This window comes from Tinamus guttatus, unplaced genomic scaffold, assembly GCF_059628265.1.
Source record: "Tinamus guttatus ecotype Peru unplaced genomic scaffold, ASM5962826v1 Tinamus_guttatus_pri_ptg000291l, whole genome shotgun sequence".
Lineage (NCBI taxonomy): Eukaryota > Metazoa > Chordata > Aves > Tinamiformes > Tinamidae > Tinamus > Tinamus guttatus.
Genome location: NW_028288825.1, coordinates 1,322,541 through 1,380,646, shown reverse-complemented (window position 1 = coordinate 1,380,646; position 58,106 = coordinate 1,322,541). Strand labels below are relative to the sequence as shown.

Genomic DNA, 58,106 nt, shown 5'->3' with positions numbered 1-58,106 from the left:
GGGAGAGCTTTCCTTGGCGCGGCTTCCCCGTCCTCCACGGACAGGGCAGGAAGGCCCTGGGCCTTCCCTGTGCTTGGGGGACAAGGCTGCTTGGCCATGGGGGCAAGGGAGGCCCGCGCGGCCCCTCACGCCGCAGGCGCGACGAGGCCGCGCGACCTCCCCTCAGCGCGAGCCGCCATTTCGGGGCGGCAGAGCCGGCCTGGGGCGCGGGGCTGGGGGGGCAAAGGGAGGAGAAAGCCCCTCTACCCACCCGCCCACCTCGCTCCACCCGCAGGCGACCGCCCGAGAACCAGAAAACTCTCCGCGGGGAGGTGGGACGTGGCCGCGCCCCTCCGCGGCGGGCGACCAATAGGAGCGAGGCTTTGGCTGCGGGGGCGGGGCCCGGCGGGGCCTGGCCCCGCCCCCGCGGCTCTTCCCCCGCTGCGTGCCGCGCGCGGGCGGACTCCGGCGCGCGCTGCCGAGGCCGGGCATGGTGCTGGTCGCGTCGCCGCCCGCACGCCGACATGTCGCTGCCCAGAGGTACCGGGAGCGCCGCGGGGCCGGGGCGGGGGGACGGCGGGCGGGAGGGCTGCGACCTGCGTTGGGGACGGGAGTGGGAGGGGGGGCTCGTCCCGGGACATCGCCTGGTGCAGCCCAAGGCATCGCCCGGTGCATCCTGAAGGATTTGCCGTGCACGTCCAAGGGCATCGCCCGGTGCATCCCAAGGCACCTCCGGGTGCATCCCACTGCATCCCACTGCCTGGCACAGCGGAAGGTGTTGCCCAGGACATCCCAAGGCATTGCCGGATGTATCCCGAGCTGTTACAGCCCAGCGCGTTGCAAGGAATCACTGGGCACATCTGAAGGTCTCACCTGGGATATCCAAAGGAGTTTCCTGGCACATCCGAAGGCACCCCCAGGAGCACCCAAAGGCATCGCCTGGATCGTCCCAAGGCATCGCCCAACACAGGTGCATCTGGGTGCATCGGATGGCGGCACCTGGTGCTCCGAAAGCATCGCCCTGGCCACATCCAAAGGCATCGCCTGGCACATCCTAAGTGTCCTTGGGCACATCCAAAGCATCACCTGACGGCAGGAGCGCAGGGTCCGTGCCCCCATAGGGATGGGGAAGCCAGGACCTTCCTGGCCGGGGCTGGCACCGGGCAAGGGCACCCAGGCCAAATGTTGGACCTCAGGTTTGTTTGGGGCTGGCGACAACGGGCTCAGCCCTCGCAGAGTGTCGCCTGTGCGTGATGCAAGTTTTTAGGTGTTGGCTGGATGGTCCTTGCGTTATTATTGGCTTAATTAAGACCTAATGGAATAATTAAGTCTTATGTAAACTGAGAAGATAGGATGCTAGATATACAATTGTTGCCCAATCTCTCTTGTATAAATTTCCTGTTATCTGCGCCTTTGGTGTCCCGCCAGCACAGCCCTGATAGGCAGCGCCGTTCTGTTAGGTGAAATCAAGAATATCTCCCAAGCTTTCTCCTTTGTAATTAATTTGTTTATGTGGGAAGAAGAGCACGGGAAGCTTGGAGATCGCCATCCCTGTCCTTGCTCATTCAGAATCGCCTGCATCTACCCGACCATGCGTGTGAGGTTCACTGGTTTCCCCAGATTTTGCTGTGTCTTTGCATGTGCTTAAAAGTCCGTGTGTGATTTTTGCAGGATTTGGGCTGAACTAATCTTAAGTTGCTCGTAGGCAGCGTATCCTGATGGCTGGCAGGAGCAATTTGGCTGCCTGGTTGCTGCTAAATTGATGCCAGAGTAGATAAATGAGTGATTTCACCAGATGGAGCAATTGGGCAGCCTGTTTTTCTGTCTGCTGAAGCCTCTTGGCAACTGCAGAAGGCTCAGGAGCAGACACTGCTTCCCAACCTACGGAGCCTGAACTGCAGCACGAGGGCCAGGCCGCTGGCTGGGCAGCCCTACGGCAGGGCAGGAATGGCGAGGGATGCTCCCCGCTTCTTCCAAAGCATCCATTTTAATTGCAACCTGCTGCCCGATGGCAGCGCGGGGTGGTCGTGCAATTCTTGCAGCTGGGATGCATGTGTTTTTTAGAGGAAAACACGTGCAAACGGCACAGTTTGGCCCCCAACCTGCTGGAAGGGAAGGGGCTGGACGTGTTGCTGGAAGCGCCCCGCGGCGCGTGCCAACCCCGGGCACACGCGCGTGTCAGAGAGTTTCCCCTTGCGGCTGGCAAACGTGAGCGTGTGTCACGGGCGTTATTTATAGAGCAGCACCGTGATTCAGGTGGCCTGGTCACTGTCCTCAGGTATCGGCCCGGGGTGACTCCGTGCACCCAACGGGGGAGTTTTGAGGGAGACGGGGAAAATTGCCACGCTGATGCCTTTGAGCTGGAGGCAGCTGGTTGCATGAGCAGCGCGAGCGGCGACGGGGCAGAGCAGGGCAGAAAAGCGTGCAAGGGGCGATTGCTGCTTCTCTTTTATCACTGGAATAAAATCCCTTTTTTTTTTTCCTTGTTCTGGAGTGATACACAGGAAACTCAAAGTCAGGAGCCATGTGAGCAGATGAACACACCTTGGCGTGACTTTTTTTTTTCTTTCTTTAAATGATCCGTGTCTTAAACGGAGGGAATGTGGACCTGCGTTTCCTGTTTGCTGGGTATGTAGGCTCTGAATCAGCAGCGATTTGTAATTGTGCTGAGCGGGGCTGCTGACTCACGGGTAGGAGCACGTGCCCAGACGGCTCCCCGCGCGGGAAGGCTTCAAAAAAGGGTCTGTGGGAACCCAGTGCAAGGCCAGAAACTGCCTGGACTGCAGGGATGCAGCACTGGGATGAATCCACAACACGGGCGACGCGTCTGCCTTTTCTCAGCCCCTCCTCTGGTTCTCTTGGTGCGTCTGCAATGTCCTCACGATGGACCTGGGTTTTGCTTGTGCCTTGGAAATGCAAGTTGCTTGCAGAGGGGGTTACTGCTCGTTGGGTTGGTGCCTGTGAATGCTCTTAGGTCCGGAGTGCTGCTTCCACCTGCACCAAGTCCGTCACGTTAACCGCATGGCTGTTGAGTCATCCTGGGCCTCCTTGGGCACGGCCTGTGTTTAGGCTGGCTCTGCTTGGGGAAATCCAGTGGGTTTGGGCTTTCATTTCCTGGTTGCTTCCCCTTGTCAGGCTGCAAACGGTCAGGATAGCAGATGGAGCCCGCCGGGGTGTTGCTCTCAGCTGGGCTGCTTCGGTGGTAGATGCACAAACACTCGGCCGCTGTCGTTTCGGCTTAGTCACGGGATCGCCGTCCGCCTCTGGAGTTTTTGAGGATGCGTGTCCCTGTAGCCGTGACACGTGGGAATGGAATGGTGCTGGGCGAGGGAGCTTCTCCTCGGCTCCCAACTAAACATAGCTTTTCAGATAAACACCTTGCGTGGCTTATGTGAAGCTTAGGAGGGATTTCAGCTTAATTCCTCTCCCCATTGCCCATATCTGGTTGATCCAAATTATCTGGTGGGATCAAGATGTGTGTGAAAGCATCCCTTGCTATTTCGGGGTAATCTTGCTGTGTCAGGGCTAATGTTTACTAAAATACGCAAAATCTCTAGCTTGTCTCAAGTCAGCGAAACCTGCCTGAGTGGTATTTATCAAATTGCTGATGTTGAGGGAAGGAGTCACCCCAATGTCCTGGGAACTGCGTGTGTGTCTTTTCTCTAGAGCTTTATAAGGGTCACAGTCGCCGGCAGCAAATCTCAACACGTGGTCCTGGATGTGCTTTTTCCAACACTGCACCAGGAGGTCGCTTGAGGAAGCAGCTCTGGAGCTGCAGGGTTGCAGGCAGGGAGGATGCGGCGATGAGATCCGGAGGGAAAGGACCTGCTTGTCCTCCCCTGGGCTCACCTGGCACCAAAGCTGAGGTAGCTCCAAAGCAATTTGAGCTGTTGAGCAATTCTCCTCCAGGAAGACGCAAGTAGCTTTTGAGGTGCCTGGATGTGACCCACTGCACTTCACAACCACGTGTCTTTACTTCCCTTTTTGGGTAGCAACAGGTCAGTGTTTCCTGATGCAGGGCTCCAGCGTGAGGATTTGCAATTGGGCTGTGGGTGAGGGTGCTTGGAGAGATGTTACGCTGTTGGGAAAAGGGAGCAGCATCCAGCTGAAGCCAGGCTGCATTTCCCGAAGGCATCTCCTTTAACTCCAAGACTTGGCAAAAATCAATGAAATCCGTGCAAGAACTCAGGAATGAGCTTGTTCTGATAAGCTGTCTGTTATAGGCAGGTAAATAAGCAGTGTGCATGAGTCTGTGCTGCAGAGAGGATTTTTTTTGGTGACACGTGGGAATTCCTGATCTTTTTGCAGCCTGGGAGATGCCCCATCTCCCCACGGCTCCTTTTCCCCATGTGGGGAGGAGGAACCCCCGTTGTGTGGGTCCACAATGAAACCTAGGAGATCACCTCCAAACCAAGCTATCCCGTGCTCTAAGCCTTAACTTCATTATGTCAGGAAAATTGCTGATTAGTGGGTTTTTTTTTCGATTAAAAACATAATACAAGTGGAAGGGGAAGCAGGATGAGACAAAATTTACCAGAAATTATTATTTGTAGAGCATCCACCCTTCCTCCCCCCAAAACCAGAAAAAAAATCTAGCTTTGGAAAGGAAGAAGCCTCCAGGGTGCTGGATATAAGTAATTTCCCATCAGTGCAGCTAACCTTCGCTGTGGTTTGGCACTGGGATCGGCACGATTGCTCCTATCGGAGGGGGTGACCGGGGTAGGTGCTCCCGCTTCTGGCAGCGTTTGGACCCTCTCCTCCCCAGCAGCTGCCGGCCGAGCGCTGAAGTGACTCTTGGTGCAGGGTGTTTCCAGCCTGCTAATGCTCTCTTACGTCTTTCCTAGCCAATTTCAATTTTTTGGCATCTTTAGGAGACTTAAAAGCAGCTTTTAATTACTGTTTTCCATCGCTCCAAAGGTCACTGAGATCCTCACTGCGGAGCCAGCAGCACCGTTAATATTTCAGGGCTTGGCTTAAGCAGAGGAGGGTGAATTTAACACTGGTGGCTACAGGGGGGAATACGCAGGGATCCCTAAAGGACTGAGCTCTGAACGGTTTCCAATAAAGCGTGCGCAGAAATCTGCGGCGAGGGTGGCATTGTGCAGGTGTTTCTTCAGAAGTGCCAAGAGACTAAGGGGTAAAATACCCCGTGTGATTCAGTTTGGGTTAGCATGTACGACCTGAGCTTCTCTTGGATCCGGCTGTGCTGCTTTTCTTCTTCAGAGCCCCTTGCAGCAAGCGTGGCACATTTAGGGGAAAGTCACGTAGGAAATTTAGGGAAATGGAGCAGGCTGGTGTAAACACTCTCCTTCCAAGGTAGTCATGGGCTCAGCACCCTGCCAGCTTTGCTGGCTGTTGTGACACTCCGGCGCTGTTTCCTGCTAAGGCTGTGGGCGGATGTTCGCTCCGAAAGCGGTTTGTGACCCGCGAGGCCGGATCTGGAAGCAGGGAGCCTGCTCTGGCTGGAAAGCCGGGGCGCGGAACGTGTCCTGGGCGTCCCGTGGGGCCTCCTCGTGGCCGGGGTTTTGAGCCCGTAGCTGGTGCAACTCGGATCATGAGCACAGTGACACACGGAGCAGAGAGGGATCCGAAGGGAATGCGCCTGTCTGCGAGGCCTGGCAGGTGCCAGTCGTGTGTCTGATGGTTTATAACCACGCAGGGCTGGTGACACGGATGGGACGGAGGGGTTGGAGAGAGGACGGGAGTCCCTTTTGGTGGACCACGTGCTCTGCCCTGGCTGTTAACACATGAGAGTATCCTGGATTGCTGGAAGGGGTTTGCTGTACATCCCAAAGCAGCCGCAGGAGAGAGCAGGAGCTTCCCTGCAGGAGAGAGCGGGAGCTTCTCCTCCATGCTCCATCCATGTGGTGGAAGGAGTTCCTGCTCCAGGGCGGAGAGCTTGCTCTGCTGGGTGTCGGAGTGGGAAAGCTCGGGAAAGGCTCGTTCTGCCTGGAAGGGGACCACAAAGGAGCAGGGCAGGAAGCCGGCGGGATCATGAGGACAGTCTCCGAGTCGGTCCCTAACGTGTGGCCCATGGTCACGTGCGGCTGCAAAGGGACGTGATGCCTGGGAGATGCGAGGGGCTCCCTGCAGGTCATTGCTAACAATGACACAGCTTTTTTTTTTCTTTCCTTTTTTTTTAATAAGAGCCAGATGTGCTCGTCATTGAGGCTTTTAAGAAAGCCACACTGCATACTTAAACATCCCCTGCCGCTGTGGATCTCTTGGTTTCTCTCCTGAAATGCTGCCAAGTTGCATCTCAGCCAAAGATGAAGTGATCCTGTGCTGATGTGTTGCGTTAGCTGCTCTTTGCTACCTCCCAAGTGCCTTTAAAAGGTGCTTGGGGGCGAGGTGGGGGGCCTAGTCCCATGTACTTGCTCTGCATCTGCTTGTAAAACCCCGTGTTTGCATCCAGAAGGTGCCTGCTGTTATCCCAAGGAATTCTTTGGGCTTGCAAACGTGCATGTGTTGAATGCAGCTGCATGCTCAGCTGGCTCTCTAGGTTTCCCTGCTCTCCTTGCAACTAAAATCATCCCTCTCTTTCCGCCCTGTTCCTGTCGAGGGGCTCCCCGCACATTGGCGCTGCTTCCCCTCAACTCCCTGCCCCGTTGGCGAGAGCTCGTGGGCATATGGACCAAGAAAAGTGGTGGTACTGGGCTTGCAGCTTGGCGTGCTGGGCTTGCAGCATCGTTTGCCATGAGCATCGGTGGCCGCTGGAGACCATCCAGAGCTGGGCAAAGCCAGGATTGCCTTTGAGCTGGCCGTGCCTCCGCTTGGCCACCTTCCCGTCTCGCTTGCCCAAGAAGAAGCTGTTGATGAGACCCGTGCGGTCTGATTAAGGTGCCTGGATGACCCGAGGAAAGCGGTGGCCGGAGGAGGACAGATCCCGGAGGTGCTCCGTGCCTCCGGCACGTGCCCCACGTTGCTGCGTTGCCCTTCGTTTGGGATCCGCAAAGAATTTCTTGTTCGGTAACTGCGGATTTCCCCGCGGGGTTTTACAGCTCGGCAAGGGAAACCGTGCGTAACAGTCGCGTGGCCGGGAGCCAGCACGTGTTTCCCTTTATCTCTAGCAGGTTTGACGTTTTCCGCGTCCCCTTCCATGTCACTTGCCGCCTTGCAAAATGCTGCTTTGCCCCGAAATGCTGCCCGCAGCCATGTTTTTCTCAGGCAAAAGGGATTTCTGTGTGTTCGCTTGTTTTATGTAGAAGAAAACGATTCTTGGAAGGGCTGAGCGTGCCCCACGGAAGCTGCAGGCTGTGACTCAGCGCCCTTCGCCCAGCCCGCGAGTCCTTGACCGAGGCTGCGCGCTGGGCGCGCTGGGGCTCGTCCCTGCAAACGGCTTTTTTCCTAGGGCAGAACGACAGCTCTGTAGGCAGCGTTTCATAGGAAAAGCCCTCAACGGCTTAATTCCACTGAACTCCGGAAAAATTGCACCACAGGGAAAATAGGTGGATTTGAGAGACGTGGGTGAGGAGTGCAACAGGAAAAAAAGAAGTTAAAAACCACCAGAATGGAACATGCAGAGCAGTGCGGTCCCTTCCTGCTTTACAGGCAGCAGCGGTGCTGCCACGTGGGAACGGCGCTGCCGACTCCTCACTTTCCTTTTGGGCTGCCCCGTCGCGAGCTGCCCCGGGGGGAATTTGGTGCTCAGATTGGCTGCAAAAAGGTGTTTTCCCACTGCAGAGAAATCACAGTTTTGGCCACGAGCTGCCGTTGGGATTGGTGGGATGGGGCCATGGAAAGGTGTTGCTGCGTGGGAGGATTGCCGCGGGGTTCGGCATGCTGCTGGTCCAGCTGTTGTTTGAGATGCTTTTAAGCTTCATGGCAGGAAATTTGGAGGAATAAAGACAAAATGTTTGCAGGTACCTCCTGCAAAGCATGAAGCACGTGCTGTTTCTATATATTATTTTAACTTGCTGCCAGCAGGAGCTGGTCCCGTGCACCAGCTGGATGCGGTTTTCAGGATGTGGGACCTAGGGCTGTCTTTTGGGATAGAGCTGGAGGAGCAGAGCAAGGATGTGCTTGTTCCTGCTGGGAACTGTCCATGCAGACTTGTCTCCGCATGGACAAGGTTTCCAAGGGCCAAGGTCTCGCCTTGCTGCATCAACCCTTTCCCTTGGCTCCTGCCGCACGTAGGTCGCGTGGGCCAAACCGGTCGCCTCTCCTGACGCAGAAGCCTTGGCTGCTGGTGGTTTGGGCTGATGCTTTTTGGCCGAGCACTGAGGTTTTTGTGTGGCAAGAGGCTTTACGCCGAGATAAGGATGACCCTGAGGGGAATTGGACGCTGTCCCTACTCAAGTCTGCTCTCATCCCAATCCAGCCGGCGTTTTTCCTTGGGCCGCTCAAAGCCCAGCGAGGCCTCCTGGCCCCCCCATGGCCTCACGATGGATGGGATGGATTTGGGGGCTTATCCTGTCTTTCTTGGCACTGTACCCACTGCCCGCGATTGCTTTTCCACCCCAAGGAGCCCTTTTTTTTGCCTGCAGTTTCTTGGGAAGTGATAGGGAAAGTAGTGACGGACTGAGAGAGGACAGGAAGAACAAGCAGTGTCGGAGAGGCAGCAAAGTGCAAAAGGACTCGCGTGGGAGCAGCGAGATCCTCTCAGCTCTGCATTAGAGAGCTGCAGAGCAGTGCTCGCCTGCACCAAGTTGACAGCGAAAAGAAATAACTCCAGGTCTTCCCCACTCCTCCTCCCCAGCACTGTGGTGCTAGGTTGCTGCTGGATATTGGAGGGTTTGCTCCAAAAATGTGCAGCCACCGCTGCAGGCTCCGCTCTCCCCAGGTCCCTCTCTCCTGACACGCTGCTTAGGTACCCTTGGCATGGAGGTAATCGGAGGAACTAGATCACAGATGAGCTTGTTGGGTGGGTTGAGCATAAAAATGCTCGTGGCTTCGGGCAGGTGAGGGCAGAATCGGGTGCTGAACAACAAGTGGGATTTTCTGCCGCGCGGGCCGCGCTGCCGCTCTGCCCCTGCCGAGCGGCGCGGCACGACGGACAGACCTGTTCTGACTCACGGATGCCGAGCTGAGTTTGCAACACCTGCAGTTAGGTAACACCTCAAACGTGTGAGCTGGGCACGCTCGGCCTGGAGTCCCCGAGGAGCGATAAACACCAGGCGGGAGGCTGCCAAATTCGCAATCCCGGAGGGTAACATCACTTGGAGCGGCGTGAGCAGCTGCTTGCCGTGTTCACCCGGTGCAAACGCGGTTCTCAAGAATGTCCCTTCCTGACCCTCCAGCCCAGGAGACACCTGGGTTGGTCTTTTGTTCCTGCTGTGCCCGCAGGCTGGCGCTTGCAAAGCATCGAGGGCTCCCTTATTTTCCACTCTATTCTCTTTGCAAAGCAGGTGCCTGCTCCGGTTTGCGTCGTTTGCAGAGATGAAATCACTCTTTCCCTGCCGAAAATAAATGGCAGGGAGGATGGCAGAAGGCTAATGAAGAAGGAGGCATTCTGAAGTATTGCACTGGAAGCGGAGACTGGCAGTGCTTGGCTTTTTTTTTCCCCACAAATTTACCGAGTTCTGGGAGCAGCTGGAAGTATTTGCAATTGCAGCATTTTGGAAAGAAAAAAGCAAGGCTTTTGGCTATGCTTTGGCATCAAGTTGCATTGGACAATTAAAAAGTCAGATGACTCTTCTCCCTTCCCAGAAAAAAAAGAAATGGAAAGCGTTCCTTCTCTGTCCAGCTGACCCGATCTGAAATGGCCTTGAGTTTCTTCTCTCGTCCACAAACCGTCGTCTGCCAAATGATCAACCCCAAATTGTCTTTTTCTTGGCTTTGCCTCTAGACTGGGAACTCAAAGGGAAAAGCATTGCCCCAGCGAGGGTGCTGGGGGTGGAATTGGATGCAGATGACAGCGGTTCTGCTTCTTTTCCATCCTTTTCTTCTGTAACCAGCTCTTTGCCTTTCTCCACGCACCGTCCCCTTGCTTTTTCCTAGAGATCCAGACGCTTGGGCTGGGGTTGCTTCCAGACCGTCGTCTCCTGGCCGCCCGCCAGTGTCTGCAGGGGAGCGACGCGGCCCGCACGGGTCCCGCGGGATGGATCGGCCCCGCGAGCGCCTTGTGGGCTGCTCTCCCTGGATGGACCCGGGATGGGCTCGGCGGCTCCGGACGAGGCCTCTTGGAGGGTGCTGGAGCACTTGGGTTCCCTTAGGGAAAACCCTGTTTGAGGGAGGGATGCAGAGGCAGCAGGTCCCTGCATAGGCTCACCCTGGATTACGTTGCCGTGCTGCTCCAAAGAGGTGGCAGTAGCCGCTGTAACCGTGGTCTCCTTGGAAGAGGGTTTTGCACAGGCCGTTGCGAGGTTGCACCGTTCTCATTGCACAGGCAGCACGTCACAAAATAGCCAAATGCAAACACCGTCTGGCCAGAGCTTTTAAGTTTCCTAAATGCAGTCCGGTCTGTGCCCCGCGGGGGTTTTTAGAGGGCAGCCTGTCTGCGATCGTGCGTCTTTGTAACCAGAACAGCGAGCCGCAGCCCGAAAGCAAAGTGCCAAAGCAAACATTTCTGCAGCCCTCCGGGTTGTGCAGGTAACCTAGAAATACCCGTGGGATGTAGCTGGGTGGCGAGGACCGCACTGTGTTATCCGACAGTGCGCTGAGCCCCGGTGCAGCCGCTGAGCCTGAGGCTTGCAGCCCCCCTTGATGCTTCTCCATATTGGAAATTCCCACCATTTCCCTCAGTCTCCAGGTCGCTTTCCCACCCGGCCCTGGGCAGGGTGGGCACTGCCAGAACGTTCCTGGCTCCGCTTGAAGCGGAGCAGAGGAGCTCTTGCCCGATTGATGATTAATCATCTCCAAACTCCGTCCCGCAGGAATGGAAAGACAACCCTGTTCCCTTTCCGCCTGGATTCAGTTCAAAGGCTTCGCTTAAAAATAGAGCTGCCTGTGTGTTTCCAGGCTGCCGCGGGGCCGGAGCCGGCCGTGGGTCTCCGGGGCGCCGTGTCGCCCGGGGCTTTGCGGAGAGCGGGATGGTCCGTGTTGATCCTTGGGCACTGGAAAGTGTCACCCTCCGCGGAGCAGTTTGCACAGTCCATTTTAGCTCTCGCTCCTGGAGACTTTGATGTGCCCAAATGTCATGTGGGGAGAAGAAGCCCCTCTTGGGCCGGTTCTGCTTTGCGCCAAAACCCAGCGGGGCCGACGCAAAGGGAACGGTGCTTCCCAGCGCGTCGCCAGCACATGGGACCGCTGGCCTGGGGATTTGGTGCTCAGGAGCAGCAATGATTTTTGGGTGGTTTGCAGGAATCTATTACGTGTTTTATGTCTGAGCTGGGGAATTGATAAATTTGGAGAGGACTGCGGCGCTGGAGCCGGGTGCCGGCACAGCCTGTGCTAGCAGCTCCCATGTTAGCATCCTTTATGTGCTGGTGGTCTGTGCTTGAAACTATACCCTGGGAGTGGAAATCCTCCTGAGAAAATATCCTCTGCAGCCCTCCCGGGCCTTAGGTAAACACTATTTAAAGTTAGAGGCTCTCGTTATGTTGGCATGTGCGTTTACCTTGACCTCTGCCCTTTCCGCCTGCATACGCGTATGGCCTGGCACCGCCGGAGGCTTCGGGAATATGTCAGGAGCAAGCTGGGAGCACGTTTGCAGCTATTAGTTGAAGGTACAGAACTTGCTGCAGCCTCTCCAGGCTGGCAGGGAATCGGAAACAAAACTGCAGCCTGTCAAAGCCAAGCCTGGCTTTGACCAGCAGCGTCGGCGCTGGCTCCTCCTGGACTGCTTTTGAGGTAGAGGGGGAGAGCAAACATGGTTTAGCTCAGCTTTCCTTGCATACTGGCAGAGAAATGAAATATTTTGCTCTGTGTCTTCATCTCTCATGCTATTTGCTTGCCGAATCCATGCAGCAATTTATATTTTGCCACCTGAGACGCTGTGTCTCGGTTGTCACCCAGGAATAGCTGCTAAGTGCTGTCCCGCTATTGTAATGGAACAATATTTCTGCTATTTGTTGTGGTAATAGTTGTTAGTGACAAAGCAATTTGCATGTCACCTGCAGCACCAAGAAATATGACCTCTTTCTTCCCGTCACTCCCTTGGTGACCAAACAACGATCGGGATCTTCCATCTCTTTCTCCGGCGAGCGCCGTGCGCTGCAGCCTCACCCGAGTGATCCGTGCTCCCCTCCTGTCTCTCCACTCTGCAAAGTCTGCAATGGCTGGTATTGCATTGCATCGTATGCATTGCACTGCATGCATTGCATACATTGCACTGCATGTGTTGCATCACATGCATTACATTGTGCTGCATGCATTGCATTGTGCTGCATGCATTGCATTGCATGCATTGCATTGTATGGATTGCATTGCATACATTGCATTGCATGCATTGCATTGCATACATTGCATTGCCACCCCTCAGCAGCATGTGGCCGATTTTGGCCCCGTGAGCGCGTCCACATGGCTGCTTCGCCCAGTTCTTCCAGCACAAACATCTTTTCCTGCAGGGCATTGGGGAGGAGGGAGTGGGACGATGCTGGGGGAGACAGGAGCGGGCTGCACCTCTGGAGCCACAAGCTGGAATTGAATGATTTTAATTTGTCCCAAGAAAACACATCCCCCCGGATGCCTTTTAGAAACCCGGTGCTTCAATGGCTCCCTGCGCTGGCTCCCCCCCAGTTTCCTGTTTACGTCATTGCTATTTCACTGCTGCAGTTTTTACAACTGTTGAGCTTTCAAGTGTAATCTGAGCTGAGACCGGCAGCTGCCCATGAACCTCCCGCGTCTCCCCCTGCTCCTCTCCACTGCGCTCGCGAATCCGAGGGGTCCGGCTCCGTGCACAGAGCTGCGGGCGGCCCCGCGAGCGCCTCGGACCATGACTTCTCGCCTGAAATAAGCCGTGGGATTCGCAGGAAGCTCCTCCGCGGCTGCATTCTGCAGACTTGCTTCTGCTCCCTCCTCCTGCCTCCCTTGGCGGCGAGCCGTGCCGTTTCTGTTCTTCATTTCTGGGAAGCCATGGACAAGAAGCAAGGTATATGTTGCAATTTGCAAAACACGTGGCGGGGGCGAGTGAATGGCTGGTTCTGATGCTAAAAGGGACCGTGTTTCTTTGTCGGATCGATGCATGCCGTTTTCATGCTCTTTTCTGGTAGGCTTGCTTGGAAAGGGGGATCTGTGTTTGCAGCCAGGCATCTATTTTTAAAGTTCTGGAGACTTGCATATTTTGTGCGTTGCTGAAAACCAGGCATCTTAATTGTAGAAGCCTCTCATAGCTAAAGGAAAATATTTTAAGGGTGAAGTTAGCTCGTGCCTCCGCTTTTGTCTGCATTCCTCGTTTGCAAGGTTTTGCAGGAGCTGTTGCGTGGTTTCTCTCTGCAAAAAAGCCTGTTGCGTTGGAAATGCAAGTGCTTGCCGTGGACTTGGCAGTCAGGAGCTCTGATTCAGCAGAGCTGACAGGTTGTTTTCAGCTCACTCTGCTGCAGGCAACTGACTGCAAGGGTTTTTTTTTCTGAAGCACCTTTTCTTCCTCTGAGTTCACTCTTTTGAAGAAGTTGCAAGCCTGGATTATTCACAAGAGCCCTGCTCTGTAAGGGAAGCTCAATGGGCTGATGAGTGACGGCTTTGGGCAGGTTGAGAGCCTTTTTTCCACTTGCATGGGTAGTATTTTCCACTCTGAATGGTGGAAATACTGTGGCATGTCGGCAAGGAGCTGACTCTCATGACCAAAGCAACCAAAATCACCTCCTTGCTTCGCTGTACTCTGCCTCTATCAGAAAAGGCAAAGTTTGATTTTTATAGCCCTTAAGCCTCAATATGGACCCTCATTGCTGTTTTTATTTTTTTTTTCTTGGAATGCTTTTCTGTTTTAGCTCTTCCTTTGCAGCAGAGATGGGAAACACTGGATTCCTGGTATCCTCTGCCCCATCTGTGGCATTTGACTCTCCTTAGGTGGAGGAGAAGGTGGGAGGCATCTGAAACGCTTTCCCAAGCACTAACTGGGCTCTCCAGCTCTGGAAGCAGCCTGCCACCAAGAGCTGATTTATCCTGTGGCCGTCACCAGGACTTCACCTGGGGCTGGCACTGAGGAGGCAGCAGAGAGGTTTAATTTCAAAGGTCGGCTCAGGCAAATAGTTTTATTTACAGTTCTGTAGATTGTCCTGTCGTTCCTCTCCGCCCACGCCGGCAGAGAGGAACGATAAACCTCCCGGGGAGAGGCGCAGCAGAACGGGATTTGGGCAAAGACGCCATGTTCGACGTGGAATTAAGCAGTTCCAGGAAGTGTAAGCGCTTGCTCCTAGCTGGTGAAGGCTACAGCACGAGAGAAAAATTAACTGCTAAGGGTGGTTTTTTTTCTATAGGAGGAAATGGTTCCTTTCTTAGCATAAAGGATGCAGCTACGTGCCTGTAGCATCACGTGGGTAAAACGCCCGTGCTGAGGACCTCGGTCCCCTTATTTTCCCTGCGCTGGTGCACGGTGGCCTGTGCTCCCGGCTGGCACTGCCAGCCTGGTGGCCAGCACATTTGCATGGCTCCTTCCAGGGTGCCAGCACCAGCAAAGCTCAACCATCGACCGGAAAAGCGTTTGGGTTTCAGACCTCGCTGCCAGCTGCCTCTGTGGCTCCGGGCGTGCTGGGACGTGTCCCACATCCCCCCGTTTGGTTACTTTTGCCATGCGCGAAGGGGATCTGTAGATGCCACCAAGCAGCGGGTTTGGAAGCACCCGCTCTGTTCTAGCTGTCACCTCTCTTGCAGGCGCCTGGGAGAGTCCCCAGGTTTTTCAGGTGACATAAACCATTCTTCTAGCAGCTCTGAGCATCCCGACCTTAGGGGGATCCCAGCTACGTGCGAGAGACGATAACGGGGCTTCACAGGTGATAAGGGACCAACAAGAGCCACCTTTGGGGCTAGAAATGACTGCTGCGCCAGGGACTGCCGGGGATGGAATTGCAAGATCTTCTCCTTTTTATCCCACTGCCTTTTTACTTTCCCGTCTTTTTTTTTTTTAAAAAAAAAAAACTCCTCCCTTCATCTTCCATCGCCCAGGGCCTTTGCTGGGAGGCTGCAGAGGCTGCCTCAGCGCACGCTAATCTCGCGGGGCCGAAGTCTGGCCCCGCGCAGCCGGCTCTTGCGCTCGCAAGATAACGCGCAGCGGTGCCGGGGAGCCTTGCAGCGGGGGCGATAACTGGGCTGGGCAGCAGCAAGGGAAGCCGCGCTGTGCCCCGAGCTCGTGCCATGGATATTCCCGCCCGGAGCGGGCCGCAGGGAGTGTGCGGAGCTTTGGGGCAGGACCGCTGGTCTCCTTTTTTCCGGGTTGTGTTGGAGAGGAAGTGGCGCCCGCCTGCTCCACCTCCGCCTCTCTGGCTGCAAGCAGCCGCCAAGGGCTGCAGTTGCTTCCTGAGAGCTTGGGAGTGTGGCAGGAAATTCGGGTCGGCCAAGCAGGATGCTGGAAACCTCGCGGAGCTGTGGCCATGGCAAGTTTGGGAAGAGCAAGGAGATTTCCTGCTTTTCCCATGGGGGCAGCATCCTTGGCAGGGAGAAACGTGTGATTTGCTCTTCTGCAAGCACGGGATGAGCTGGGTTTTCCATAAGCACGAGTGGTCCAGCTGGAGCCGTGGAGCGGAGGGCAGAGCAGTTCTGGTTTTGCTGGTTTTATCAGGGCTTTTCCAGATGGGAGCCAGGAAATGTGTGATGGAGGTGGCATAGGGTGGAACGGGGATGGCCGCTGACCTCAGCGCGGTAGCACGGGGTGGACGGCAGTGATTTGGGCGATGGGGAGCTGGCTGATGGCACGGGGCCTTTGCTGGGGTGCTGTGTAAACGCACTGGGGCCGAGCTGGGGGAATAGTTCTGGTTTTTAGAGGATCGCTGCTGCACGGAGGAGCAAAACAGCTCGTCTGCGCGGCGCAAGCGCTTTGTAGCTGGGAATGTCCCTGTCCCCGCCGACCAGCGCTTGCAAATCCAAGCGTGGATGGAGCTCCCGCAGCTCCGGCGGCTCGGGATGAGGAAGGGCCGCGGTGGCAATGCCAGATCGAGGGCTGTGCAGACCCCGCTGGCGCCGCGTGAGTCAGCGCTCCGGGCACACAGGGCGCTTTGTGCTCCCTGCTCCGGGTTACTATGGCAATGGGGGAGAGGGAGAGCAAACATTAAGCAAAATACCAGCTGGATAAGGGGGCGTTTCGGGGCCTCACGGAAAGCCCTGGCTCGCGGCCACGTGTCCGGGAGCAGCCTCGCTCCGCGGGGCGGGAGATGCGGGCGGATGAGCCTCCCGGATCCGCTGGCCCCCGTGGCGCCCGGATGGAGGAACCTGAGGAGGAAGCAGCCGCTTGGCCTCCCTGCGAGCCGAGGGCCGGGGGCGTTCTGCAAATCCTGCCCGGCCCACACGGGAGCCCCGGCTCGTCCGCACGGGCCGCGGCCCGCGCTCGGCATCCGCGCGGAGGCGGAGGGCGCTCGCTGTGCCCGGACGCGTGTCCGTGCAGGCTGGCGTTGGGCTCGGGGGTCGTTTGGCCGGGCAGTGCGCCAGGGGGGCTCCAAGCAAAACTGCCAGTCGCATCTTGGAGCAGGTCGCAGGGGAGGGATGCTTGGAAAAAGCTCCCCTTGGCTAAACCGCTCGTGTGCAGCGACGGCAGCGTGTGCTCGAGCGCCAGGACTTGAGGACCCCGTGTTGCTGGCCCTGTGGCAGGTCGTCCACATCCAGCAGAGAGTGCAGGGATGCTGGGAGGGAAGGGCCCTCCTGCTGCATGATGCAGCCTTCATTCGGCCCCGGTGTGTGTTTGCTCCTGGAGTTGCTCGAGCAGGTAAAAGTCTGGGGCTATTTAGAGCTCCCTCTGCTCGGCTCTGGATAAGGGATTGGGAGGGGAAATGCTGCTGGCTCGTGAGCTGGAAACCACGGCTGCCGCGACATGGTCCGGTCCCTGGAGACCTTTTCCTGCCAACTCCAACTCTTGGTTGAGTTTGGAGCAGAGCAGCTCGCTAGGTGAGAGTCACTGGGTGCGTGGCCAAGACACAGAGAGGCCTCCAGAGAAACAGGACAGTGCCCGAGTTGGGATGAGAGCCCCGTCCTGTGCTTCAGGGCTTCTAATCAGGGCTTAGTACAGTCAGCAGCGTGTCCCAACGCGAGGAGTGAGGCCCTCGAGCCACAGCTGGGCATTCCCTGGAGCAGAGGCCTGTTGGGAATTGCGGTGCGGCGGTAGATCCCTCTGCTCGGGGAGGCCTTGCCGGTGCCACACGACTTCTCCGAGGGGCTGCACCTCCCGTCCTGCCCACTGAGAACCAGCTGCTTCCTCTCTCCCTCCCTTTCCCAGCCATGCTCAGAGCGCTGGACTTTGTCCACGTGGGTGTCCCCAGGAGCCAGGCAGGTAGGAGCCATTCCTTATTCACTGGGAGCCTGTCCAAGGCCGTGCGGAGCCGGGAACTCCCCAGCTCCCAGCCACACGCTTGGAGCTCACCTTGCAGCTCTTGCTTCTAATGCATCTTCCAGGTCCAGGTGGTCTGAAGCACGTTTAGCTGCAAACCACAGCTGCCCCTTGTCCCTGCTGGGAGGGCTCAGGGTAGCAAGGCGGGATTTTGGCAGCTCATCTCCTTGCAGCCTCCATCCAGAGCTCCTGTTGGGGAAGATCACATGCAGTTAAGCTGGATCGCTCCCAATTCCCTCCTAGCAGAAAATACAAAACCCACAGGAAGCTCGAGGACCTTGGCTAGAGTATGATCATGGTTTCAGTAGCTGTCCCAGAGCAAGCTTTGAGGGCCACCACCGGAGTGCGGCTGCTCGTGACAGCCACATTCCCTCAAGAACAACCGGCCTCGTGGATCCCGGTGCGGATGTGCACTAGGACCTCCTTGCTGCAATGTCCTCAACCCCACAGGGTGCAAAGAGCCCCAGGGCTCCCATGGTCCTGCTGCACGTCAGGTCGGATGAGCTCTGTGTGACAGGGTGGCCTGGCCCTCCCTGACGGCGCCCGAGCATGCACGGGGTGCCAGGAACCGCGGGATTGTTATTGCATTGGAAAATGTGCCATCTCTTCCCAAGAAGGCCTGGATGGAAGCCTGGATCTCATGGGGAAAGGAGTGGTTGAGGAAAGTGGAGTGTTTTTGGGAGCCCCGTGTATCGCTAATGGCGTGGGGGGGACCTCCTGTGGTTGGACAAACTGGGATGGACAGTGTCTCCTGGGGCCTTGCTCCTTCCAAGCCCTGGCGTTTTCTCCCCACAGAAATGTGCAACCAGAATTGTTTTTCTTGGATTGTATGTGGGACTGTAAGGGATCTGATTTGTACCCAGCTTGTCTGGAGCAGGAAAGCTAACCCAGTGTCTCTCTTCTGTCTCTTTCAGATTCCAAGGGATCCTTGGAGCCTCACAAACCAGGTTAGTGCCCCGCAGAAATGGCGATTTTAACCCGTCTCCTAAATATCAGCAATTAAAAATCAAAATTAGGAGAGACTTGTAATGGCCACAGGGAAAAAAGGAGCACTACTGGGATGGCTGAGGAGTATTGCAAGGCAGAGCTTGGCTAAGAGACTCGGAAAATGGTCCCCATCGATGCACTTTTGGTCATTTCTGAGGGCAAGAGATCGACAGGGATGTTGAGACCCACTTGTGCTTCTGGCTGTTGCCTCTAAAATTGGGCAATAGGTGTGAGCATGGTGGCTTTGTCACGTAGCCTTGATGTGGCTGTGCAATGCAAGAGGTTCGGGCCCTAGCTTAGTGCTAGGCCTGTGCCACAAGGTATTTTTTTACTGGATCCAAACTCATTTGAGCTCTGGAGGCTCCAGGACTCTCTTCGGTTCCTGCATATCCGTAGATGAGGCAAAAGGACAGGGTCATTGATATGGGAGGAGGGAGTCTGTAGAAGAGCAGTTGGATTGAGTTTGGGTGGATCTAGGCCTGGCTAGCTGGTAGCTGTGGGTGAGAGAATGCTTGAAGGAAGAAAGAAAATGTGTGTAGCTCACACGTGCATCTTCTGTTCTAGCAAAGAGCAAGAAGAAACGGGAACTGAGGATACCATGTTTCACCATTAAGCAGCCTGTTGCCAACACAACGTAAGTGTCTCCACTGCTTGAAACCAACTGTGGTTCTCCAGAGCATCTGGATTCAGAGTGGGCTGATGGGGAAAAAGGGGAAAGGCCCTTGTAGATTTGACAAAGTCAACATAGTTAGGGTGTGCTCAAGTTACGGCTTGTGTGTGATGACAAGGAATTGCACACACTTGCACACCTGCTTGCACGCATGTACCCAGGGAACGCCTCTCTGGGAGGCAGCTCTTTGCCTAAAATAGCTGAGGGGCAAAGACCTTGCTGGGAGATTTTCTTCTGTCCTGCTTCTGCAGCTCTGCTGATGCCAAAGGACAAAGGCTTGGTGAACTGGGACAGAAGAGGTGAATGTTTTTAGTGCAGGGGAAGAGAAGAGGTGATGTCAGCTGCATTGAGGCAGGTGTAGGATGAGGAGGGTTGGCAAGAGGTCCTCTATGGCATGTCACCCTCCCTGTGACCTGTGCATCACTCACAGCTTCCTGCCTTGTTGCAAGGACAACACAGAGCAGCTCGAGGTGCTCTGCCACATACTGCTTGTTGCCAGGGGCCAGTGCCCAGCTGTATCTCAGGGCATTGGAATTTGTCTGCCCTGTTTGTTTCATGCACTGGATGCTTGTTGTGCTGTGGAGGAGAATCAAGTTTAGCAGCACTCGGTTTGACAAAAAGCAGACAATTCAAATTCCTCCTCCATGTGATCTTCCAAAACACCTTGGGTTTGCCCCACTGCTGAGCCTTGTTTGCTCCAGAAACCTTCTCCACAGACCATCCTTGTTTCAGGAGAGCAGTAAAAACCTCAAAGGGGATCATCGCTATCTAAAAACACAGACAGGACAGATCCCCCGGGGGGGAACACTCCCCCATTAGGACTATCCAATATAGCCTGCGTTCTCCAAGCTCTGCATGCAGCAGCCACCTCCTTCCCCCTGGGGCAGCATCTCTCTCTCTGCTGCTATCACTGTTTGAATTTCCCCGAAGAAAGGGTCACACCTGAGTTTGCTGGGCGCTTGCATGCCCAGAGCACCGCTGAGAAGGTTCATGCCAGGTATCCACAATTTCTTTTCTCTGAACTTCCCAAGATGTAATGCAAATATTTGCACAGTGCAAGGCTTTCACTGTGAGACTGAATACTTCCTTAAAGCTGGAGATTGCCTTTTTGCTCTAATGGGAATTAGAAGGACTGACAAATTGGGCAATTCCCACTCCTTCAAGGTTGCAGGAAATGGGCAGAGCAAAGAAGCAAGGCACAAGAGATAAAAAAGCTAATGCCAGCTGTAGAAGTACCATGCCACAAGTAATGTAAAGTGGCCACCAATGAGGAAAAAGCCATAGAGGAAGACTTTCACCTGCGTGGTGTCGCATGGAGTGTGACATTGTAAAATGCTGGGCTCTCTGCCTGCCAAGCTGTCTACCACAGGCCTTCAAGTGTACACAAATGACTCACGCTGGAGGAATTACCTGTTGTTCTCTGGGTGTGTGTTCCAAGCTACGTGGCTGTCCTGTTACAACACCTGCCTGTCAAAACACGACAGCCGAGCTGCTCTGCTGCAGAAACATCTCATTTGATCAGTCCCAGTCCCTTGGGCTCCTGAAAACAGATGGTTTCTTAGTCTGTTGATTTGATCCCTGCCTGATCTAACTGACTCTTTTGGGGTCCTGCTGGTTGCGTTCAACAAATGCTTTGTGGGTGTGGACTGAGGTTTTACTTGCACAATTAAAGTATTTGTGAGTGTTGGAGGGGGCTGATTTGAACACATAATGACAAGGCACCGTGGAAAGCACTGGCTAAAAGCGCTCGAAGGAACGTGAAAACCTAGTTTTAGCTAAGAAGGTCAACACGGCTGTTGTTCTGCTGACTCTTTCTCTTTTCTTGCAGACCCCCAAGGAATTTGGACTCCAGAACATTCATTACCATTGGAGATAAAGTACGTGCAGCAGGGTTTTTTGTTTTTTTTTTTTTTTGCTTGCCTTCAGTCTTGCTTGCCCCTTTTATGGCGAGTTTCATGGGTGATACTGTCATGTCTCCTTGTAAAATCAGATGTTGATATTTCAATGCACATTTGAACAACCATGAGAAGGACTGTGCCATCCTTGTGCATCTCAGGGAAGGGCCTTTGAAGGCATGAGATGTCCCTCAGCAAGACCTTCTCCCTGTTGAACACTGGGCCTCTGCTCTAATGTTTAGAGCAGCGACTACTTGGGACAGATCCTGAAGGGCAGAGCTAAGCTGGCTGGGTGGAAGCAATTTGTAAATTGGTTCCTGAGTTTTGGGTGAAGTGGAAAATCCTATGACCGCTTCTGCCCGGGGGATTATCCTGTTCCTTTTGTCATGAAGGTGGAAATTCCCTGCAAGGGAGTCCTTGGCTCCCAATGTCTGCCCCACAGTAGGGCCCACGTTGCCAGAAGATGTGGTGGAGGTAGCGGCAGAGGGACCAGGTTTGCATTGCCTCGTTCTGCCAACGAGTTGTTGGTAGCCCCAAGGTCCAATTGGTCTGTGGTGTGCTCAGAGCACTGTCAGGCCTGACCACAGTACTGGGGGGATGTATTTCATCTATACCTCCTTATATCAGATGCATATATCCTTATATAAGATGCACAGGCTGTCCAGGGAGACCTTGGGTCTCCTGAGCTGCTGCTGCCTGTGCTTCCTGGCAGTGGGGATTGCAGGTGAGGTGCAGGCTTTGGTGTCTGGGATGGGGGCCCAGATGAGCACGTAGGACTGCAGAGCACCCCAGCTGCAAGAGGCGTTCGTGCAGGCACCCCAGTGCTCACTAGCTGCTCTCTCCTGGCTGCAGGCAGTGAGCAATGCTGTCCATAGTGAGTGATCACAAAGCTGCCTGCACAGCCCTGCCCGCAGCCTGGCTTGGAATGGAAAGATCCAGTCCATCCTCACTAAATCAGCGTGACCTCGCTGTGCTCCCCGGCCACCGCAAACAAAATCCCTGTTGTCCTACTGACCTCCGGGACTGTTTTACTGCCGGTGTCCAAAGAGAAGCAGGGCAAAAAGTTGCTTTCTGGCTCTCCTAAGCTATTCCTACTGACCTGATGAAAAATACTGCTAGAAATAGCCACCTCCTCTCTTTTGTTTCATTCTCTTGTTACGGGCTCTCCTGGGGCTGCAGAAGGCTGATTGCAAGTGAGCTAAAAATACTGTCCTGTACATTGGATCAGCCAATCTCTATCTCTAGCCGCTTACTTTGCAGGGTGGGCAGGTGCTCAGCTGATGGGCCCTAGTTCTGGAGCAAGATTTTTGGGCCAGGGGAGATAGGAGGGAAGGAAGAGGAGGAGAGGAAGCTTTGGCCAGGCCCGGAAAGCAATCCCACTGCCGGTGTTTGGTGCCGGGGGTATTAATAACTCGGGCAGAGCTGCTCTGCAGCAGCCTGGACAGCAGCGTGTGCCAAAGGAGAGTGCTGGAGCTTGGGGGAAGCTTGTCGTCCTCGCTGCCTTTGCTGCAGTGTGTTTATCCGAGTGTTTCCCCTGCCAGAGTTGCCCACCATTAAGACACAAGATGCGACTGAGCCTTTACTGCTGCTCAGTCGTGATATGTTGATATCAAGGAAAGTGTCTGCCTGGGAACATCCCTTCTCTGATAAAGACCAGCTGGGCTCTGCCTGTTCTGGGGGTTAGCGGAGCTGCCTGATCCAGGTGTTTGGAGCAACACGGTGTGGGATGGAGGAAGAGGGCTTGGGCATAGGCTGGCTTTAGGCCATGGGGCTGGATGATGATCTTGGGTCCCTGAAGTCCTTGCAAGAGCTGTCCTGCATTTCCGTTATCAGCTTGGCCACCCCAGGGCCATGAGGTGAGCGATGCTGGGATGGGACAGTGCCGGTCATGTCGGCGCGTGGCCTCTGTTGCTGGGCAGGGTTCCTGCAGTGTGCTGGGAACTGCCAGCTTCTGGGGAAGCCTTAGGGTAAATTCCAGGAAAAAAAAAAAGAAAACACAATAACCTGGAACAATTGCAGAACATGTGTCCTGAGAAGCACCACCAGATCCTTCCCGGAGGCCCCTGCGGGAGCCGCAAGCCTGTGCTGCACTGGCTGCCCGGGCCAGCGTGCTGCAGGGCTGCGTGTCCCCCTTAGCCCCGCTCTGCTCCTTACGGGATCCAGCATCCTGCCCGGAAAGCGGCTGGCACCTCCCCGCGCGGGGCAGCGCATATCTCAGCGCTGAGCTCAAGCACAGACCTCTCCTGATCCCGGCCTCGGCCGCCCGCCAGCCACATCTGCTTTGAATAAATGGAGCTGGGACTGGCTGGAACGTCCGGCGGAGCGGTTCCCTCCCGGCCCCGGCGCGTCCCCGTGCCCGGCGCGCAGGGGGGACGCTGGCCGGCAGCCACATCGCCCCGCTCGGCTTCTCCGCCGCCTCCGCTCGGCTCTGGGCGTATCTCGGAGGCGGCGTTTCCGATGCTTTGCAACCCGGGATTTTCCCACCCTTGCTGCCGTGCTGGCTACTGGGTCAGTTTGGCATCCTGGTGTTATTTTTGTTCCCTGAGACCAGAGGAAAAGCAGAGAGGCTGGATAAAGTCCTGCCTGGCTGAAAGAAGGCCTGTAGCTTATTAAGAGCAATGAAGGCAGAGTCCAAAAATAGCCCATGTCTCACGCAGGCAGCTTGTCCCTGCCCAGCAGAGCAGACGATTAGAGGCTAACGTGTGTTTAGGGAAACTTGTTGGGTTGCACAGAAACTTGCTCCCTGCTGCAGGGGTTTGTCTGAGCACAGGTTTTTTTTTTTTTTTCTGCTTGAAATGAGCCTTATATAATTGCATTTGCCTTAGCTCCTTCCTCATTGCTAGCTCATGTTTTACCCTCCTGGCTGACGGTGGGAGAAAGTGTCGAAGCAGGCAGGAATCGTTTGAGCTCCCTGATATTGCACAGCAATGTGTTGCTGTGTGCACCCTGCCATCTAAGAGAGGTTTTGCATAAGTGGAGATGTTATTAGGCACCTGGGTGTTATTTGTGACCATGACCATGATCATGCAGGGCTCACAAGAGGAGGGCAAGGGAACACAGCTGGACGCAGGGATTAGGAATGGGAAGCGGCAGAGGTTTTTCATAGTTACCTGTGTTGGCAGTGGAGCTGATAAAATCCTGCAGGTTGTTTCAGCAACTGCAGAAATACCCTCGTGTCAGTAATGCCAACCAGGGGAAGAGGCACCAAACTTTGGTGCCCTTTCCAGGGGCAGTGTGCCCTGGTGTAAAGGATAAAACTCCTGATCTCAGGCTGCAGAGGGGGAATTGAATGAGCCTGCATGAGTAGAGCAAGAGGATTCAGGCTCTGATTCAGCAGATACAGAACAACAAAAAGATACATCCATCTCCTCTCTAAGTGTGATGCTTCCCCTGCGTATAAGAGCTGCTGGGGTGCGAGGTGCTCGTATTGGGCCTCTGTTGATGCCTTTGGTGGTGAGCAGGCGCCTCTCTGGTTTTTGTCTCCCTCCAGAACTTCGAGGTGGAGGCTGATGACCTGGTGACTATTTCGGAGCTGGGCCGCGGGGCCTACGGCGTGGTGGAGAAGGTCCGGCATGCCCAGAGCGGCACCATCATGGCCGTGAAGGTGAGGAGCAGGGCAGGGAATGGGCTCAGGCGGCTCCAGGGGGGCTCGGCTGGACTCTGCTGGTCACAGCGGAATGGGGACATGGATCTGAAGGAGTCTTGGCAGCCTCCAATGTCCCTGTGCAGCCTCACGCTGCCGCGCGGGTGCGAGCAGCCCCGGCGCTGGTGTCGGCTGGGCCCTGCAGCTCTCCTTAAGCAGGCGCTGAAATCCAGGCTCCGTGCCCGTGCCTGGTTAGTTGGGATGTGAGAGTGCCCCTTGAGGCTGCTGGATGGATCCCCTGTCTGTGGAGGGGTTTGCCAAGGTTTTTGTAATTCCTTAGGGTCCCATTGGAAAGAGGAGATCTGGGCATCTTCTCAGAGGGCCACTGTCAGCAAAATCAGCGCAAATGCTTGTCCTGGGCTCAGACTGCAGGTCCTTTGAATCAGAGCGAGGCAGTCTCCCTCCTTAGATTATGGTGTTATTTCACATATGTCAAAAAACGTCTTTTTTTTTCTTTCTTTTCCCCAATTTTTTTTGTCCCAGAGGATTCGAGCGACAGTGAACACCCAGGAGCAGAAGAGATTGTTGATGGACTTGGACATCTCCATGAGGACAGTCGACTGCTTCTACACTGTCACGTTTTACGGAGCCCTCTTCCGAGAGGTACTGCGACAGTGCGAGAGCCTGTGGGCTGCACAGCACCTTGGTGTGTGATAGCTGGGCAGCTCTATCCATGTCTGCCCAGTGCAGTGCCTCTGTGGCACCCTGTCCAGTGCAGTGGCTGCACAATGGGGACATCAGGTTGTCCTGTGTGGAAGGGGCAGTGTCTGTCCATGCCAATTCCTTCAGCTCCCAGGTTTCTGATGAATCCCCTCTTCACTCATCAATGACTTTCTTCTGTCTGCAGGGCGATGTGTGGATCTGCATGGAGCTCATGGACACCTCCTTAGATAAATTCTACAAGAAAGTGCTAGAGAAGAAGAAAACCATCCCTGAAGACATCTTGGGGAAAATGGCCGTGTCTGTGAGTACCTCTCGGGTTCATATGTCATTTAGTCTGTCCCCTGAGCGTCATGGTGATTCATTACACACCTCGTGTGTAGCTTGATGCCATAAGGCTACATTTTGTTTTCAAACTGGGGTTTGCTGCCTGCAGCCCTTTGGAGCCCTTCTGTAGGACACAGTATTTGGAAATGAGCAGTATGTTCACAGAGAAAGGTTGGTGCTGGGTGTGACTGACTCTTTTGTTCTTTTTGTCACCAGATTGTGCGAGCGCTGGAGCATCTGCACAGTAAATTGTCTGTGATCCACAGAGGTATGTACTGGATGGGGTTAGCATGATGTGGCTGGAGTTCTAGCCTTAAAGTAGATCATGCAAAGGGTCCTTTCCACAAAAAAATGTGGAGTGTGTGGATGTTCCCTTCATGTGTCTGCTTGCATGATGCTGTTCTTTTCCTCCTTGAAGGAAGGGTTGAACATTATGGCTGAATTCCCCGATGTCTGAATTATTATGGGCCTCTCTGTCTCTCTCTCTGAGTAGAAAGATGAATTGAAGGTGGTTCTTGGGAACAAAATCCCCTATCTTTCCTGTCTGGGTAGTTTTAGTCAGGTGTGGTCTGAAAGAGACCTTGCAAATTCAAGGGTGGGTATCTTAATGCCTAGGTCCTGGTGTAGTTTCTTGTATACCTCTGGACAAATTGTGATGATTGAGACATGAGCTGTCCCAAAAACTCAATGAGAGTTGAGCATTTAAGGCTGTGTTGGGCACTTAAATCTCTTCTAAGGAGGTGGGCATTAACTCCTCAGCATCTTATTTCTTATTTGACCTGCTTTGTGAGAGGGAGGCCTCTTCTGTCCTGAAGGTCTGATTTTAGTTTTTGGGTGAACAGCCTTTGTTGAAGGAAATAAATGGTGGGACTTTGTCTCTTTTTCCTTGTTTTAAGGCTCTCCTAATCCTCTAGGCCAGCAGGGAGTATTTTTCTGTAGTAGCTTTGTGGTACCTCAGCAGAAGACTTGATCTCTTCTCTCATCTTCTCTCCCTTAGATGTGAAACCTTCCAATGTGCTAATCAACAAGGAGGGACATGTGAAAATGTGTGACTTTGGAATCAGTGGCTATTTGGTGGACTCTGTGGCAAAGACCATGGATGCTGGCTGCAAACCATACATGGCTGTAAGTGTGTTTGTGTGGGATCTAACTTGACATCCTTCAGCTGCCTTCAGCCTTGGCTTGAAGAGGCTGTCGCTTAGAAATCAGTCCTGTTTCTCCTCTGTACTGAGATAGAAACCACAGCCACATGCTGTGGGCATCCTGACTCAGCAGAGTCCTCTAAGGACAGGATTACAGTCCCGCTAAGCCCTGCTGTTTGCTTTAATCCTATGGCAGACTCTTCCTTCATCACCTTCCATTTGCAGAAGGGTAAAGGGCTGACTAACTATTGGTGTTGGTTGAAAAGGCTGCTCCCAGTTGGCTAGAAAATGCTGAGGTTTCTCTTGGTAGGATTGTTTTAAAGTTTGCTTCATCCTCCCAAACTGTTTTGAATTTCCCATTGCCGTCCATGGCAGAGCTCCTGGAGATCATGCCACATTGTACAAGTCTTGCTTGGGAGTTGGAGCTGGGAGTTCATGTGGGTTATGTGGAGCAAAATGTGACCTTCACCAATGCTTGTAGATATAACCCCCACCCTGCCCTCATGGGAATGTCTGTGCCTAATCGTGAGCCAGGAGAATCCACCCAGGCTGGGTTTTGTAGCCAGAGATTTGCCGTGTATTTTACTCTGGGAAAACAAGATAGAGCTGTAGTATCTTTCATTTTGCTGTTACAGCCGGAGAGGATAAACCCTGAGCTGAACCAGAAGGGCTACAACGTGAAGTCGGATGTCTGGAGTCTCGGGATCACAATGGTAATGTAGGAGGGCTGCGGCTGGCATTCCTTGGGGTGGGACAGGGCATTTGCAGGCTGGCTGCAATCCTGCCACGCTCAGAGGCATCTGCTCGCTTCACTGTGGGTAGTTATACAAGTGGGCCAAATTCTGAGCTTGTAACTTAGAGCATGAGCCAAATTACACAAGACAGTTCTGTGGTAATGCTCTGTGCATCCAGTGATACTTCACCCCTGAAGCAGGGTTTGCTGAGGCTGGATCACAGCCTTCCTGTATGCACAACCTTCCCACAGGAGCAAAGTGTCCCAGAAATACCGGGATGGGTTAGTGTCCACTGCTGCAGCTCGGGGTAGTGTGCATGGCTTGCAGCAGTGCTGCTTGTGAGGTGGCTGACAGCAGCCACCAGCAAGGGGAAATACTTTCAGTTCCAAAATTGCAGCTGCTCAGGACAATTTATCTGCCTCCTGCAAGAAACAGATCTTACAGAAAACAGCTGAGATCTTCTGGCGCCAGAGGACAAAGGAAATCCCAGTTGTTGGCTCAAAGGAGGCTACCTGGGAATGGCTGTTTTGCTTTCCAGGAGACTGCCTCTGTGTGGGTGGATAGATGACTTCAGGAATAAAAAATAGCAATGACCTTAGTATGGGGCTTTGCATCCCTGCATTTGTGTGCGCTACACAGATCTCTGGGCAAATACTCCCTCTTTCCTAGCCAGTCTTGTCCTTGATGCCAGAACCAACCCCCTTTTCTTGCTGGTGTCCATGGCCAGTGCAGAGCAGAGCTAAGCTGCTTGGCAGCCATGAAGCAGGCTGGAAATGTCATTAGGCCCTGGCTTTCCTCCTGAGATGCAGGAAGCTGTGGGATGGGAGATTTTGTGAATGACAAAATCTCTGAACCTTTCCAAAGCCAGATTGGAGAGGGGACCTTGCTAAAAGTCTGCCAGCCTGCAGCTGGATGGAGCCCTGACCAGTGTGATTCCCTCCAATGTCCCCTCTAATGTCTTCCTTCTGGGCCAGCTTCCTGCTTTTTTTTTTTTTTTTTTTAATTCTGAAGGTGCTTGCCTGAGGTGGCTTGGCAAAGATCTTTCTAAATTATGTTATAGCACTTATTTTTGGGGGGTTTGTGGACATATTTTTGTGTATAGGTCATACAATATCAGCCTGAAAGCCCATAGGCTACTATGGACAGAAATGGTGTGCATGCTTTATTATATTTTTAAGTAATCTCCGCTTTCTGTAACTTTGGTTGCTTTCTGTAAGTTTCTTAATTTGCTGAGCAAGCCTCAGAAGGAAGTACTTTTGGCTCTGTGTCTCCTTATTTATGTAATATATATATATTTAAATGGTCTGACCCAAATCAAAAATAGTTTGTGAGGAAAAAGGCTTTTCATTTTGAATCCCAGTTTGCTTTTGACACTGAGGTGGGCACGTGTGTGGGGATGAGGCCGGTTTTCAGCCTGTCTTCCTCCTCAGATCGAGCTGGCCATTCTTCGCTTCCCGTACGAGTCCTGGGGGACCCCCTTCCAGCAGCTCAAGCAGGTGGTGGAGGAGCCTTCCCCCCAGCTGCCTGCTGATCGCTTCTCCAAGGAGTTTGTGGACTTCACGGCACAGTGGTGAGTCTCCAGCAGGGACTGGCAGCTTCTCCCAGCCTGGCTGGACCAGCAGCCCGATCCATAGGGATCGGAATAAAGCATAGGACAGGGTTTGTCGTCATTTCGGAGCCTCTTTCTCCCCATCTCCCCATGCTGAGCTGGCGTTTGGCCACAGCAGGAAGCGCTGCCCAGACTGATGTTGCTCTCAGCCTGACTCATTCAAGCTGGTTGGAAAGTGAAGAGGTTTCTCTTCTCCTTTTGCTCTTAATACTGCTGAAAATTTTGGTAATTTCTGGCAAAGTGGCAATGAAACCAGAACAACCCCCTGGCCAGTGTCTGGGTGCCTCTGGGTAAAAGCTGCTTTGTGGCTTTGTGGGGACTCTGCAGTAGCCAACGAGCAGCTCTGCGGCCTCGATGCCACTTGCTTCAAGCTGCTGGACAGAGGTGAGCCCAGCGAGATGGGTCTTGAACAAACCCTGAGAGTCTCCCCACCCATTGTCATGGCAAAATAACCCCAGGTTGCCTTTTCCAGGTACCTGGCTCACAGTTTTGTGGGGTCCTGGGGTTCAAATCTGCATGGCCAAACGGGGAGAGGAATGGGTGCTGCCCAGGAGAGAGGGGGGTGTTGCTTGGGGAAGGGGGATTCCTTTGTGATAGACTGTGTACAGAAAAAAGGAACCCACAGCCCATTTCCCCCAATTTTCTTTTCCAGCTTAAGGAAGAACCCTGCTGAGAGAATGAACTATTTAGAACTTATGGTAAGTGCCGAGTCATTTCCTCTGGTATTTTAGTCTTCCAACATGTTTTAAAAGTGAAATGAATGGTCCAGTAAGTCCCTAAAAATGGGACAACAGGAGATAGGGGGAACTTCTCAGCCTTGGGGGTGCATAGCAGGGTGAACATAGCATGTCTAGGCTGGAGGGATGTGGAAAGGTTTGGGGGTTTGGGACTTCTAGGTGTTTTCTCCTTCTATCATCTACGTTTGGTGGGTGTAGACTAACAGCCTCAAGCAATGGTAGAACAGCTGCCATGGTTGATCATCCAGCTGGGGTTAAACCTAGAAACATCAGATGTGAAGGCATTAACCTTTGAGCTAAAGGCTGGCATCTATGGGAGCTTTGGGATCCACCAGGGATGGCTCTTGTGCTCATTTTAACTCGGGCAGGAATTGATGTTATCTCGGTTCTTGTTGGCAGGAACATCCTTTCTTTACCTTGCACGACACCAAAGAGACTGACATGGCCTCCTTCGTGACAGAGATCCTCGGGGAAGACTCCTAACTCCCAGACCTCGTGGCTGCGTACGGTCCCCTTCATCCAGCACCCGACTTCTGTGCAGAAGAGCAAATGAGGACTCATGTTAACAGTGGTTTGCACAAATCGCATTTCCCCAGCCCGTTGGCATCTCCGGGCCTTGCAGTTTCTTTTTTCTTTGCCCAAATGAACCCCAACCAGGATGAGCCTTTTGAAGCTGACACGCACTCGACTAAGCTGCCGAGACCGAAGGCTCAGGAGCTCCCCGGCTGGTGCCCGGCAAATGCCGTGAGCGGCGCAGGGAGAGGCCTGTGGTCCCCAAACTGAGGCCAGGAGGCTGGACTGGGGCGAAGGATGCGGAAGGGCCTCTCCCTTCCCCAAGAGCCTGCGCACAGCGCGGGGAATTCCTGCGTTTATTCCCCTTTGCTGCCTGAGGACAGCCGAGGGAGCAATTTTTCCTCCTGCTCCCTTCCTCTTCTCCCTTGCCTGCAGGGAGCCCAAAGGCCTCGTCCCACAAAGCCCAGTCTCCTTTTTGTTTGCTCCGTGCCCAGCTCTGTGCCACCAGGATCCTGGAGAGCTCTTAGGAGGCCCTGGGGCTGCGCTTGGCGCCTGCCACGAGGTCTCACGGCTCTTCCAGGCAGCACCAGACATGGTGCCCCCCTCCCACTGCCCTCACCGAGTCAATGCACCAGTTGCATAGGGAAAAAGGAAAAAAAAGGGCATTTTTAAATGAACCCAGCTTGTTCTAAGCTTCACCCCACACTCCCCAGAGCACAGAGCCCGGGGCGCTGCCTCCCTGCCCGGGCTGGATGCAGCCCGTTCCTCACCCTGCGGCCGGTCCGGATTGAGGGCATCGCTCCCTGCGTTCGCCGTTCCCGCTCCGGCCAGGAGGATGCTCCATCCCCCTTCCCACGGGGGCTCCCGTAAGACCCTGCACTGTGCCACGCGCCCGTTGGAGGCCACCCAGGTCCCACGCTGCCGCCGAGCCCCTCGGCCACCCGCCGGCACCGCAAACCCAGCGCCTTGCACAGGGGCTGCTGACAGTTGTACATTTTGTGTCTATATATAACGGACTTTGTAACGTGTTTTGATCTAACTTGCTATAAATTAAAGCCCTTCTGCGTGGGAGGAAGGAGGAGCGGTTCCTTCTCCGCTAACAAATCCACTGTGAAAACCTGATGTGTTTCCCCGCACTCCCAGCCTGAGCGCTCCCCATGGAGCTGCGGGAGCAGAAGGGATCGCTGTCTTCTACTGTATATGATCACAGGATAAACGCACCAGCTGTGGATTTTGTGGATTTTTGTTTTTTTTTTATTATTAGATTGAGTTTTCAGAGGGATTTTTGTCTTTTCTAATATATATTGGTGTGTGTGTCCGTGTGTGCGCATATATATATATTATATATTTTTAAATCAGTGATGAATGTGTGAATATATATGTGGCCAGCAAATTTGGTGAAATGGCTAGCAACGTTCTGGCTTAATTTGGGAAGGCTGGAAAGGAGTCACTAAAAGATACCCTGGCCTGAGACATTTTTTTTTTTAGTACATCTATTTTTTAAGTGAGTCTTTAAAGAAAAAAATAGTGAGATTTTTTTCCTGAATTTCATGCCCTGGAGGTCTGGATTTGAGGCTGCGTTTCCCGTGTTCAGGGTATCTGGCCCCACGGAGAGCGAAGCCCCCCAGATTCGTGGTTCCCTCCTTTTGCAGTCCCCGAACCCGGGATCTGTCTGCTCCCAATGGAGGCTGCAACGGCTGCCTTATGCCTCCCATTCCCACAAGCTGCTCCCAAGGAAAGCTTGTTTTTCAATCCTCAATACCCCCCAGGAATGCCAGGGAAGCACATGGCGTTTTCCCTAGAGAGCACTCGCATGCGTTTCCCCACACAGACGAGCCCCAAACACCGGCTGCGACGGCCAAACCCAGTGAAATTCGGGGTGCCCCTGGTCCCAGCACCCCTTAGCGCAGTGATTCGTGTCGCCGCTCCTTGGTCCCACTGCGAAGCTCCTGGCACTCCTGAGGCCGCACACGATGGGTTGGGATGGAGCTTTGCAACCCACGTGCACAAGTCTGGGATTTATCCGGGCTGGTTACTTTGGATTGGTTTTGTTTCCCTGCGGAGCTTTCGTTTCCCCACAACTCCCTGTTGTGACCCCGCTCCCCTATCTCACCCCCTCTTTTTTTTTTTTTTTTTTGGTGTTTTGGGGAATGGCCATGTTTTTTTTTAATTATTATTTTTTGGCTGCATTTCACTTCCTGGAGGAAGACCCGGCTCCTGCATTTTAGTAAAAGGAGCATCCCCAACGCTGGTTCCTGGGAGATGCAGCTGGGTGAGTTGGGCCACCCCTTCCCGGCAGCTCCACGCAGCCTCGTCCGGCCGAGCTCTTTCCTGCCCTTCTCCCGTCCAGCACGTTCTCCTCCTGCTTCAGTTAGTCCCTTCTCCTTGCACTAATTGCAGGGGGGATGAAGAACTGGCAGGATCTAGGCTGGCTTTGGGGTCGGGGAGGATTTCGAGGTGGATGGGAAGCCCCTCTAGCGTTGTGTTTTTGAGAACGTTCTGTACCCGTTACACCCTGTCCTTGTTTTCAATAAAATTAGCCCTCAAATGAGCTGCTCGTTGCTTCTTCTGTGGCTGGGGGGGTTTGTTCAAGCTCTTGGCCAGTGGCCCTGGTACCAGTGTGACGTCCCCTCGTCCTGCATCCGCGAGGTCCCCAGATGCTAAATTGCTCTGCCTGGAGCCATTGCTGGGGTTTGGCTTTGGGTGGCCTTGGGTCACCCTCTGCTGTGCTCCTTCTCCAGGCCCAGCCATGCTCCCGGGTGAAAAGCAGGAGCTCCTGGAATTGCTGTGGTGCCGGAGCCGCTCCATGCGGGAGCGAGCAGAGCCGGACCCCGCAGCTGCCCGGTGCCGCAGCATCGGCTGCCACGAGATGGAGGCATCGGCCAGCGCCTGCCCGCGCTCCAGCATTCCTGCCGGGAAGGACGTTTTTCCCGAACCCCCCCCAATCCCACTGCACCCCGGGCAGATGGGGCTGGGGATCAGGACTGAGCTGGTGCTGGGAGCTGCCGCGGCGGCGGCCGCTCCGTTTCAATTACCAGCGTAATAGCTCCATCAAGACGCATTAAAAATGCAGCAGCGCCTCCGAGGAGAGAACTTGAGCAGAGGCAGAAAATTCACCACTCTGCGCAACCTTATTAGGAGAAAGCTTTTTTTCCCCCCTCTTTCTCCTCATTTGTCTCACGGACAGGCGAAAAGAGGCTGTTGTTGGCGCCGCATGAGATCCCGCAGGGTGTTCTCAGGTCCTGCTGACACTGCCCAGACCCCGCTGCAGGATCTGGCTCGTGCTGCAGAGAACGGCAAACTCAGTGCACCCAATTGAGGGTCAGGACGGTGGGTGTGGGTGGTCTGGGCATTTCTATGTTGTCCCGGGCGCTGGCCTTGCAGGGCTGGGGCTGTGGCACTGGGCATCAGCGACCACCAAGTGGGAGCCATTCGGATGAAGGGATGAGCCCGGCCGCCAGCTCTGCTTTTCTGCCTGGCCCAGGGCAGCAAGATGCTCCTTTTTTTATTTTTTCCCCATGTGCAAGTGGCAAATTTCACAATTCGTCACTTCGAATGCAAGCCCAGAGGTGCCACAGCAGCCCCTTGGCCCCCCTGGGGTCCCTGCAGGCTGAAACTGTGACCGTCAGCATCACCTCCCCAAGCCCTGCGGTGGCACGGGATGCCCTTCCTTGCCTTCCCGGCCTGCTTTAATTGAACCTTTGGGAAAAATCTCCCCTTCCATTCCCCACCCCCTCAAATCCCATTAATTAAAATCCTTGATCCGGGCCAGCAGCTGTTGCCTCTTTTTTATCTCCTTTGGCTCCTTGGGAGCCCAGCGGGCGGGTGGCCCCAACGAGGTGCCCAGCATGACCCGAGTGGCCACGATGGCCCCCCTGGCCACTGGGGACCCTCTGCCTGTTCCGGCTCTGCCGCCGCTTTATCGTTTCTTCCAGAAATAGCCCCAAGAGGTGACTTTCCTCCTCACTGCCAGCCTGGGCTTGGTGCTTCTGCAGCGATCCATCATCGATGCAACGGGGAAACGTCAGGAGCAATTAGTGAACCGGTGGCGTTAACTTTATCAGAGACAATACGTCTTTTTTAATGAAACTCGTGGCAAAAAAAAAGAAAAAAAAAGAAAAATGCTGACAACAGATGTATTATTTCACCTCCAATTTACCAGCGGGTGTATTTTTCATTCATGGGAACAGCTGATACGCATATTTATTTGGCGCAGCGCGTGTGCAGTCCCTGATGGATCGATTCTTGGGAGAGAGGGATCTTGCCGGGCAACCTTCATGCAAAGTAGTCCCAAAAGTGAGCCCCAAATTTTAGCCCCCAGACAAGCTAAAAGGACAGTTGTCTTTTTATTTTATTTTTCCATAAATGCGTGGTCTTCAGGCCATTTTGGCTCATTTCCCTGACCTGTTTGGCTGGTGGCTCTGCCACCCATTGCATAGGGTGGCCGGGTGGACATCAACCCTCTCCCAGCTCTCCTTGGCCTTGGTGGGAGCCAGGCGGACTCATCTCCACCACGTTTGGAAGAACGAACCCAGCAAGGAGCGACGGGCTCAGCAACATGGGGGGTTGGTTTTATGCTCATGTTTTGGCCATTGCTTCTTTGGAAGCCCCTTTGGGTGTTACCTCCAGGGGTTAACAGGTCTCCAAACTGTCCCGTAGCCTCTTGAACCTCGGTGCCAAAGCTGGGCATCCTTCATGGGTCATCTGAGCTTGGTCAACAGCACACTGACATTTCCCTTCCTATTTCTCCTATTTCTGGAGAATCTTTCCCTCTTTCCCAAAGTCCCAAAGGAGTTTCAGCTCCTTGCACTGATGAAAACAAATCCAAGAAAAAAATATTTGCTATCTTTTTCCCTTTCATTAGGAATGGAAGACAGGAGTCGTCTCTCTTCTGGGTACGCTACAACCACCATCAATTATTTAGGGCAAAGCGTCTCTCTGACAAATAATTTTTTTTTAATGTGGGAAGATTAAATCTGATTTTTTTTAACATCATAACAAAAGCAATTTCTCACTCGCAAGTCCTCACATTACATGCAGTAAAGAGTCCAGGCATCCATCCCTGTATTGATCAGCAAATAGGTCCTTATATAGACCGAGTTCACCTAACCTTGTTTAATTTTGGATTCATTGATTCAATGCAAAGATCTAGATGAAAAGCAAGTGGGCTGTTTCCAGCGCTGGTGATGCTATTTTTAAATAAATCTAGTGCATGCTAAAATAAATATGCAAAGCATTTTGTAAGTCCATATATGGGTGGGGAAGAGGAGACCAGATGTACTAAAATATTTAACAAACTTTTCTCTTGATTTCTGGAAACGCATGTTTTATTTAGTCAACACCAGGGAAATCTGATCAATTCCAATACTGGATGTGCAGGGTGGCCCCGCACCCCTGGTCCGGCGCAGGACCCTGGGAGAACCGTCTGTGCAGTGACATCGCTGCCACATTGAAATGCAAAGCTCATTAACCATGTCTGGGATTTTTTTTTGTCTGTTTGTTTGGTGCTTTTTTGTCTGGGCGCTCGTTAGGAGCGCAGGAGCTGAAGCATCCATCTAGCATTCCCTTTCATCTCCGGCCGTGTTTTTCTCCATTGCTCAAATGACAAAGTTTTCCCCTCCGCCTTCAAAATGTTATTTGATTGCACAAGATGAGACGGGGCGAAGAGCATCCCCAGGTGGGCTGAGCATCCCTGTGTCTGGCTGTGATCTGCCAGGAGAGGAAGGTGGTCTCCCTATTGTCACTTATTTCAGCCACTTCCCTGCACCCCAATGTCTTTCTCAGGACAAATGCACCCCCAAATCCCACAGATTTCAGTGTGGTCAAACTCAATTGAGCTGCTGCCAGCCCATGTCACCTCTAGTAGAGGCAGACAGTGTTTTCCTACCGTGGGAGAAGAGGCTAAGACCATCTCCCTTTTTTAATGTTTGCATAGAACATCCACCATTTTATATCTCTAGCACTAGGTTATTCCATGCAGAGGGAGGTATTTGCCACAAATATGATGATGGAGACATACAGGCTTGGTATGAAGCAAAGAGCTGAGAAGGCAGCACAGGAAGGGATGGCAGGGCTGGTGCCAGGCTTGGCACGGGAAACCCACAGCTAGGAACCCATGGGTGCAGGAATGTAGACCTGAGGCTGGGCAGGTTGGTTCTGGGGTAACTGGGAGAACACCAAAAAAAGCATTTAACATGTACAAATGCACCATATTTAGGAAATAAACACATCACATGGAGCTGCAGAACAATGAGGAGAAAAACAAGTTGGCAAACACCTAAATATGACCCCAAGCAAGCCCAGAAGATCACCCCCAACATGACTGTCACCTTCTTGCCCACAATGGGCTCTGCTTCACCCCAGAGCCTCCAGCCTGTTCACCTGGAAGACAAGCAACAAAAAGCCCCATAGCAGAGCACAGGTAGAGCTGTCACAGGGGAGCCTAGCTCATATTTGTTCCTCAAACAGAGCAGGTGACTTTTAAAGGGTGTTTTTCTAGGCTCTCATTGCAATCAAAGCTGTTTGTAATGAAGACGTTTTGGCACCTGCCAAGCCCAGCTCAGGAGGCAGCAGCTGCTGCAGCCAAGGGGCACCTGTGGCTTAAAATCACCGCTGCTCCTGGCTGTAATTTCCCATTCCAAACAAGGCACCTGAGGTCATGGTGAGGAGAAGGAGGATGGTTTGGTAGAGGGTTTGATGCATTTAACCCATTTGGCAAGGATCATGCTTGAAAAGAGCCAGGGGGTTTGCTGAGCTGTCCGGAGGGATCTGCCACCTCCCTGGTGGCACCCCAAAACCTAGGATGGATTTTCCTGCCATTGATGAAACCACCCCTTGAACGGTTTGTTCCCACTGATTCATCCTCATTAAAAATTTAAATGAGAAAAACGGAGAAGTGTTCAATGTAGCCGACTCTATCAGAAGCCTTAGGAAAGGATTTGAACTGAAGTTCCCAAGTCTTGAAGATTCAATCTCGCCCAAAAACATCTATGTTTTGCAGTTGCTTGATGGGTGCATCCTTGGTGCCACAGGTCCGTGCTGGGTTATCTCAAGGAGGGTCCATGTGGCTCTGGCTGTTTCGAGGAGCTGCAGGGTAAGGGACAAGCCCAGGGCTGCTGAACAGAGCTGGGACACCCTAGATTAGCACTTCTCCCTTAAATTCCACCAGCTTTTTGTTCTTTTTCATTATTTATTTCTTCAATTATTTCTTTCCTGACTTTGTCTTTAAGGTGCTGAACCAAGAATGAAGATTGCTAATTCCAAAGACTTTCATTTGCTTGCCTTGTATTGCTGATTTCTTTTTCTCCTCAACCCCTTCATAACTTATTTCTTCAGAGGTGCCAAAATACGTGACTCACAGGAAACAAACCCCAAAAGTCTTAGGCCCTGTTTCAGGGTGCCTACATGGCTGTAGGCTTCGGTGGGTTCCTGCTCCAGCGAAGCTCTCAGCTTCTCAATGTTTCTGATACGAGGAGAGGGCAAAATCTCTTCTCTGTGGGCTTGCAGACATGTTTTAATGCCTCAAATCTCCTTGAATGCACTTATTGGTGTTAATTGCACCAACACTTGTCAATACTGGTGTATTTTGGTGTATGATTTTTTTTTAATGGTCAATTTTAAGCACTTGATTGTTTTGTCATCAGCAGCTCCTCTGATGGCTGTGCTAGGACAGGGCACGGAGAATCTGTGTGTTGGTGTAACCCAAGTCTTGTGGGATGGATGGTACCTGGAATGCCTACGTGTCCGTTAACCTCAGGGGAGCACCACTGTCATGTCACAGATGCTTTGGAATGAGGGGGGATCTGGTGCATCCTTCCAGTCTCACATCTTCAACTTTCCTTGATTGCAGAGGAGGTTTCAACCTCTGGTTTTTGTTGCTGCCCTACACAAGACAGCAGGAGGATCCCTTCAGGTGGGACTTTGCTGAGTGTGAATGAGCAGAGACTTTCCCAGGGCTTAGGCTGGTGGGACTTGGTGATGGGCAGCATGGAAGCAGCCTGGCTTGGAGCTAGATAAGATCCATGGAGAAAATGAGGAAAGAGAGACTCTGGTGAGGACCCTATGGTTGAAGCATGTTAGCCTGGGGCAGGAGATTGCGGAAAGCCAAGGAATCTTAAGGTCAGGGCCAGGGCAATGGGAGAACCCAGCTATGGCAGCAGCTGTCACCAATGCTGTCACTGAAGGAGATGGGGTGTCTGCAAAGGACAAGAGGAGGTCACAGAACTGAAGTGTAAAGTCACCACTAGAAATAGCAGGGCCTAAGTGATATTTTTATCAGAGGCATCACGGGGAAGGCATGAAGAAATCCCATCCTGAGATGCCCAACTACTGGCGCTCCAGCACTTCCCCTTAAACTAGGCACAGAGTATCCTAACTGCTCCCTGGGCTGCCCACGGGAAGGGACTGGCCCAGGCACTGTGGCCTGGCACTTCCGCCAGCCCGCTCGTTTGGTTCAAATCACTAATGAGCTAATTAGTTGCTATGGAAATGTCATGTGGGAGAACTTTGGGGAGGAGAAATTATAGGTAATTTTTATTTGTTTGGGCCCTGTTCCTATAGCAACCAGAGAACTTGTCTTTGACTACCAGTTGGTTTCCATGGAGTTGGCTGCTAGTTCTAGGTTATTAATGCCTTGGAGCAGAAGACAATGCGACTCACCTAGTAGGACTTGTAGATGTCTCCTTCCTGTGCAGGTGAATTTTGCGTTTAACCAAACTCCTGGCATCGTTTCTCTAATGAAACTAGAACCACTCTTGGCAATTGAGCTGACTCCAATCTCCTCATCAGTAGACTTAGGGCTAGAAGAATCCTTTGGATCATCCAACCATTGGTTTCAAGATATCCTGAAATGAATAATCCGTTACCTCACTTCTCAGTTTCTTCCACATACAACATTTAAAATGTGTGCTTGATTTTTAATTGGATTTTCTCTGGGTTCAGCTTGCAGATGCCAGTGGTTGTTCTGCCTTTCTCTGCTAAATTAAAAAGTCTTTTAGCACCTGGCAGTTTTGCTGTAAAGGGACTTAGTGTAATTAAGTCACTTCTCATCTCACAACAACTGGCTCACCCAAACAAAGCAGTTTGTTTGCTTTCAGCCTCTCACCGTGAAGCATCGCCAATATTTGTACAGCTCAGGGAAAAAAAGGGATGCGGTGTCTGCTTTGCAGTTATGCTGGAGGTCTGTCAGAAGGAGCTCTCCAAACACCTTCAAAAGATGAGCCTTGGAACCAAGCCAAGCGCTACTGGACACTAAGGACTGTGGATTTGGGAGATTGTTTTTTGATGGGTTATAGTTTCCCTCCCACCAACTAGCTCCTCTGCTTTCCACAGGCGATAATTACCCTTGTAGGAGCTAAAAACTGCTGTTTCCATTCCCCAGTTATCAACCCATACTCCACTTTGAAGGCACCAGCCACTTCTCTCTGAAATTCCAGCTCCAGCTAAACTTGGAGCAGCCTCTGTTGGGTGCTGGAGGGGGCTCGATCAGCCTAGGAGCAGCTATGACTCCTCCAGGAGAGATATTTTGCTCCGGTTCTGAAGGCAAATAAGGTGACCCACGTGTGGCTGAGCCTTTAACGATATTTGGCCGAGAGTGCCATGCGCTCACATGGGAGGCATGAAGCAAATCACCTGGTGAAGGCCGGCTCCTCATAGCCAGCCCTTTTCCTTCAAGCCTCTTGGCAGCGTTTGCTCCTGGCCTTGCAGCTTCGCATGCTGCGCTCACAGCTGCTCCGTCGCAGTTGGACGAGGCGCAGCCCCAAGGGCTCGAAACGGAGGCAGGAGGAGCCCGGAGGATCAGTCCAAGCTGCGGCAAGTGGGGAGAGACAACACGGCCCGGATGGAAGGTCCCTGAGCCACGGAGAGGGGCAAAACTGGACAAGCCAAACATTCCAAGGGTCGGGAAAGTATCATGCGAGGGTTTCTCTGTCTCCTTCATGCCTCTGGAGTTATGTAAAAATCATGGTAGAAATCTCTCGGCTAAGCCTGCATGTGTTCCTTCGTCAGTAGGTCTCCAACAGCGGTGGGGAGAGCCTTGGGAAATGCTGTATTTAAGCAACTGGCAAAACCGGCTTCAGCGCCAAGGCAAGCAGCCGGTTGTCACCTGGAAGACAGAGACACATCCAGCACAGCCAGGGATCCTGTGCTCAGACAGTTCCTGGCCTCTGTTCCGGAGCAGGGAAATGATACAGGAACCCAGGGCAGGGACCCATGAAGTGAGATGGGCAGGTGTCCACTCAGGGGAGCTTGCCCAGGACATGATCTGCTTGCAACGAGGTGTTTCAGTTATGCCATGTGGCCCCTTGCTTCCTTCCTGCCCCAGGGCAGCTGCCAGGGTCTTTCTGCCCATATCAGTGTCTCAGCTATAAATAATAGTGATGTTCTTAGTGGACATCTCCAACCCAGCTATGGCCCGCGACTCACGAGCTTCCTGTTTCCAGAAACGCCATGGGCTGATTCGTGGCTACCAAGGAGCATTTCAGTCTGACCCCATAGCCTGTGGTCAGGTTTGATTACACCAAACAGCATCTTGCATTCCCAGGAAGGCAAATAGGAGGACTCCTTTTCAGGGCTGTGAAACCTGGCTAGCATCCTGCAAAGACACACGACAGATGGTGCTTCATCCCCGGCCTCACCTGGTTCTCCTCCTTTCCTTTGGCTTTTCCTTCCTTCACTCGTGGCTGGCAAGAAACTCTTCCTGGCTTGGTTTGATCTGCAGCTCTTCCAGCTATGGCTTTTGTAACGTCTTTGCTGCTAGAGCCTCTTGCAAAATCAGCATTTTCCACTTAATGTCCCAGGCTCCCTTCACCTAGGGCAGCCACAGCTCTGCACTGGAGTATGCAGGTAGCCTCAGCAGGTGCTGGATGGAAAATGGTACTGATCTTATTTAGCCATTAAGGGGTCTGAGCATGGAAAGTATCCAACACCTGGAAAGTATGAAGCCTTCTGCGGATGGCTAATGCTGCCCTGAAGACAGTGCATGCTTTGAGGATCTCGCACATCCAAGACAGAGAAGGAAAAGGATGACACCCATCATGTCACAGGGTGCTGAGATCTGTAGATGTCCTGGCTGCCAGCTCAGAGGGTCATTCTGGGCTCCTGCAGGTGCATGAGGCCAAGCTCTGTAGAGCTGCCTCTGGGAAACACTTGGTGCGAGGCCCTGGGAGAGTCACTCCCACTTAGTGGCACTGTTTACTCATTTGTAGAATGGGGAGCAGAGCGACTCCTCTCCCTGTGGCTCCATCTCCATGGCTGGGTGTGGGCAGATGCTCTGGCTTTGCTGGAAAACACAGCCAATGGTGCCTGCTACCCCATGCCTTGCTGATGTGTCCACACTTGCACTCATCTGAACCATGGGGACTTCCAAGCCAGCTAGCGTAGGGTGAAGACATCCAAGTTCACTGTCACTGTGGTCTGTTGGGAGTGGGAAAAAAAAGAGCTCTTGGAAGTTTTTCCAGGGACAAAGGAGTTACTGTGCTGGCTGCCTGCTTTGTGGGCACCATGCTACTCTCTGGGGCTCTTCCCTCTCCAGAAGCCCTAGGTTTGTAGGTATGTGATTGCCTACAGCTCTTGTCATGACTGTGCAAGTCTCATTCATGCCATTCCCCCTGCTGTGGGGAGGAGGACATGCACGGGCCATCCCAGGCAGTGGGATGGGTAGAGGAGAATGTGGCCTGCGAGGCCACAGAATGAGTGGCTGAAGCAACGTGGGGCAAGCGTCGGAAATACTGCCCAGCCCTGCGGTGAGAGGAGGAAACTGTCTGGTTTCATGACACACACTTGCATGCTTTTCACCTGAGTAACCTTCTTCTGCCAGAGAAAAGAGGCTTCTACTGCACCCTGCCATGAGCTGGGAGGTCAGCATGAGAGCTGAGAAAACTCAGGGTAGGGGCATTGCTTTCTTAAGCTACATCCAGCAATTGGCAGCAAGAACTTGCAGCAGGAAGGTGGCCAGGGAGAAGCTCCATGGTAGGGCAGACCTGGATGGCCTCTCCTTGACACCAAACAGCTCTGCCATGGCCAGGTGAAGCAGTTTGGGGTTGTTCTTCCTAAAGCAGGTGAGACCTGTCAGGTGCAACATGGTCCTGACTTACTCTTTCCCATGCCCAGCTCCCCGGATGCTTTCAGCCAGACCCATTTCTCTCAGAGGGAATCTCTGCATGTTGAGGGGTCCAGGTGAGCTTGTTGCAAAGTCTGGGGTCTTTTCTACTTGCTTTGGTCCCCTAGGACCTACCCTTTGCATATATTTACACTGTGAGGGCACAAACAAGTTGCAGAGCAAATGCAAGTCCACAGACTCATAGCTCAATTTTTCACCTGATTTGTTGGTTTTGACCTGGTTACAGCTTGAACTCGAAGCACCTGGAGTGTAGGTCACCTCTTGCACACCTTGGACCTCTGGTGCCAGGAGCAGCGAGCGCCAGGACGACCTCCCTGCTGCAGAGGCAGCTCCTGAACCGGGTGGCTTGTTCCAGCTGCCCCTCACAGCATGAGGGATATGAATCCCTGAATCCCAGCCACGCTCCAGCATTCCATAAAACACAGAGCTCCAATTACGCATGGCTTGGCTCTGGGGAAGCTCAGGAAGGGGCAGGGAGCAGCCCTATCTCACAGCCCCAGATCTTCAGTCTAAAATAAAACCGCAGAGTGAAGGCATATTGTAAGGACAAGTGCTGGTGCTATCCTAAAGCAAACCCTGGTTGGATTAGCCCCAGAACAGACGGTCCTTTTTCCTCTGGCAACAGAAACGGTCATAATCCAAACATTACTGACCCCAACACCGCAGGGCAGAGAGCAAAAGCGTATTTGGAGCTGAAGGACTCGCTAGTGCCGTCTTCTCCACTGCCAGCTGTGGCAAAGAAGAGTTCGTTGTTGCAGAATACTGCAGCCTCCCAGTCCACTCCCTACCTGCCGATGGCCTTGCCTGGCTCGGAACATGTCTGTCCAGGTGAGCATGGGAAGGTGTTTCCTGTGGAGCCACTAACCAGCGGTTGAGCAAGCGTTGCTGGATTGAATGCAGGTTTTCCCACTTCCCCAGCCCTTTCTCTGCTCTCGACCCATCTCCCAGGAACCTTTTTCTAATGCTCCCTGGGGTCCTTGGCCTCAGCCACTGAAGGGGTGGACAAGAAGTGGTCGACTCCACGCTCCAATCGCAGACTGCTGAAGTGAAGGTTGGGCTTGGCGAGGGAGATCTTTCTCCAGGAGCCCTTTGGAGGCAGGAGTAAGAGGATATCTCCAGGAGCCACCTTCAAGGCGTTGAGAAACAAGTAGCCGAGTGAGCGTGAGTCCATGTGGGTGAGTCTGAATGGGATGGGGGGCTCCTCAACCATCGGAAAGGGGCATTTGGAGATCCAGAGGATGGGGGAGACATGGGCAGGTGCAGCCTGGGAGTGAGGTGCCCGATACAGGGTCACGGGAAAGCGGGATGAGCCCAGGCTCGGCGCTGGACTCGCGGAGGGTTGGCCGGGCTGAGCACAGCGTGGTTTGGCATGTCCCATAGCGGACTTTGGGGAACTGATGTCTCCTCTGGGAGAACCGGGACCCAGAAGGGCTGGAAAGAAACCCAGGTGGTTCTCACCAGTCCTCATCCTGCTGAGGAGCAAGGCAAGAAGGTCCCTCTTGCTCTGACCCTCTGCAACTCACAGGGGCTTTAGCCCCTGCTCATCTGTGGGGATCATTGGCCACATTGGGGACTGATGAGACTCCCCAGTGTCCGACCGGGATTTATTCGCGGGCTCTGTGCGTGGGCAAGTTGTTTTGCGTCTCCTATAACCAGCGGGGCAGGTTGTCCTGGGGCTGTGTGTGTCTGTGGATCCCAGACTCCAGGTCTGTGTCAGGGCGGTGCTGAATGGAGCTGGGGATGGGGCATCCAGGCAAACACACCTCCCTCTGCCAGCCCAGACAGGGCTCCCATCGCAGTGAGGTGCTGCCGTGGGCTCTGGTACAGAGCAATGGCATGGAAGGATCCAGGGAACACGTCCACCTCTAGGACACCCTGTGCCGTCTCTCTTCTCCACCTTGTTTAAACTTTTATGGCCAAAACAGCCCTGTGCAAACATCCTCCTGTAAATAACCCGCGCAGATGGGGCTGTGTTTGAACAAGCGGACGTGCGCCGGCAGCGCAGGAGGCTGCTAACCCGGCAGGGTGCCCAGCACCCAGCGCCGACATGGGGTCACCCGTGTGGCCAGGGGCCACCTCGCTCCACCTTGGAGCAGCTCCTCTCCTGCCAGCTGCGCACCTGAACATGGAAAACGCTGGTTTGGGGAATTGAAATGCTGGAAAAAGTCTCACCTGGAAACCACTAAAGCAATCAGGCACCTGCATTTCCAGGGTAAAACATTCCTTTTGGGAAGACCTACAGTGAAGCACTTCTGCACCTTTGGATTTTTTCCCCACCTTTCCAATATGACTTTCTTTTTGCTGAATTGGCAAAGGGCTCCCGTTTCCCCACAGTTTTGTTTTTCAGGTGAATTGCCATTAGCATTTCTTTCCTTCCCCTGCTTTTTTTGTTTTTCTTTGCTGCTCTGATCTCGCTACAAGACTCACCAAGAGCAAAACTTTTCCATACCTACACCGTGGCTGTCACTGGCTGCACCACCACTGCCTTGGGACCGCTCTCCTCCAAGGTCCCTCCTAACACCTCTTTGCGCCGAGGGTCAGAGCTGCACCATGGAAAGGAAACCAAAGCAAATAACTGTGGATGTGGCTGGTTAGAAATGTTTTCCCTTTAGCTGTGGGCTTTGAGGAGAGCACACGGATGCCGACTCTGCTTGCAGCATGTCACGGCTGGTCCGAGGCTGCTGGGGCGAGGAGCCCCAGGAGGGGCCCAGGAGTCCTGCACGCGTCCCACCTCTTCCTCACCAGAGGAGCACGTTTCTGCAGAAAAAAAATCAGGAACATGACACTGTGTCCTGGCCCCATTTCCCAACACAGGCTGCCAAGGGGCAGGGAGGTGTCCGCACCGGGCAGGCGTGCGGTGCCTGCAAGAGCGGGCAGGGACAAATGTCACCAAGCTGGGGCAGCTTTATATTTATAAATTGTAGCAGAGCAGCTCAGCGCTTATCAGCCTTAAACCTCAGAGACTTTTCCATCTACCTGGCAGCCAGAGCCGAATCTGAGCTGCCCTCAGCCCTGGCCTGGATTCTGCTTTCCTGCCTGCAGCTAAGGCTGTTCTTATTTTTAATGGAGCATTTCTAGATTACAGCAAGTGACAGCAGAGTGATTTGCGATGTGTCAAGTTTCCTGCCCTTTCTCTCATAGCCTCAGCTCATAAAAATATGCTCCCTCTGGGATTGCTTCAGTTCCATCCCTGCTGGCCGGTTCAAGTTCCTCTCTATTATTTGTATTAAGGAAGTGCCTGGAGGGTTTGCACAAAGATTGCTGCCTCATGGCGCTAGCACCTGATAAGGGACAGTCCCTGCCTCATGCTCGGGATGCGGTGGGATAGTTTCCATGCCCAGTGTGATGCAGTTCCCACCAGCAACTTTGGCAAAGCCCCTTGCTTCAATCAGCCCAGTTTTGCAAAGATGCATCTTTTATAGGTCTTGAACAGGTACTTTGAGGTTTGATTGTGCAGCCTTTATAGACAAGCCCTGCTCAATGGTGAATTCATTGGCAATGCCAAGATCTCAGGGACATCAGAGGAGCATGAGCCGAGGCTGATGAAAGCCTTGCAGAGAGGCAAGTGCAGAGTGTCCCCACTGTCCCCAACTCGGCACCACGCAGCATCTCTCCCTCCTGCAGACCTCCGTGTGCTTCACAGGCATCACGAAACCAAACACTGGATGGGGAAGTGAGACTGTCTTGAAGCAAGACTGGAATGAGATGAAGCAGCTCATCCAAGCTGGTGCAAAGGCGCAGTGGCAGATCTGAGTCCCAAACCACATTGTGGCCAAAAATCCTCCTTACAGCCTTTTCTTTGTGCAAGAGCACGGGGGGCACTTCTCATGGTCCTGTTTGCATGACTCATTTTCCTCCTCTTTGCTCCTTTCCATGTTGGCAGGAGCTGTTTCCTTTATTAGCTCTGCACTTTCACTGCAGTGACAGAGCTCCTGGAAGGGATCCCTTCCCTTTGCAAGCCGCCTTTGAGAAAGGAGCTAGAGCATCTTCAGCTCGCAGGAGTGGATGCAGTTCTTCTATCCTAGTGATAAAGCTGCCACATGTTCCCTTCCACTAAAGTTTTTAAAAGCTGCAGCACGGATCTTGCTCAGAGACAAGCGTCTCTGGGCCCTCCAGGAAGCAGGAGCAGGGAAGGGTACCCAGAGGGTGCCTTGGTGCCACGGGCAACGCAAGGAGGCAGCTCCCAGCATTGCTGCAGCTGATGCTGATCCAGAGCAGGTTGAATCTCTTGCCTGCTGGCTGCATCCCCGGGCAGCACCGAGGCCGGATCGGGACACTGGAAGGAGACCAGAGCTTGCAGCAGAGAGAGAAGATTGCCTGGCAAGGAGACAGTGAGAAGCCAAGTGCTCGCTGCTTGGGCAGGAAATTGCCGTGTCCCCAAGAGCAGGCGCCTCTTTCCTCTATTTTAAAGTGATTTGATTGCCCAAGGCGGGCAGCTGAGCGGGTCGGGACCAGGGCTCGGGCTGCTGAGAAGTATTTGGGAAGGCAAATCCTTCTGTGCCACAGGCAGGAGCTGCCTGAACGCAGCAGGGCATTCACTGGGAGCCAGGAAATAGGGATTTAGGTTAATACAGATATCCAGGTGGGAAGGGGTAGTGAAGAGGGACACTGTGGCTCATCCACAGGGACAAGGAAGGTGCCGGGCAGGCGCCAGCCTGGCTCGGGGCACCCCCGGAGCAGCTCATGGGCCTGGATATTTGCTATTCCAAGAGATCTCCCCAGTAACTTTCCAGAGGTAATAAAATATCTGGCTTTAAGCAAACAAGAACAGGTGCAAAAACAACGCAAGGGGGAAAAGGGACCTAGAAACGGCCACGGGGAGAGACAGCCAGAGCAGGCGGCCGCGATGTCGCCTTTCTGAGGCTGGCTCAGCCAAGGGGATTGAGAAAAAAGCCCAAATCCACAGGCTGTGAGACAGGGCTGACATCTCCAAGGCCCCAGTAGGTTAGTTCTGGTCCCTGAGATGCAAGGTAGGGACTCTGTGGTGTTCCTCCTCCCTCCTGCTCAATATCCTGCTTTTTCGGGGAATTTTCCCCTGCACATTCCTTCTCTGTAAGCACCAAGGATGGCCCCAGTACCTCCTTCTTTTTGCCTAAATTTTGTTAAATGTGTTACAGGAATTTGATGGTCTCCAGGAGGTTGTGCAGGAGAGAGCAACAGTCCTCCAAAATCAACATCAGTGACTGCAATTTGGGGCAGATCCATGGGATCGCTTCAAGTCTCCTCTCCCTGGGATGCCGTTGGCACTGGGAATGGTGCAGGGATCATTGGCCTGGTGGAGCTCATCCCGGTCCTTGCAAAGGCATCTTGCAGCTGCCACCAGCGCTGGGGAAGAGCCTCCCTCCAGCTACAAGGCAGTGATGCATTTGCCAAAAAATGGGAAACTCTTGTGCTAACAGGGTAATTAATTAATTACAGCTCATTAAAGGAATTACAATCCCATTAGTATCTCTGGATCTCAGTCAGGCTGGTGGAAGGTGTTCCTCGGGGGACAGGAATGCTGCAGGATGCTCAGAGCTGCTTCTTGAACTGGGGAAAACAGGGGCTCCCGCCGGTTCTAGGAGGGTGTTGAGCCACATTCCCTCCCAATGTTTTTTTTCCTGTGTATGTCCCTTGTTGGATGCAACCCTGTTGTGATCGGGAGATGCGCCGATCAAAGTGTGCTGATCCCTGGGCTCATCACTCCGGGAGCCGGAGGAATGTGGGGACCTGCCAGGAGGCCGGATAAATCGCTCCAGGCCTTAAACCCTGACTGGAGCGAGCACCAAGTTTCCCCATCTCCCCTTCCCAGAGCCTGATGCCGGGGATCGAGGCGTTTCCGTAATGCAGCAGCACACCTCATGAATAAAGATGAAGTTGATTAAAGCGGAAAACCCAGGGCAAGGCAGAAGCAAAGCGATTTTGCAGAGATGAGATGCTCTGGCACACCAGGAGCTCCCCGAAGGGCTGAGCGAACATGTTGGAGCATAAGCGCTCCGAGCCCTCTCCCCTGTTTTGTAACCGGTGGCTCTGGGCTGGGATGACTAACCCGCCGAGTCGATAATCGTCCCCACGGGACGCCGGGGATATTTCACACGCTGAGCGAGCAGCCTCGTTTGGAAGGGAGGCCGGCGGAGGCTGCCGTAACCCCTTCCCTGCCGTGAGGCCGGTGGCTCTGGCTCCCCTTCCCACAACAGAGCCCTGTGCAAAGTGGGGGATGATTCCTGCAAAAACACATGAAAGAATGGGCAATTCCTGCCCTGGAGCATCCTGCTCCCAGGGAACAAGAGCATTGGCTGCACAGGAGGGATGCAGGAGCGACGCGCAGCTCCAGGCGCCTGGCTGAGGACTCTGGCACGTGCTGGGAAAGGGGCAGCGTGTATTACTTAATGAGGCAGCGGGGACAGGAATGTGCAGGCGTAATCTAGAAAATCCTCAGTCTGGGATTTACAGGGATGGAAACATGGGCAGTGGCATCCAGCCCACTCCCTTTTGCATGACGCAGCTGCGGGCTTTATCACAATTTATTATCTGCTAGCGGGACTGCAGAAACAACTCCTTTCTGGGCCACGGCCGCGTCTCATTAAGCCCCGTTGGAGCGGACAAGACCATCCCTGTACCCAGGAGATTAGAAAGTAATTGGCCATTTAATTCCGGTCTGCAAATGCGCCGCTTGCTCCGTGGCTGCTGTTTTCCCCGGATTCTTTCCACCCTGGGGACAGCGTTGCCACGCGAGCCGCAGAGTCTGCACCGGGGAGCAAGTGGGGCCGCTCGGACTGTCGGGAGCCGCACGGGAAGGCAGCAGCTTGAGCTCGTTTTAAGATTTCCCTGATAGGTTTCCAAATTGGATTACGCGCCATGGTTGCCGGTGCTGGCAGGCTCTGGAGCCGGTGATTCAGGAGCCTCCGCACTCCTGCCTGTCCCCACGTGACCCAGGAGGCCACGGTCCCACCGGCGGGTTTTGTCAGCATGAGCCAGATGCCGTCGGGGATAATTATGACCCGGATCCGCAAAGTCCTCCGGAGTTGCCATTTTCCGCTTGTCTCCCCACCTGGACGCTCTCGGGATGCGGCGTGCGCCCTTGTTTTAGCTGCCTTATCAGCCACGTGGCTGGCTGCAGCGCTTGGAGCCGCCTCTCTTCCCGAACTTCGTCCCCAAGGAGGCTGGCTGATGCGGTTAGGATTTTTATTGGATTCTGCTGTTCGTTTGCTCCTGACGGTGAGGGCAGAGGCTGCGGCCGGGCTGGACCCGGCGCCACGGCCGCTGCTTCCCGGCTCCAGGGCTCCAGGCAGCCGGTCTGCTTTACAGCACCAACATCCCGGAATATTTACAGAGCTGAAAATTTGACAAGACTTTTCTGCAAATGCAGCAATGAACAAGCAACTCCCTCGGTGCTGGCGCGGGGGTGGGACGTGCCGAGCATCCACGTCTAAACAAACGAGTGGGGTTTTTTTCCTTCCAACGAACACCAAAGGTCTTTCTTTTTTTTTTCCCTTTCTTTCCCCCCCCTCTTTTCTTCCTCCCCTCCCTCTCTTTTTATGCCTTGTTTGCTCCGCTCTGCAAACAACGTTCTTTCAAGCCCAGGCAGAAAACTCTATCTGTCTTCAGAGCATGATGTGATGGCAGAAAGCAGCGACGTCCGCTTGGCAATGAGATTAAGCGGAAGTCATTCATAAAGGGCCTCTCAGCCCAAAGCAAAAGCAAAAAAGAGAAAACAGCCCCCAAAACAAAGCAAAAACCCCAAGCAAACAAGCACGGCTGTTAGATTCGGATGGGCAGGCATGCGGCCTGGACAGCAGGAATAATAGTGAAAGGGTTCACGGATGTCACGTCGCGTATAGACCGGCTGCTGGTGCCTGTGTCCCTATGCAAGGGAGCTGCCAGCTCCTACATCCCAAAATCCCCAGGTTCCCTCCTATGCGGAGAACGAGCAGGCACCCGAGGGTGCTGTCCTGCAGGAGGGGACACCCCGAGGTTCCTCCATGCAGGATGGGAGGCCTCTTGCAAAGGCAACAGCTTCTTCAGGGCTCCTGGCTCTCTAAGCCAGTGGAGAATTACTGAGTTCAATAGTGTCTTTTTCATGAGGGAAGAAAAGAGAAATTCTCTGGGTTTTCCCCAGAATAATGTGCGGCTTAAAAAAAATAATGCACAGCACGCACGTCTGCATGGCTGAAAGGGAAAAAAAGAAAAATCTCAGTGTTTCACTCAGCATCTTTCCCCTTCTCCTGCGCCCGCTCGCGGGTTTTCTTTACAAAATGAACTTCTGGCTGGATCTATTCAGTCTCACAAAGCATTTCCATTCTGACATGAGTGCATATTCCGGAGGAGCCATCAGACTCTCTCCAGCCAACTTTAATCCCAAACGCCTTGCTGTGACTAAACCTCATTTCTATGTTAAGTACCTTAGCTCGCTGCAAAGGCCACGTTAAAAACTCAACCAGTTAAGTAGCCTCCCTGCAGCTGCCTTGTTAAGCATTGAGGGCTGGTTTTATTTATTTTTATTACTTTTTTTTTTCTTTCTGGCTTTACTAGAGCAGAGGTGGAAGATGCCCCAAGGAAAGGCATCATTTGATTCCTGGAAAACCATGCTGGGTTTTGGCTGAGCTCCTCTCTGGGCACATTTGACTCTCGAGCATCCTTCTCAAAAGGGGAGATGCAAAAACTTCTCCCCATAATGTGCAGGAAAAGTCTTGGCATGGAGAAGTCTGGAGCAGCAGGTGCCGCTTGGGAAAACCCACATCCCAAGCGCATGGGAAAATGAGCCAAAGCCGTTGGGATTCAGCCGGGAGGGATGAATGCACCCAGCAGGGATGCGTATCCCCAAGGGAAAAAAGCAAGGCGATTTCTCCCATCCCTGTATCTATTCCATGCCAGTGACTTTGCTGGATGCTCCACCTCCATGGAGGTGGATTCAACTCCATGTTCCTGGGCATCTCATTCCCTGTTGGCGCTCTGCAGCCTCTGGCGCCATTCCCAAACTCGTACGGCGTTCGGAAAACACCCGCCACGGCACAAACCGGGGGTGACGTTTCACCCTGGCTTTGAGAAACGCCGAGTTGCAGTGCAAGAATTGTCAGGACACCCTGTCCGGAGATTATTTACAGCAGGACTTCTCCTTGTCTGGGTTGGAAAGTGCCTTTTATGGCCTCCGAGGGAGCTGCAATTTTAAAAATGAGTGAAATGGCCTAGTGGGAAAATGGCTCATTTTGGATTGTCTGTGTGGATTGGGCTGTTTTGAGGTCTATGAAAACATTTGCATTTTCATCTTTCATTTAAAAACATGCTTTTGTTTTCAGCTGAATGTATACCTTGTTTCTCATTTGCTCACCAAGCATTGAAATGGCTCAGCCTGGCTCCGAGCAGGGTTTAGCTCCCATTTCCAAGCCCCCCTCCTGAGCACTCAGATGCTGATCCCTGTTATCTTTCTAAAATACAGCTCGCTGTTTAAGAATGGCCTCTTGCAATCCTGTCTCCCCTGACACAGCCCCGGTGTCCCGTGCAGGGCTTGCGCCTGGCTCCAAAGCGAAGAATAATGGGGATTTTTCTGCTGGTTTTGACCATTCTCTCCACTCTGCTTGCAAAGTTTGAGCCTGTTTTTTCTTTCTTGGACCCTAAACATGGTGACGTGTAGCCTACTCGCCCATACATCATGCGACAGCCAGGAGGGACGGGGCAAAAGGGGACTTTCCAATAACGTGGTGGCACAAATATGTGCTGATCCTCTCCTCTCTCTGCAAGCGGCAGCCACAAAGACCCAAATTTGCCGTCTCTGCAGCCCTGCCTGGCTTTATTTTGTGCCTAAGCCCAGGGCTTGGAGGCGGCGGGACCGGCGCGGCCAGCAGATAATAGCTCTGACAAAAGCTGTTGTTGCTGTTTCCGTAGGAGTGCGAGTCCAGTCGTGCTCCTTGGTGGCGGATCTGGGATCTGGGTGCTGCAAGGTCTTGGGGTGCTTTCCCGAGTATGAGATCACCCTTGCAGGCACCTGAAGACCCATCCGCGTCTGGACAGGTCTTCCTTTGGCCTCCCAACTCAGCAGGTTGCAGGAGGATGCTTGGCATCTGTGGAAGATTTGCCAGGGTGACAACCTCTTTGACAGCTTGGTTTGGGATGAGAAATGTGGGGAAGGAGAGTGGGATTTGCAGCTTCCAAAGCAGTGAGAGTAGAGCACTGGATGAGGTCTCTTGAGTGTGGTGTGACAGCTCCATCGTAGGCGGTACTCAAGGTTTGGCCAGAGGGGCATCGCTGGGAACTTGGTTGAAGACCTTGCTCCAGCAGGCTGCTGTGCTCTCCAGCTTGGGATCCAAGTGGCCATAACATCCTAAAGGACAAATAATTTGCTGCTTGGGGTAGGATGACTTGTCATTGCAACCCCTCTAGGGTGGGGTGTTTCCTGGGAGAACTTCTGGCCAAATGGCGATGGTGGATCACATAAGACCACATATCCCAAGACAACAGTGAGGAAAGCAGCTCATGCTGCCCCTCGTGCCTCCCGATCAGGAGAGCCCAGTCCCATCCCATGTTTCTGGGATGGATCTGTCCCCCAGCCAGCAGCGGTTGCATAAGAGATTTGCTGTGTGCCCCAAGACCACGTTGACATGAAGCCAAGGTGCTGATTAGGACAGGGTGGATTTCACGTCAGAGCATCTGCTGCCCAGTCTGGTGGGCTCGGAGCTGCTGCCCTGAGCTCGTTTATGTAAGAAGCCAGCTGTGCTCCTCCACTGTCGCCTGCAGGGCCAGGCTTTCCTGCAGCAGCCCATTTGGGAAGGTTTGCAGGTCATAGGGAGGGCCTGGCCCAGAGGACACCAGGCTGAAGGTGGTTCGGGAGAGCTGCGTGGCTCCTCTTTCCCCGTCACGCTCTGCAGTGACAGTGAGGGAGCTCTGGAGCTCCTTCTTGGAGGATACATGCAGCAGGCACAAGTAGGAAGGGACAGGTCTTGGAGGGAGCTGCACAGGGTGGCTGCCATGCCCACCCCTCCATGTTCCACCCCACCCAACCTGTGACCATGGAGAGGGACCTGCTTGGCTGTGCCCTTCCCTGGGGATTGCGCTGCCGAAGATGTGGCACTGGGGATAAGCCTCTTGCTTCCCGCTTTGTCCTGCTTTTGCCTGGCCGGGCTCCCAGCACTATGAGGTCTCTGCCTTGATCCCGGAATGGCAGCCTGCTGAGGACGGATGGCTTCCTGAGATGCCATTCCATATCTCAAAACCCAGAGAAACTCCAAAACCCAGAGCTCCTGTCCTTGTCCATTTGCCTCCTTGTCTGCAAGCTCCACACTGCAGAAGACATGGGGAGGAGCAGAACAAGCAAGGCAAGGAGCATCGCGGTCCCAATGGAGATGTGTGGGTGGCAGGTGGCACAGCACCACAGGGACACCGCAGGGGTGATGTGCAACTTGGCCTCCAAAATGGAAAGAACAGTAAAGCCTATGGAGACGTCTCTCCTGGAGCACCGACACTGTGAAAGCCGTCAGACCTTGGATGCTGAAGACTTAGAGTGTCTGGGTCTTGGCCAAGTTTCTGCTCTTTGGCCGAAGACGAGGGCCAGGTTCCTATCTCTGGAAGCCCTGGCCAAGGTCTCCTCTTGTGCGAAACCCTCAGACATGGCCTGGGCCCCTTTGCATGCTCTTCTGAAGTAACCATTGACCCAAACAGGACTCATACATCTCTCAGTTAAGGATGGTGGATGTTTTTTTAGATCCTAAGAGGAGCATGGTGACCATTTGGGGCAGCGTAGGATCATGTTTTCTCGAGGACAGGTCTGCTTTGCCCAGTGTTGACACAAGTGACGGGAACAAGGAGCCCCTGTGAGCAGAGCCCTGCATGCCTGAACAAGATGGAGAAGGCAGGAGGAGGAGGAAGGAGGAAGGAGGAAGGAGGAAGAATCAGGGGAAGGTGCTGGGGAGGGATATACCCAAGGGACTCTGCTGAAACAAGCTCTAATGGGTGGAATTAAGCTGAAGAGAAGAAAAAATTTCCTGATGCTGAGACACACGCTCGGCTCTCCCCAAGGGACACACTGTAATCCCTGCGGCTCGGTCCCCGGAGGAGCAAAGCTCAGCGATGGGAACTGGGAGCATCGGGCCCCGGAGAGCGCTCGGATGCACCGGGCGCTGCGGCGTGGGGCTGCCGAGCCCGCTGCGGCAGGGACGCCAGCGCTGGCGTCAGCGTCGCGGCCGGGGATGACATCCAGCTGGAAGCTGGACGGCACAATCCTTCATTAGCAAAATCTGCAGAGTTTTCCCTGGCGGCAAGGGGCACCTCGTTTTCCAGGCTGGCAGGAACACCAGGGCCCCGTTTCGATCCGTTTCTGGGGCAATGCAGCTCCTGTCCCCATGGCGCTTTGTGGGACAGGGGGTTATCGAGGGCCACATGTCCTGCGACGAGCACGCCTGCCCTCCTCCTCCATCCCGAGCCGCACGGAGAGCTGCCGCGCTCCATCCACCAGGCGCAGCCATGGCAATGCCACGGTTCGGTGATCCATGTGTCCCCTGTCCCCGGTTCGGCTTCTCCAAGCTATTTCAGTCATGTTCCCAGCTGACCGGGGCTGGCTGAGCCCTCTGCATCCTCGGAGAGCCATCGGAGCACCGCGGCATCCAGCACCTCCGTGCAACCCGCTGCTCTCCCTGGGTTGAAGCCCATCCCTACTTGCAGGTAGCTTCCCTTCCACCTCCATCCTGACAGCGGGACTCATCCTGCCCCAGGACTGGGACTGGCTTGGGGACAGGAGGCAGCGGCAGTCACCATGGACCTCGCGCTGGGGTTGGGCACGCTCATCACACGGGTAACAGCTATTTTTAACTTTGACGGATGGGAGCTCGTTTCCTGACACCGCTTGTGCCACAGAGCAGGGAGCAGCCGGGGATCCCGTGGCGGAGCAAGGAAGGGGCTTCAGCAGCCCCCCTGGATGTGGGGTCTGCCCGGCAGCCGCTTGGCATGCACTGAATTTGCAGGGTCTCAGCACGGGTGGGCGCCGTTGCTTGGTGGAGTGGAGGGGTCTCCGCAGTGGGAGCAGGGCATCCCAGGGGAGATTCCCACGGGAGCAAATCCCCCCCGTCACCTGGAAAGAAGGATGGTGTCAGGGATGTTGTGGCTGCTCCAAACGGCCCCGTGCGAGGCCTGGGGGCTCCTTCCTCGCGGGGGCCATGGGCAGGACGGGTGACTTAGCACGTTTTCCCTGCCTCCCCCGCCGCCGCCGGCCTTCGGGAGCCCTGACACTAATGCGGAGCAAGCGGGGGATTTATGGGCGGCAGCCCTCCAATTGGGCCATCCGTCTTGATTAAATTAGCCCTAATGGCTCTGCGCTGCCGAGCTCGCAGCCCGCGCAGCCGCACAGCCGCGCCAGAGGCGCCGCTCGCCCCGCGAAGGGGCCCGGGCTGCCCCTGCGGTGCGGGGAGGCTGCGGGACACCCCGCTGGCCCAATCCGCACTCCCAGCTTGCCGAAGCCTGTTGCATCCCGTGGTTTTTTTTTTTTTTTTTGGCTTGCTCTGATAGCTCCTAAGCAAGCGGCTTAAAGCGGCCTGCTTGCAGATCCGGCCCTGCGGTGATCCGAGCTGTTCCCTGTCTGCTCAGGGGGGTTACGGCACTGGGGGGTCAGGGATGCTGGGGGCAGCGAGGGACAGTGTGTGGAGTAGGGGGACACGAGCCCGCAGGGGACAGCATCGCCCTTGCAACAGGCTTGGGGGGGTTGGACCCCACTGGAAAGGGAGACGGGAAGTCAGATGCTCTGGCACGCTGATCCCAAGGGAAAAGCGCAGGGGTGTTGGAAAAGGGCTGGAGATGTCGGGATATCCTTTTTTATGGTCTTCCTAGGGCTCATGTGCCATGGGGCTGAGCCCGCAGTGCTGTGACGCCAAGCTGAGCACCGGGATGCCCAGGATGGGGCTCTGCCAGCTGCATCTCGGACTCATCCTGTGAGTCCCTAATAAGGTCCTGTCCTGTCCCTGTCCTCCCTGCATCCTATTCCTGCTGCTGGGGAAGAGGCTGGAGAGGATTTCACCTTGCCCATTGCTGCACAGGTCCCTCTCCAGACAGGCCTCAGTGTTTTAAGGTCAGGGCCATGTGGGGACACCCAGAGCCTCCCGAAAAGCTCGTCCCCAAGGAAGAACCTTGCACTCCTGGAAACCTTAAAAAAATAAAGAATCTCCCCCAGCAACTTCGCTTCCCAGACCTCCCTCTGCCCCCGGCCCCAAAAAGAGCTGAGATCCCCGCGAAGACTCCGTGGAGGCAGCGAGTGCCATCGATTTTCCATGGAAGGCGCCCAGAGAGGACGGTGATGGACGGCGGGGCGGTGAGCTGAGACGGATGCGCCGGGAAGGGCCGTTGCGGGAGCCAGGGCCAAGCCAGAAAAAAAAAAAGCGAGCGGAAGCCATCAAGGTGGAGGAAAGGAAGCGAGGAAGAAGAAGCAGAGGCCGAAGGGCTCTGGCGAAGCAGCCATTAGGAAAGTGCTGATGCAGAGGTCCGTCGGTGCCGGCGACGCCGGGCAGAGTTGGAATATTGGAATAGTTGCTGTTCGCGGACAAAGGCGGTAGGAGGGAGTGGAGCTTTGCAGAAGCTGGAGCCTGTCTCGCTGGGCGTCTGTGTTTCATTCCCTGTCAAAAGCCTCGGAGCCGGGAGAGGGAGGGAGGGGGTGGGGGGGGCGGAAAGCAGGGAAGCGCCGAGCTGCGGCGCTCGCTCGGGATCAGATAGCAAGAAAACCAATAGCAGGGAGGAAAAAAAAATAAATAAAAAAGCCCGAACCAACCCACCCTCCACGCCTGGAGCCGCCAGGTCGCTGCCAACTCCACAGCGCGCAGCGGAGCGCCGAGGAAGGGCCGGAGCGCGGATGTCCCTTTCGCAGCCATGGGGCCACCAGCCTGTCACCGAGCCCGCAGAGCCCGGGCGAAGCCCCTGAGGGCGCGGGGGGAGCTCGAAGCTAAATTCACCTGAGTCTGGATCTCTTCTCGCTCGCTGGGATTTATTTATTTAATTATTTATTTTTTCTTTTTTTTTCTTTCCCCCCTCCGGAGAAGGCTGGAGGGGGGGAGACGGCAGGAGGAAGCCGAACCACCACCACCACCAAAAAAAAAAAAAAACATTTTTTTTTCTCTTTTTCTTTTTTAAGTCTCCCTCTTTTTTTTTTTTTTTTTTTTGGAAAGAAGAAGATTTCTGATTTTCCCCCCCGCGCCCTCCGGCGGGCGGCGGCGATGGAGGGGCTGGGGCTGCGCCCGCGGAGCAGCAGCCGATCGGCGGCGGCCGGCGGAGCGGAGCGGCGCGGGGGCCTCGCCGGCTAACTCGGCGGCACGGGCGGCCCCGGCCCCGGCCCGGCCCGGCCCGGCGCGGCCCGGCCCGGCGCGGGGCTCCGTGCGGTGACAGGTAAGCGCCGGGCTCTGCGGAGCCGCGGGCGGAGGCAAAAAACAGCCGTCTCATAGTGAGCCCATCCGTGCCACTAGTGCAGCCCCCGGGGGAACTTCGGCAGCCAAGTTGCCCCCCTCGCCCCCGACCCTTGCCCAGGGTTTAAACGCCGGCCCCGAGTTGCTTTTTGCAATGGCGATGCCCCCTCCGCAGCGCGGGTTTCGCCTCGGGCAGCCCTCAATCCCCCCGGGCCCACCGAGCCCAAACTTTTGCTGCTGCTTTGGTGCTAATTTCGGGTTCACGTGAACACCCCCGCCCGGCTCGGCGGGCACCGGGCGCGCAGGATGCGGGGCCGGGTGGGAAGGGGTGAGCGTGAAGCCCCCCCGGGACGGGGGCAAAGGCAGGTGGCCCCCGCAGCGCCGCGATAGTGTCG

At 54.2% G+C, this 58,106-nt stretch overlaps 1 protein-coding gene across 2 annotated transcripts; it reads left to right on the top strand.

Moving 5' to 3' along the window:
• Nucleotides 1-407: 407 nt before the first annotated feature.
• Nucleotides 408-30,670, top strand: MAP2K3 (mitogen-activated protein kinase kinase 3). 2 transcript variants are annotated; one of them, XM_088527756.1, is made up of 13 exons: nucleotides 408-519; nucleotides 18,244-18,276; nucleotides 18,881-18,950; nucleotides 20,815-20,863; nucleotides 24,372-24,485; nucleotides 25,008-25,127; nucleotides 25,372-25,488; nucleotides 25,728-25,779; nucleotides 26,509-26,636; nucleotides 27,289-27,366; nucleotides 28,818-28,957; nucleotides 29,649-29,694; nucleotides 30,133-30,670. In XM_088527756.1, exons 1-13 carry the CDS (start codon nucleotides 504-506, stop codon nucleotides 30,214-30,216), a joined length of 1,047 nt encoding a protein of 348 aa, XP_088383882.1. In that variant the 5' UTR covers nucleotides 408-503; the 3' UTR covers nucleotides 30,217-30,670. The 2 variants fall into 2 exon arrangements, with proteins under 2 accessions (XP_088383882.1, XP_088383883.1); XM_088527757.1 differs by lacking the exon at nucleotides 408-519 and adding an exon at nucleotides 12,675-12,949.
• Nucleotides 30,671-58,106: the final 27,436 nt, after the last annotated feature.

What these genes read in the sequence shown, in the direction of transcription:
- MAP2K3 (XM_088527756.1), top strand. An exon ending in GCACCATCATGGCCGTGAAG is followed by an intron (nt 24,486 to 25,007) that starts GTGAGGAGCAGG and finishes TTTTTGTCCCAG; the next exon opens with AGGATTCGAGCGACAGTGAA. An exon ending in ATTGTCTGTGATCCACAGAG is followed by an intron (nt 25,780 to 26,508) that starts GTATGTACTGGA and finishes TCTCTCCCTTAG; the next exon opens with ATGTGAAACCTTCCAATGTG.